Below are 72,089 nucleotides of genomic sequence, written 5' to 3'. Positions count from 1 at the left end.
ATATCTGGACATCCTATGGACGAGTCAAGGTGACACATACAATGAACCATCATACATCCACCCACTGTCAACTTAACACTCATCCACAATTCCTTAACCATACTTAACTCCAAGTAAAGATGATAGCAAGGTCACAATTCCACCTAGCATGATACAACTGTGCTGTATAAAACTGAAAATGCACTAACCCTTTCCCCAGAAAAGAGGGTGAAGTCTCTGCATGATGTTTACTCTTCTCCTTGATATCTGGTAACTTAAACACTATGATGTCCAATTAATTGTAATTAATTACTATTCAATAAATTGAATACATTTTATATTACATAATAAGAGAATATGAGCAGAAAGAAAATGAAGATATCTGCTATTTATATACACATACATATATATATACAGAAATATATGGGTCTGTATAAATAAATACACACAAATATATTCTTACCAAACTGAGGAGTAAATACTTATGGCAATTACAGTCCTCATTTCTGTAAAAAGTCATGTGGGAATAGCTGGTATTTATAATTACTTCCTCCACTACCTATTCTATAATCCCTTTTCCTATAGCAAGCACCTCAGCTGGTCAGTTTTTTTTTTTACCTGGTCATCCTTCTTTACCTTCATTCCTTAAGTGTCTGGCCAACAGAAATCCTGTTTGGATTGGTTTGTTGGCAGTTTTCCATTGACCTTAATTATAAGGAATAGCACTACTAAGAGATGCCCTAAGTAACGTGAATTTCAGATATACTTGTCCTCATTTCCATTGTGGAGAAGTAGTCCAATTTCTCCTTGGTAGTCTCATCACCTAGCAGAGTACATTGCATGATGGTTTAACGGAAGGAAGAGCATAAAGTAGCCTAATTCCAGTCTTAACTTCCTGCTCAGCAGAATCATTGTGTGCTGGTGAAAGCATTCCTTCCTTTGGCTGTAAGGCAATTAGAACAGAAGAAAAGAAAAGCATGGGTACAAGAAGTAAAAAGCATGCTAGTTTATCATTAGAGGTAATAGTGAGTGGTGCCACTTCCATTTCTACTACCTGATTTGTAGATTCATGACTTCTAGCTAGAGGAGAAACAGTACTGAATATTGGACACTGATTCAGAAAATATACAGCCTTCTGGAGAACAACGCCAAGCCCTGCTGGTCATGCCGTCTAGGTGGTGCAGTAACTGAGTTTCAAAAGATAATTCCATTGTTCTAGCAAACTACCTGTATCAGGTTGGCTGGGAAATGGTAAGAAAAGTGAATACTATTATCAAGGGGCCACACTTTATTTACAGTGAAATGAAGTGCTCGATTAGAAGCAGTGTTGGTGAATTACCATGACAGTAGATTAGGAATTCTATAAATTCACAGAGTGTTGGTAGAAGCATCGCATGCAAGACAGAAAATCTGCATCCAGAATAAGTATCTATTCTACTAAAAAAAAACACTTCCCAATCCATTATTGTAATTAGGCTAATGTAATCAACCTGCCATGAGGTAGGTGCCTGATTACCCCAATGAAGAGACTCAGTGTTAATCTATGCTGCTGGCAGACTGAGCACTCAACAATGTCCATAGCTGGGTCAGCCATGATAAATAAAATTACCTATTGTGGAGCCCACATATAACCTCCATTTGTGCCACCATAGCCCCCTTTTTCATGAGCTCATTTGGTAATTACAGAGTTGGCAGGAGAAATATGTTGACTGGTATCTATTGAATGGGTCATCCTACCCACCTGATTAAAATCTTCCATTGTAGAGCTCTCCCTTTGTTGAGCATTTATACGGAACACAAATATATTCATGTGTTTTGTTCATTTAGAGGGATCTATCCAAATACCCTTTCCACAAATTTCCTTGTCATTTTCCAGTCATAATCGTTCAATGTCCCTGACCATTCACCCAAACCATTTCTCAAAGCCCTTGCATCATTACATAGCCAAATACATGGCTAAGATTCCTAGCAGGTAAATGAACAATCAGGTAAATGCTCAAACTTCTACCCATTGAGAGGATTTTCCTTAATTACTGTCCTTCAGGGATGTCCCAGAGACTATCAGTAGTGCTACAATTGTCTACTTTCAAATGGTGTCTGTATATCCTGCAGAACTAGCAGTAAACCAGATCCAGGTCATCCCTCTGTCTACTGTGAGAACCCTCTGTAAGGCCAAAAGTATGGCTAGAATAGAGAAGCTAGCCTGTAAGGTGTGGGAAACATGGGCATTTGGACCACCTCTTCATGTAACTTACTGGGAGGCCTGGGAAGGCTACATCATGTATATACCATGTCATGTGTGGCCATGTACTCTTATATTAATGGCTTGGTGGGTCAGACAACACCCAGTTCAGGAAGGGCAGCCCTGGTCTCATGGGAATTTGGTGGCCCATGGTTAAGCGTTCAATCTCTACTAAGGCCTAGTAGCAGACCAATAGCTGTTTCTCAAATGGGGAAGAGTTGTCTGTAGTGATAGCATGGCTTAGCTCCAAACCTAAAGGCCTGTGCTGCAATTTACATATACAGATCTGCCTAAAACTCCAAAAAGCATCCTTATCTGCCACTGGAACTTCAACCACCATTGGTTTTGCTGGATCATATGACCCAAGTGGCAGAGCAGCTTGCATAGCCTCTCACACCTTTGCAAATTCTTCTTCTGTTCAGAGTCACACTTAAAAGTAACAGCTTTTTGGGGGCACCTGGGTGGCTCAGCCGGTTAAGTGTCTGACTTTGGCTCAGGTCACGATCTCACAGTTTGTGAGTTTAAGCCCTGTGTCGGGCTCTGTGCTAACCGCTAAGAGCCTAGAGCCTGCTTAAGATTCTGTGTCTTCCCCTCTCTCTGCCCCTCCCATGCTCATGCTGTCTCTGTCTCTCTCTCAATAATAAATAAAAGTTAAAAAAAAAAAACAACTAACAGCTTTTCTGGACACTTGGTAAATGGGTTGAAATAATATACCCAAATGAAGAAGACATTGCCTCCAAAATACACAGGGTCCCACTAGCTCTTGTACTTTATTTTTGGCTGCAGGAGGGAGAGATGCAACAATTTATCTTTTACCTTAGAAGATATATCTCCACATGACCCACCAATTGGACCTCTAGAAATTTCACTCAGATAAATGAGCCCTGAATTTTGTTGAATTTATTTCTGAACTCCTGGTATGCAAATGCCTACCAATAAGTCTACAGTAGTTGCTGACTTTGCTCACTAGGTCCAATCAGTATAAGAAACATGTGTGATATCTTATGGAGGGGAAAGAAGATCAAGATCCTTGAGTGAATATTTGCAAATCATACATCTGATAAGAGCTATGTATCCAGAATATACAAAGAATCTCAAAACTGAATAAGAAATATACACCTCAATTTAAAAAAAGAGAAAATACTTGGACACTTCAGTAAATGTCATATAGAGACACAAAAATACATTTAATATAATTCATCACTGGGGAAATGAAAATGATGACCATAGTGAGGTACCATGACCCACCATTGAAAATAACTAAAATCGAGACTACTCATAATGGAAAAACAGCCATGCAGACTTTTGTACTCATAGATCTGGCACAAAATAAGGTGAGAGATAAATATACAGAGTTGAAGGGGGAATTAAATTTAACTCAAGTTTGGGTTGTGTGAAGTGTAACATGCTCCTATTGCTTACCCACCCTCCTGCTGAGGCTTTTCTTTTCATCTATGTAGTTTATTTCTTCTCTTTTTTGGCTTTCACAAATTCTAAGGACAAAGGATAACTGATTAATGACTCTACCAAAATATAGACCCTTTGCTTTCCCCCTAGCTGCCAATCAAGTCCCATGTGGAGGTTAAGCATTTTTTTCTACTCTTCACACATCAAATCAAAATATTGTTATTTCTTCATTGTCATATTTTGACATGTATAATGTCAGTATTTTCTGAATGAACATTCATTTTCATTTCCCTCCTAATGCTGAAAGGCAAACATGAACATCTTATCACCTTGCTCAAAATATCTAACTAGATGTCCTTAAAAGTGAGATAAAGAACAGGGGCGCCTGGGTGGCTCAGTCGGTTAAGCGTCCGACTCTGGCTCAGGTCATGATCTCACAGTCCGTGAGTTCAAGCCCCGCGTCGGGCTCTGTGCTGACAGCTCGGAGCCTGGAGCCTGCTTCAGACTCTGTGTCTCCCTCTCTCTCTGACCCTCCCCCTATTCATGCTCTGTCTCTCTCTCTCTGTCTCAAAAATAAATAAATGTTAAAAAAAATAAAAAAAATAAAAGTGAGTTAATGAACAATTGCCTGACTAACCTCCAGACCCTGTGTGAGTCAAACCGTGCTGGCCTTTTTTGTCCCATCTGGCTCCTTCTTGTCCCATCTGGTTCCTTCCAGCTACATTTGCCACTTTTGGTTTTTTTGTTCATCCAAAGATCTAGCTCTGAGATCATCTAGACCCTCTAATGAAGGAAGACCATAAAAATGCAAATGTCCAGGTCATCAGCTTGTTAGACATGAAGACTCTCAGGCATCTTTCCTGACCTATTGAAGGAGAATCTGCAATTTAATAAAATCTCCAGGAGTTTCACAGACATTAATGTTTGAGAAACACTGATATATACCACCTCCCAATGTAGTCCTTTGTTTTGTTTTCCCTTTGTTATTCCCTTGCCCTTTGCCAAGTAGGGTTTCTCATCTGCTTACAAATTACAGTGGGAAGTTAGGTGCAGGTCTAGAATGTCAGCTGCGGTTGGCATGGGAAAGACAACTGTATTTGGGGTTGGCTCCTGAAGGGACTCCAGAACTTTGGCCTCATTAAAATCATGTATTATCAGCTAAGATCAGACGAATAAAAGTACTCAGAACATCAAAATTTATAGAAAAACTGAAGTTTCAATAATTATGTCAGAGTGTCATTAATGGTGGAAAATAGGGCCATAAACTGCAATATCTGTGATGACTTGATGTATGATGTCAAAGCGTGAATCCCCCACAGGGCAGCAGGACTTCATACTACATGTTCAAAACTACAATACCCAGAAGAACAGCTTAGTTTTGTCCTAAAGGGAATCCTTGGGTGTTATTAGGGGAATTCATGTTCTTCACTCCTTCTTCTGGCAAAAGCACATAGTCATACCATTGGTTGACTCTTGTATTTGAAACAACTTCATATAAGCTTGCTAAATGATGTCTTCAAAGTGAATCAATGTTGCTACTTATGTTTTGTCATTCCAGTGCTAGTGTATTTTTTTTCTATTTTAGAAAGCCTAACACTTTGAAGAGATTTCCTCAATTTCTTACAAGATATAGGTAAGAAATAATTTATGTCATATTCATTATTATTTGTATATAAAATTGAAATACTGTTAGATTTATAACAATTGTACATTGGGTTTATAAGAGGTCATAAAGCCAATAAGAAAGAGAAAACAAATAGTGAATAAGTTATATATTTTATGTTGGTGGTAATAATCTAGATAAGCAAAATAGCTATGTGACTGAATTGCTCCCTTTAACAACGCTTTACTACCTCTTAACACATCTATGATGACTTTGTAAGTATTGGTGAACTAAAATTTTAAACAGCTTAAAATGATTTCATAATGATTCCTACCCACATAAGCAATCTTTCTGGTTATTCTGATTTAAAACTCTATCATGTTTAACTGACTACATGTTCTGATTAAAACTTTTAGGTAAATCTTTTGCATATTATCTCTATCCTTTCTCCCACTTCTGACAAGAATTTCATTGACTATTTATATACATGTAGCAGGAAATAGGCAATAAGTGTTCCATCACTGCTCTTTAAAGCATTTATATATAGCTTAGTAAGTACCCACAGACAAACATAATTTGAGAATTTTCAATTATTTAGTATTTGGAATTGTCTGGAAGTATTTTCTGAATAAAACACATTTAACAGGTGCAATTATTGCCTTTGGTTATTTCTATCACCTGCATTCCACTCCACTCTTTGGGTCAATTTCATTCTGCTAAAAAAACTGGTAGAGAAAAGCTGCTCTCAAGTAAAACCAGCGGGATCTCTAAAGAGTCATCTCAAATCACTCTAATAACAAATCTAAAGCAACTTTTAAATATTTAAAAAAATTCACGCAGTGCTAATATATTTATGAACAGCACAAAGTGTGTGAAGTAAAATTTTAAATGAAAAATTCTGGCCCACACACATTCTACAGAAAAGTAAATTGTGGAAATTTGAACAAAAAAAGAAAGAAAAGATTCCCAATGCTGACATTACATGAAAACCAGGTTTAACATAAACATTTACCTCCAAACTTTCTCTGATATATTCTTAATCTTTCTTTGCTTGTCTTTCCCACACTTTTCCATTGTTGTGTCTGTTATTCTCAGCCAATTGCTCTTTGTGCATCTTGTGATCTCCACCCACCCAAATTTCTCCTTCTGCTTCTGCTTTTTTCTCTTCTTAATGCCTTCCTCTCTGTTTCTCTCTTCTGAACACTTTTATTAAATGATATATAGGAAACATATTTTGTATTTGTCCACCACAGCAGACAAACAATAACTGTCCTCCACATTCCTGGAGGGCTCAACTTTGTTTCCCGGTTCACTGTTGTGTAACTTGTTTCCCATTCACTTCTCATTATTCTCTGGCCTCCACTACATCACATAACAGAAATGGCTCTCACTAAAGCCACTGAAAATCTCTTAGCTTCCATGCTCCATCACATCTGTTCACTCCTTGTCCTACTAGAGCATTTATTTTAGTGACTGGTGCCATAACTTTCTTTGTCCTTCTTGAATATCTTCCATTCCTTATGTTCATGACACTCGTCTGCCCTGTTTCCCTTCTCTTCTTCATCATTCTGCTCAGTATCGTTTCCCAGTCTCTGCCCATCTTTCATTGCTGTCAGAACTATTAGCTTCAACAAGAAATGGTGTTTTTGAATGGATTTTCTCTAACATAGAAATGTGAGGGAGATTGAAGGAACCATCTTGAAAAAAATAGATAGCAAAGAAGGAAGGAAGGCAATCTGTGAACAGCCAAAATCATGTCCCAACACTGTATCCACGAGGGTTGTTGTCACACTGGCTGTATGGGAATGCCACTGTTCACACTGACAGGGTGGGTCATTGGTGTGGGTGCAGGATGCATTTGCTGGAACCTTCATATTATAGCTTGGTTGCCTTAGCAACCCAAATTCTCTTTTGTCCATGTCCCTTTTTTTTTTTTTTTTGTCCTTGTCCCTTTTAATGCCTCACTTCAAATTCCAAATCCAGTGTGGGGAAGTTAGATTTGCCACACTTGCATCAGGTGCCCTCACTCTAGTTGTTAGAGGGATAGGAAAGTCAGTTTGCAGCTCTTTTGGCTCCTAGAGTAGGTGATAGACTTTGCAGGCCACCAATATCTAGTGGGAGAAAAGAGGATCAGATTGGCTATCTGAAAATGGCATACATCTTCACTGCCACTTTAATATACTCTGTCAGTTTAGTTTCTCACCATCTCTTCACACTTGACGTTTTCTCCAAGGGATAGATCATAGATAAGTATGCCTTCAACTACCCCAAGGACTTCCAAGTCATTATTTGTAGTAGATTCATACTACAAAGAATGTATCAATGGGATGTCCACAGGTGGGCCACCGCCTCTGAGTTCTCAATCAATTTTTGATGGGAATCTACACAGTCATCAAGTGACTCCTCTATTCTTCATTGACTACCCATTCACCTTCAATGTATCAGAGAAGTACTGCATCTACATTCTGAACTCTTTTCTATCTGTCTCTTCATCTTCCCATCAATCTCAATGTCACTGCACACATGTACTAGGCATGCCACATGTATTTGAATCACTCATGGAGTAAACAGAATACAGATTATTAGCTTTAATTATTGACCCACTAAATCAATGTCTACAGTAATATCTCAGATCTATATTTTGAACAAAACATTCCTCTGACAATTCCAATGTGTAATCTGGTTTAAGAACACTAAATAGTAGTAACCTCTACTGACTAGTACTCCTGACCCCAATTACCCCACTCTGCAGTCTATTTTCTACACTACCATATATTCAATTAAAAAATAATCTTTCAGTGCCACTCCCTCCTCTTAAGTTTTAGTGTATTCTTATTCCATGATGGATAATGTTCAAGATCCTTCATATGCAATTCAATTCATTTCATTACCAAGGCTCTTCAATCTTCTTTTCCCTTCACCATACATCCACATCCCAAACATAGAATTTCCATATCATACCCATCCTATCCCATAAATTTAGGACATATTACAATTCTTTCATTTTTCAAATCTGTTTTTTGCTGCACATTTAAAAATTTGAAATAATTCCATTTATTTCCATGCCCCTGAAATAGATCCTATTTATTACCTAGGTAACACATAAAATTGAGAGGACATTCTGATGTGCATAACTGTATCTCAAATCTCCTTCCTATATTTTCACATATAAATTTTTATTGACATTTAAAAAACTTATTCCATTTCATTTCAGGCAACACCCAGTGAGGACATGGAAAAAGATAATGCAACACTACTGACAGAGTTAATTCTCACAGGACTCACATATGAACCACAGTGGCAAATCTCCCTATTCCTGGTGTTCTTGGTTATCTATCTTCTCACCATTGTGGGGAACCTTGGTCTGATTGCTCTCATATGGAATGACCCTCAGCTTCACATCCCCATGTACTTTTTCCTTGGAAGTTTGGCATTTGTGGATGCTTGGATATCATCCACAGTGACCCCCAAGATGCTGGTCAACTTTTTTGCCAAGAGCAAAATGATATCTCTTCCTGAATGCATGATACAGTTTTTTTCCTTGGCAATCAGTATAACCACGGAATGTTTTCTGCTGGCAACAATGGCTTATGATCGCTATGTGGCCATATGCAAACCATTACTTTACCCAGTGATTATGTCCAATACACTATGCATCCAGCTGTTAGTTTTGTCATTTTCAGGTGGCCTTCTTCATGCCATAATTCACAATGCTTTGTTATTCAGATTAACCTTCTGTGATTCCATCATAGTACATCACTTTTACTGTGACATTATGCCATTGTTTAAGATTTCTTGTACTGACCCTTCTATTAATTTTCTGATAGTATTTATTTTTGCTGGGTCAATACAGATGTTCACCATTCTGATAGTTCTTGTCTCCTATACACTAGTTCTCTTTTCAATCTTAAAAAAGAAGTCACTACAAGGGATAAGAAAAGCCTTCTCCACCTGTGGAGCCCATCTCTTATCTGTCTGTTTGTACTATGGCCCTCTTGTCTTAATGTATATGCGCCCTGTATCTGCACAATCAGATGGTCAAGATATGATGGACTCTCTATTTTATACTATCATAATTCCTTTCTTAAATCCAATTATCTATAGCTTGAGAAATAAGAAAGTCATAGATTCATTGAGAAAAATATTAAAGAGAAATTCTTAGGACACACATTAATATCTGTTCTCTTCTCATTAAAATGACACAAACTTATACAGATTACATATTGCTATGTGTTGATTAGTGTTTACCTTTTGCAGTTATAATTGCCCTAATGTTTAAATGACTTATGGTGAGAGTAAAAATAAATGTGTATATGTAAAACATAGAAAGAATTTTAATCAAGTGTTCATGACATAAGAATAATTGAAAAGGAAAACAAAAATTTTTACATGTTTGCATGTTTCAATGTGGCTTCATAAATGCATTAAGTGCTGCAATACGGTAACTGCTCTAAAAAGAATTTGAATATGATATATTTGACAGCCATACAGCTATGCAGCCTGAAGACTCATATCACGCTACTCCACAGTGGAGTCAGGGTTGTGTTTGAGTGAACACAGACAGAAAAGCATAATGAGTGATCAGATTTAGGTTCACTTCTGCCTTTCATCTCTCACCATTGATAATATACACAGTTCTACTTATATAAATAAGGTCCACGGAGTAAATCTACTCACTTCCATCATTTGCTATAAAATTGTTATTGTTCCTATATCCTGCTGATACTCTTACTTCTCAAACAATGCTGTTAGATTATTTTTAAGAAACAGATATCTGACTAAGTAATATCCCACTTCAATAACTTTTCATGGATTTTGCTATCTACCAGATTATTATAAATGGTACACATTTCTAGAGCTGTATAACACATATGCATAAGTCTATTCATATATGCATATGTATGAAATGAATGATATAGAAGGATATCTATATACATATCATATAGATTGTATATTTGCTCTTCAGATTATTTATTTGCTATGTGTTGATTAGTTTTAAACATTTTTTTTCAGTTATAATTGCCCTAGTGTTAATGACTTTAGGTGGGAGTACAAATAAACAATTTTTTTACAAATAAACATCTTAAATATGTATGTGTGTACACACATACATTTGTTCTGCATTTGTTCTCCCTGCATTATCTGAGGTCTATCTCTAAAAAAATCTTGATTTAACTCTGAAGTCTTGTCCTCCAAATTCTTCTAATAGATTCAGTGTTATCATCACAATGAGTTACTGAAAGCCTTCTGGACACCTTCTTAGGTACATACTTTTGTTTATACAGGTCTCTCCACAGAGGATGCTTCCCCAAGTGCACCCATCTTCACTTACAATTGAAATAGTGTCACTTCTTTAAGATCTATCTTAAATGTTACAGCTTCCTTGATGCATTTCTAGATTATCAAAAGAAGACAGGAATGTTCATTTGTTTGATGTATTACATATTTTATTTATTCTTTTAGGTCACAAATGGCCTTGTGTAATACTTGATTTTAGCTTACAAGCTCTTTTAGATTATAATTTAGAAGTCTTAGTACTTTTCCAATCGTTTGCAGTGTCAGTACAGTGGCTTACACACATGAGGTCCTATGTAAGTACTTAGGAAATATATATATACATTTGAAATGAATCTGTCAGCACAAACACTTCAAATGAAGTGAGAGTGCATCACTCATTTTCAGTCCTGTAATGAGCCCCAAGAGATTACTGGGCCTGGGGTGTCTGCTGCAGGCCAGCTCACCTTCCTGTTTCTTTCAAGACAATCACAAGTATCATACACCTAAAGTAAATTATTCTTATTCTTCTTATCATTAAGACTAGCTCCTGGGGACCAGGAGGAGCCCTTTAATTAGACGCTTGTTTAAAAATACAAAACATGTAAGCATTTGAAACAAATATTACTATGTATTTCTGGAGGTGCAGATCACAAAATTAGACCAGGTCATCTGCCCTCTTTTTGTTTCTCTGAGGGTAACTCTAAGGCCCAGGAAAGGAAGTGAATACATCAGAGTCCAGATATTGTTATTACTTTCCACTAGAGAATCCATGTTATTGCATTAATCTGTAGTTTGTTACTGTATAACATTCCCACTGCTCTGATTTTTTTCTGTAAATTATCTACACTTGTGTTCATTCACATGATGTTATGACCCAAAGACTGTATTACAATAAAAGCAATTGGTGAGTATTTCTTCTGCTATCATAAAGATTTATTTCACAAATTGGTTCTTTTTTAATGAAAAGGTTGGCATCAATCCATGAGTATATGAGTGTGGTGTATACACTGTCTGGTTCTCCTCTAGATTGGGTAGGTGTGGACAGGCTTTGGGGGGGTCTCAGAAACTCAGACTTTCTAGCAACATTCTCTTGTACATGTCTCATCTACAGATTCCGTTGATCTGATGTGTCTTTCATTAAAATGTCAACTAATTTATGCCTTTCAGAAAATGACCAAAATGTCCTGACAAAACATTTCTCCAAAGAAGACATATAGATGAAAAACAGACACATAAAAAGATGCTCAACATCACTAAACATCAGGGAAATGTAAATAAAAACCAAAATGAGATATCACCTCACACCTGTCAAAATGGTTAAAATAACAATAATAGTTAAAAAAAAACATAACAAACAGCAAGTGTTGGCAAGGATGTGAACAAAAAGGAACCCTGTGATTGTTGGTGGGATGCAAATTCTTGCCGTCGCTGTGGAAAACAGTATGGAAGTTCCTCAAATGATTAAAAACAGAAATACTCTACAATGTAGTAATTGCACTACTGGGTATTTATCCAAAGAATACAAAATGATTAATTTGAAAAGATACATGAACATCTATGTTTATTGCAGCATTATTTTACAACAGGCAAATTATGGAAGCAGTCAAGTGTGCATAGATAAATGAATGGATAAAGAAGATGTGGCTATATATATACATATATGTATATATATAATGAATATTATTCAGCCATAAAAAGAATGAAATTTTGCCATTAACAAAATATGAATGGGTCTAGAAAGTATAATGCTAAGCAAAATAAGTCAATCAGGGAAATACAAATAAATACCATATGATTTCACTCATATGTGGAATTTAAGAAACAAAGGGGAGAAAAAGAGATAAACCAAAAAACAGACTCTTACTTTAGTGAGCAAACAGAGGGTTACCAGAGGGGAGGTAGGTACGGGGATCCATGAAATAGGTGAAGAGTATTAAGAGTACACTCATCTTGATGAAGACTGAGTAATACATAGAATTGGTGAATCATTATATTGTACACCTGAGAGAATTATAACACTGTATGTTAGCTACACTGGAATTAAAATTAAAATTTAAATTTAAAAAGTCTCCTGTCCACTGATGTGTCCCTATTCTCACTTCTGTTACAAAATTTTTCATTTTTGTACATCATTTTCGTCATTTCACTGTCATGTAGGGAAAGACTTAAAACATACATCTCTGCAAATTCCACATTTTAGACAAAATGTTCTGCAAAGTTTTAAAAAGTAAACTATGAAGTTACATAGTATTATTTGTAGAATATTTAGATGTAAAGGATGAGATCACAATGCTAAGTTCATCCAGTTGTCTGGAACATGGCTAAATGTGATTATCTTTAAAATAATAATTAATATTAATAATAATAATATAAATACCCTTTACTATAAACATACTGATTTTCTTACTTTAAAATAATTCATAGTTCCTCCTTCAATGTACATGTATATATGTTTTTTCCTCATCACTTTGTAATACCTATTGAGAAGTTGCTGACATTATCCTAGACTGTATTCAAGGAATCAACACACTTAGGAGTTAGTTAAAAACAAACACCAACTCTGGGGACTAAGATAGTGGAGTAGTAGGAGAACCCTAAAATTGCCTTGACCCTCAAACACAGCTAGATAAATATCAAATCACTCTGACTACACAAGAAATTGATCTGAGAACTGACAGAACAAACTACACAACTAGAGGGAGAGAAGAGGCCATATTATCAAAGGTAGGAAGTGCAGAGACATGGGTTAGGGGAGAGACAGATCATGAGTGCTGCAGAGGAGAGGGAAGCCTGGTCATGGACAGAGGAGAGAGAGGGAGAGAGATTGAGGAGTTCACAGGGAAACACAAGGAAAATACTTCCCCAAAGCCAATGACTGGGAAAATGAGAGGAGATGATTTGCATGGGTTTTATAACCAGCAGGGCTCAAAGACTGAAGTTTTAGACGTCCTCAGTGTGGCTAGTGTGGAGCCCTGAGGGCTCCACAGCAGTCCTATGGAGAAGGTGGGCATACAGTTTCAGGGTGGGTGGTGCAATCTGAGGATCCCCTAGGATAAGCTGGGAAAGGTATTCCCCCTTGTTATAGTGCATCTGGGATAGGTGGTATTGTCTCTCCAGAGACAAAAGACCTGGCGGGGGTGCTGTTTCCCTCTCCCACCTCTCCGCACAGAGACACTTACTGAGGGTGGTTAACCTGGACACAGACTACTTGCTGTGCTTTCCCCCAAAACCTAGACTCCTGTGCTTTGGTGTGACTGCCCTCCTGGGTCAAACCTGCATCAGTCCCAGCATGGCAAGACCCTCCCCCAGAGAACCAGAGTGGGTCCACACCATGACAGGCACATAAAGTTTGGGGGTTTAATACAGTGAGCCTGCCTACGATAGAGCCCAAGGTGCACTGTGCTGCTAGGCGAGCAGAAGACCCTAACACAGTGTGAAAGCAGTGATCCGGAACACAGGAGAGGAGATTGTTTGCTCTTCTGGGAGGGCTCACTGGACAGCAGCAAGCATGAACTTCCCTCTCTGGGTACGAGGGAGTTGGCTGACACTATTTCTCTTCCCCACCCCTCAGTATAAACTAATTCAGTAAACAGCACAGTGCTAACATTGGTAGCCTAAACCACTTACACAAAGGCTCAACCCCTGTGCTCTGCCAGTATTGCTTTTCTCGGGCAAGTGTCCCTGGCACACAGAGCAGTGGTGCCCTCCCCCAGAGGACCAGCACAAATGCCCAAACACACCATGTCTACTGACCATAGAGTTCTGCAAAACTTCAGCACCAGTAGAAATAGAATCAGGTCTATTTTAAAGAGGAAACCAGAGCACACCTAGCTAAAACTCACCACACTCTGGCCAAAATCTGGACACTCCCCACTATAGGCAAGGAAAAATTCTGCATAAGAGTGACCTGAGGGAAAGAGCATCCAAAACACAGCCGCAGAATACACAAAGCATATGCCAGAAACACTATAGTATATGACTTCTTCTTCATAAAGCCATTACTCTCAGGAGCAGGAAATATATAACAGTCTTTCCTAACACACAGACAAAGACCTAGACAAAATGTCAAGATAGAATTCATCCCAAAAGAAAGAATAAGAAAAGGTCATGGCCAGGTATCTAATGGAAAAAGATATAAGTAATATGCCTGATCCAGAATTTAAAGCCACAATCATAAGGATACTAACTGTACTTGAGAAAAGCATAGAAGACAGCTGGGAGTCTCTTACCACAAAGACAGAAGAGCTAAAAACTAACCAGGCCAAAGTGAAAAATGGAATAATGAAATCTTGAAACCTACTGGAAGTTATGGTCACAGCATGGAAGAAGCAGAAGAATAAATAAGTGATATAGAAGATAAAATCATGGAAAATAATGAAACTGCACAAAAGAGGGAAAGGAAAATCCTGGATCACAAAAACAGATTTAGGGAATTCAGTAATAACATTCATATCATAGGAATCCCAGAAAAAGAGGGAAAGGGGGCAGAAGGTTTATTTGAGCTAATTATACCAAAACAACCCTAATCTGGGGGAGAAAACAGATACTCAAACCCAGGAGGACAGAGAACTCCATTCAAAATCAGCTAAAGCAGGCCAACATCAAGAAATAACAAATTTGCAAATATTAAATTTGCAAAATAAAGAGATAAAGAAAAAAATCCAAAAAGCAGCAAGACAAAAGAAGTCCCAAACTTATAAAGTAAGACAAATAAGGTTGGCAGCAGATCTCCACGGAAATTTGGCAGGCCAGAAGGGAGTGGTATAATATATTCAACATGTTGAATGGGAAAAATATGCAGCCAAGAATACTCTATCCAGCAAGGTTATCACTCAAAATAGAATGAGAGATAAAGAATTTCCCAGACAAAAACTAAAGGGTTTCATGACCACTAAACCAACCCTGCAATAAATATTAGATACTCTTTGAGTGGGACAGAAATATCAAAAGTGACAAAGACTAGAGGGGTGCCTGGGTGGCTCAGTTGGTTAAGCAGCCAACTTCAGCTCAGATCATGATCTTGCTGTCTGTGAGTTCAAGCCCTGTGTCGGGCTCTGTGCTGACAGCTCAGAGCCTGGAGTCTGCTTCCAATTCTGTGTCTCCCTCTCTCTCTGCCCCTTCCCTGCTTGCTCTCTGGATCGATCTCTCTCTCTCTCTCTCTCTCAAAAATAATAAACATTAAGAAAAAAAAATTTTTTTAAGTGACAAAGACTAGAAAAGAAATAAGAAAATCTTCCAAAACCATGACAAACAAGTAATAAAATGGCACTGAATTCATATCTATCAATAATCACTCTGAAAGTAAACAGACTAAATTCTCCAATCAAAAGACATGGAATGTAAGAATGAATAAAAAAACAAGACTTAAGTATATGCTGCCTACAAGAGACTCATTTTAGACAAAAAAAAGTGAGGGAATGGAGAAATATTTACCATACAAATACAAAAGAAAGCCAGAGTAGCATACTTTTATCAGACAAACTAGATTTTAAACCAAAAACTGTAACAAGAGATGAAGAAGGGCACTACATCATAATAAAAGGATCTATCCAACAAGAAAATCTAACAATTGTAATTATTTATGTCCCCAACTTGAGAGCACCCAAATATATAAAACAATTAATAACAAACATAAAGGAGCTCATTGATAATAATACAATAATAGTAAGGGACTTTAATACCCCCACTTATAGCAATGGACAGATCATCTAGGCACAAATTCAACAAGGAAACAATGGTTTTGAATGACACACTAGACCAGATGGACTTAACAGATATATTCAGAACATTTCATTCTAAATTTAGCAGCAGAAAACACATTCTTTTCAAATGTACATGGAACATACTCCAGAACAGATCACATACTGGGTTTTAAATCAGGCCTCAACAAGTACAAAAAAATTGAGATCCTACCATGCATCTTTTCAGACCACAAAACTATAAAACTTGAAGTCAATCAGAAGTGAAAATTTGGAAAGAACACAAATTCATGGAGGCTAAAGAACATCCCACTAAAGAGTGAATGGGTCAACAAGGAAATTAAATAATAAATTTAAAAAGTACATGGAAACAAATGAAAATGAAAAGACTATGGTCCAAAATCTTTGGGATGCAGCAAAAGTGGCCCTAAGAGGGAAGTATATAGATATAACAATACAGGTCTACCTCAAAAAGCAAGAAAATCTCAAATAAACAACCTAACTTTATACCTAACAGAGCTAGAAAAAGAACAAATGGAAGCCTAAAGTCAGCCTTCTTCCCAGAAGAAAGGAAGTAATAAAGATTAGAGCAGAAATAAATGATATAGAAACAACGAAAAACCTCAGTAGAACAGATCAATGAAACCAGGAGTCAATTCTCTGAAAGAACTAATAAAATTGATAACCTCCTAGCCAGATTTATCAAAAAGAGAAAGGACCCAAATAAGTAAAATCGCTAATGAGAGAGGGGAAATCGCAACCAATACCACAGAAATACAAACAATTATAAGAGAATATCATGAAAAATTATATGCCAACAAATTGGGAAATCTGGAAGAAATGGATAAATTCTTGGAAACATATAAGCACCAAAACTAAAACAGGAAGAAATAGAAAACTTGAACAGACCAATAATCAGCAAAGGAAGCAAATCAGTAATAAAAAATCTCCAAACAAACAAAAGTCCAGGGCCAGATAGCTTCATGGGGGCATTCTACCAAACATTTAAAGAAGAGTTAATACCTATTCTTATCAAACTATTCTAGAAAGTAGAAATGGAAGGAAAACTTCCAAACTCATTCTATGATGCCAGCATTATCCTGATTCCAAAGTGAGACAAAGACTTCACTAAAAAAGAGAATTACAGGCCAATATCCCTGATGAACATAGATGCAAAAATTCTCAGCAAAAATACTAGCAAACTGAGTCCAACAGATCATTAGAAGAATCACTCCCTACCATCAAGTGGGATTTATTCCTGGGTTAAAGGGGTGGTTCATTATCATGATCAATCAATATGATATATCACATTAATAAAAGAAAGGATAAGAATCATATGATCCTTTCAATAGCTGCAGAAAAAGCATTTGGCAAAGTACAGCATACAATCTTGATAAAAAAAAACTCAACAAAGTAACAATAGAGGGAACATACATCAACATCACAAAGTCCATAAATGAAAAACCCAAGCTAATATCATCCTTAATGGGGAAAAAACAGAGAGCTTTTCTTCTAAGGTCAGGAACACCCACTGTCACCACTGTTATTTAACATAGAAGTCCTAACCTCAGCAATCAAAAACAGAGACAAAGACAATAAGAAAACAAAAGAAAAAGAAATAAAAGGCATCTAAATCAGCAAGGAGTAAGTCAAACTTTCACTCTTTTCAGAAGACATGATCCTCTATGTAGAAAACCCAAAATATTCCACCAAAAATTGCTAGAACTGACACACAAATTCAGTAAGGTCACAGGATACAAAATCAACATACAATAATACAAGATACAAAAATACAATAATACAAGAAATCAATAATCAAGGTCACAGGATACAAAATCAACATACAGAAATCTGTTGAATTTCTATGCACCAATAATGAAGGAGCAGAAAGAGAAATCAAGGAATCAATCCCATTTACAATTGCACCAAAAACCGTAAGATACCTAGGAATAAGCCTAACTAAAGAGGTAAAAGATCTGTACTTCAGTAAACTATGGAACACTTATGAAAGAAACTGAAGAAGACACAAAGAAATGGAAAAACATTCCATCCTCCTGGATAGGAAGAACAAATATTGTTAAAATGTTTATGGCACCCAAAGTAATATACATATTTAATGCACTCCCTATCAAAATACCACTAGCATTTTTCACAGAGGTAGAACAAACAATCCTAAAATTTGTATGGAACCACAAACAACCCTGAATAGCCAAGGAAATCTTGAAAAAGAAAAGCAAAGCTGGAGACATCACAATTCCAGACTTCAAATTTAATGTCATGCTGGCTCGCCTTTGAACCATCTTTCTCAAATTAATTGTATATACAAGATAATACTCATGATGTAATATGTAAATAAACCTCTTCTTACTAGTTACCTTTTAAAACAGAGTTATTTGAGGTCCATAGCTGACAATTGAGTTATATTTCCCTCTTTCTCATATGAAGAAGTCACTAAATGTACATCTAGTGGTTCTAACAGCCATAGTTTTTCAGAGTACAGAGCCAATAAGATATATCAATCTGTAAGTGAAATATGTATATGTGAAGACATTTCTTATAAAATGTTGGCTCGTGTGAATATGAAGGCTGAGAAGTCCCATGATCTGCTATCTATAAGGTTTGAGACCCAGGAAAGATGATGCTCTAGTTCTAAAGCGTGAGAATAGAAGAGTTGATGAAAGTTATGAATTCCATCAACTGTAGTTTGCATGAAGGTTGACAACTGTATTTGAGATTGGCTCCCAAAAGGAATCCAAACTTTGGCCTCAATAAAATCATATATGGTTGATTAGCTCAGAGAAGATCACACTAATTAAAGCAGTCAGCATATCAAAATTTATAGAGCAACTGAAGTTTGCATAAACCTGTTAGAAGTGTCACCTGTGGTAGAAACCTGTGGGTTTACAAGATGCCAAAAAATCCAGGTGAGTAATAGAAAACTGCTAGTGAATAATTTATATAGTTAATTTTAATGATTATAATCTAGATAAGCAAAATAGCTGTGAGACTTAATTATTCACTTTAACAATGTTTTATTTCTCTCAACATATCTATAATAACTTATAGGTATTGGTGAACTAAAATGTTAAACAATTTAAACTGCACTTAGATATCACTTCATAACAGGGGCACCTGGATGGCTCAGCAGGTTGAGTGTCTGACTCTTGATTTTGGCTCAGGTCATGATTCCAGGGCTGTGTGATCAAGTCCCACATTGGGCTCCATGCTGAGCATGGAGCCTACTTAGGATTCTCTCGTTCTCCCCCTGCCCCTCACCTCTGCTCACGCACTCTCCCTTAAAAAAAAATCATTTCAGGGACACCTGGGTGGCTCAATCACTTAAGTGTCTGACTCTTGGTTTTGGCTCAGGTCATGATCTCACCATTCGTGTGTTTCAGCCAGACATCAGGTGCCTTACTGACCGTGCAGAGCCCACTTGAGATTCTCTCCTTCCTTCTCTGTATGTCCCTCCCTCAGTTTCTCTCTCTTACTCAAATAAATAAATAATCTTAAAAAAATAATTTAATAACAATTCCTACATAAGAAATCTTCTGGTTACTCTGATTAAAACCTCCCTTATGTTTAATTGATCACACTTTCTGATAAAACTTTTAAAGTAAGTCACTTGCATATTACCTCTATCCTTTATCCAACTTCTGACAAGAATTTCATTGACTATTTATGTAGGAGGAAATAGGCAGTAAGTGCTCCTTCATGCTCTTTCTAGTATTTATAGCTTAATAAGTACCCACACATAAACTGAATTTGAGTATCTTCAGTTCGTTAGTGATTTGGGATTGCATGGAAGAAGTTCTTTCAAATAAATGTACATTTAAAAACTGCAATTATTGGCTTTGGTTACTTACATCACTTGTATTCCACTCCACTCTGGCTCAGTTTTATTCTGCTAAATAACTGGTGGCAAAAAAAAAAATACTCTCAAGTAAAACCAGAAGGATTTCTAGAAAAAGTCAGTTCTAATCACTGTAATAACAAATGTAAAGGCACTTTTAAATATGAAAAGAACTTTCAGGCAGTGCTAGTGTATTTATGAACAGCACAAAATTTGCGAAGTAAAATTTAAAATGAAAATCTCTTGCTTACACATATTCCATAGAAAATTAAACAAGGAAATTTGAATAAAACAAGTTTCCCCAAATTGACAACTTTATTATTTTTTTAAGTTTATTTATTTATTTTGAGAGAGTGAGGTAGAGAGAGAATCTCAAGCAGGCTCTGCACTGTCAGCATACAGTCCAATGTTGGGCTTGGTCTCACGAACCATGAGATCATGACCTGAGCTGAAATCAAGAGTCAGACATTTAACGGACAGCCACGCAGGAGCCTGAAAGTTGACAACTTAAAGTAAAACAAAGGTTAACATAAATATGTATTCCCTAATTCTGAGCTTTTCCCTTTTGTTGTCCATTAACTTTCTCTGATATATTCTGAATCCTTCTTTGTCTTTCCCACACTTATTCATCAACATGTCTATTATTCTCTGTGTATTACTCTTTGTGCATCTTGTGATCTCCACCCACCCAAATTTCTCCTTCTACTGTCTTCTTCCTCTTTGTGATGACATCCTCTCTGCTTCTCTCTTCTGAACACTTTTATTAAATGATATATAGGAAACATATTTTGTATTTGTCTACCACAGCAGACATACAATAACTGTCCTCCACATTCCTGGAGGGCTCAACTTTGTTTCCCAGTTCACTGTTGTGTAACTTGTTTCCCATTCACTTCTCATTATTCTCTGGCCTCCACTACATCACATAACAGAAATGGCTCTCACTAAAGCCACTGAAAATCTCTTAGCTTCCATGCTCCATCACATCTGTTCACTCCTTGTCCTACTAGAGCATTTATTTTAGTGACTGGCACCATAACTTTCTTTGTCCTTCTTGAATATCTTCCTTTCCTTATGTTCATGACAGTCATCTGCCCTGTTTCCCTTCTCTTCTTGATCATTCTGCTCAGTATCGTTTCCCAGTCTCTGCCCATCTTTCATTGCTGTCAGTCAGAACTATTAGCTTCAGCAAGAAATGGTGTTTTTGAATGGATTTTCTCTAACATAGAAATGTGAGGGAGATTGAAGGAACCAGCTTGAAAAAAATAGATAGCAAAGAAGGAAGGAAGGCAATCTGTGAACAGCCAAAATCATGTCCCAACACTGTATCCATGAGGGTTGTTGTCACACCAGCTGTATGGGAATGCCACTGTTCACACTGACAGGGTAGGTCATTGGTGTGGGTGTAGGATGTATTTGCTGGAATCTTCATTTTATTTTTTTTTTGTTAAATTTTTTTAATGTTTATTTACTCTTGAGAGAGAGACAGAGCACGAGAGGGGGAGGGGCAGAGAGAAAGGGAGACATAGAATCTGAAGCAGGCTGCAGGCTCTGAGCTGTCAGCACAGAGGTGGACACAGGGTTCGAAGTCACGAACCACAAGATCATGACCTGGGATGAAGTCAGATACTTAACCAACTGAGCCACACAGGAACCTCTGGAACCTTCATTTTATAGCTTGGCTGCCTTAGCAACCCAAATTCTCTTTTGTCCTTGTCCCTTTTACTCCTGCACTCCAAATTCTAAACCAGTGTGCCCTAAATCAGGTGCCCTCACTCTAGTTGTTAGTGGCACAACTTTTGGCTCCTAGAGTGGGTGGTAGACTTTGCCTGTCACCAAGATTATGTGGGAGAAAAGAGGATTGGACTGGCTTCTGAAAATGGCATACATCTTCAGTGCCACTTTACCATACTTTTGTCAGTTTAGTCTCTTGCCCTTCTCTTGACACTTGGTGTATTCTCTAATGGATAGATCATACTAAGTGTGCCTCCACCTACTCCAATGATTTCCAAGTCATTATTTCCATTAAGCACTTGTAACTCATACTACAAAGTATATATCACCTAGATGTCCATAAACTGGCCACTGCCTTCTAGTTCTTAATCAGTTTTGAGGAAAATCTACCCAGTTACCCAGGTACTTCCTTATTCCTCACTGAAGACCCCTTCAGCTCCAATATATCACAGAGGTAGTAACTGCCTCTACATCCTGAATTCTTCGGCATCCATGTCTTAATCTTCTTGTTAATTTCAATGTCAATTTGCTAGTGGACTAGCCAAGTCACATGTATGTAGATCACCATGGAGCAAGTTTAAAATACAGATTATTAGCTTTAGTTCTTGACACACTAAATTAATTTCTACAGTAAAGTTTCAAACCTATATTTTACACAAAAGTTTCCCCAGACAATTCTGATGTGTACTCTGATTTGAGAACAGCTAGACAGTAGTAACTTTTTCTTGCCTGGTATTCCTGAGCCAGTTTCTCCTCCCTTCAGCCTATTTTTCATACTACCATATATTCACTTTAAAAGAGAGTCTTAGAGTGCTATTCCTTCCTCTTGTTTTCAGTGCATGTTTATCCCCTGATAAATAATATTCAAGGTCTTTCATAAGCTATTTAATTAACTTTACTAACCTGGCCCTTCAAGCTTCTTTCCCTTTCAAGACATTCAAGACACAGAATTTCTGTTTCATAATGAATCTTGTACCATAAATTTAGCACATATGTATAATGTCTTCCATTTTCCAAAATCTGTTTATTGCTGCATTTCAATATTTAAATAATTGTACTATTTTTCCTTAGCTCCAAAATAGATTCCACTAAATATGTAATAAAATTAAGAGGGGATTCTGATGTGCACAACTGTATCTCAAATCTCCTCCCTATATTTTCACATATAAATTCTTATTGACATTTAAAAAACTTATTCCATTTCATTTCAGGCAACACCCAGTGAGGATATGGGAAAGGAAAATGCAACATTGCTGACAGAGTTAATTCTCAGGACTCACATATGAACCACAGTGGCAAATCCCCCTATTCCTGGTGTTCTTGGTTATCTATCTTCTCACCATTGTGGGGAACCTTGGTCTGATTGCTCTCATATGGAATGAACCTCAGCTTCACATCCCCATGTACTTTTTCCTTGGAATTTTGGCATTTGTGGATGCTTAGATATCATCCACAGTGACCCCCAAGATGCTGGTCAACTTCTTTGCCAAGAGCAAAATGATATCTCTTTCTGAATGCAAGATACAGTTTTTTTTCCTTGGCAATCAGTATAACCACGGAATGTTTTCTGCTGGCAACAATGGCTTATGATCGCTATGTGGCCATATGCAAACCATTACTTTACCCAGTGATTATGTCCAATACACTATGCATCTGGCTGTTAGTTTTGTCATTTTCAGGTGGCCTTCTTCATGCCATAATTCATAATGCTTTGTTATTCAGATTAACCTTCTGTGATTCTATCATAGTACATCACTTTTACTGTGGCATTATACCATTGTTTAAGATTTCTTGTACTGACCCTTCTATTAATTTTCTGATGGTATTCATTTTTGCTGGGTCAATACAGATGTTCACCATTCTGACAGTTCTTGTCTCCTATACACTAGTACTGTTTACAATCTTAAAAAAGAAGTCACTACAAGGCATAAGAAAAGCGTTCTCCACCTGTGGATCCCATCTCTTATCTGTCTCTTTGTACCATGGCTCTCTTGTCTTAATGTATGTGCACCCTGTATCTGCACAATCAGATGATCAGGGTATGATGGACTCTGTATTTTATACTATCATAATTCCTTTCTTAAATCCAATTATCTATAGCTTGAGAAATAAGAAAGTCATAGATTCACTGAGAAAAATGTTAAAGAGAAATACTTAGAAGTCATAATAATATCTACTTTCCTTTCATTAAAATGACACAGAATTACAGATTAGATGTTATTAAGTGTTGATTAGCTATCAAAGTCTTTTGTAGGTATAATTGCATTAGCATTTTAATGACTAAGGTAGGCATACAATTCGCTTTCTTAAATATGTATGTCTATTATTCAAAAATAGAAAGAATTCTAACCAAGTGTTCATGTCATACTAAACTAAAGAGGAAAACAAATTATTTTACACATTTTTATATTTTCAATGTGGCTTCATAAATTCATTAAGCCCTGTAATAATTTAACACTTCTGAAAGGAATTTGAATATCATGTCTTTGACAGCCATTACAGTCATGCAGACAGAAGACTCATATCACATTTAATCCACAGTAGAGTCACAGTTGCGTATGAGTGAACAAAGCCCAAAACGTATGAGTCATCCCATTTCAGGACACCCATGCCCTTCCTCCCTCACCAGTGATTCTATACACAGTCTACTGATACCACTGAGGTTCTCACGCTAAAACTACTCATTTCTGTCATTTGCTACAGTCTTGTTTCTTTTCTCACATCCTGTTGATATTCTCTTACTTCCAAAACATTGCTGTCAGAGTATTCTTTATACGCAGAAGTCTGATTAAATAATATCCTTCTTCAATAACTTCTGATTGCCATTGCTACCAGATTATGTGTATATATGGCGAGCATGACTAGAACTTTCTATACACAGACGGACAGAGGGAAAGATAGCAGTGTAAGAGGATGCTGGGCCACCTTGTTCTGCTGATCTCTTAGATTCCACCCACGTCTGCCTAAATAACCCAGAAAACTGCCAGAAGACTAGCAGAACAGACTCTCCAGAGCCAAGCGTAGACAAGAGGCCCATGGAAGAGGGTAGGAAGAGCAGAGAGGAGGTGCACACTATACGGACTGGCAGGAGGGAACCAAGGTGGTGGAGGGGCAGCCCGCTTGGCAAGGCAGAGCCCCCAAGTCTGGCTTGCAAAAGCAGAGGGGCCGGACTGTGTGAGTTCTGACAGCCAGCAGGACTTAATATCTGGAATATTAAAAGTCAACAGCTCTGCTCTCAGAGAGAGGGGAGAGTGAGAGGACACCGTGAGGGAGAGTTGCTGAGCCCCAGAAGACAGAGCTCAGCTCAGCAGGGAAACAAAGGCCCTGGAAAGTACTATTCTCCCACAGCCGAAATTCTAAAGGGAACCAGTTCTCCATCACCAAACTTGCTTGCACCACAAAAAGGCCCAGTGTTGTGTTTCTGTGGATCCATCCCTCTGATGGGCCTGCCTCCCTCCTGGTGCTGCAGGACCCCTCTCCCAGGGGACCACCAACTGCAAAATGAGCTAAGCCTGCCCCTCCTGCCCCTGTGCAACTTGTGGATCCACCCCGGCTAATACACCCTTGGCAAGAGCCCATCGAAGCAGCACCACAAGCCTGGCAGTGTGCAAGTAGCCCAGAGAGGGGCCACCCCACTCCAGAGTGAGTACTGACCCTGGAAGAGGGGAAGATAAGGTACACACCAGTCTGACTGTGGCCCCAGCAGTGGGCTGGGGACAGACATTGGGTCTGAGTGCAGCCCCACCCACCAACACAAGTTACTCTGGACAGCACAGGGGAAGTGCCCTGCAGTTTGGAGCCACTGAAGGGACTACCCAAAATGACGAAATGGAAGAACTCTCCTCAAAAAAAACTCTAGGAAGTAGCAACAGCTAACGAATTGATCAAAAACGATTTAAGCAATATAACAGAACAAGAATTTAGAATGATAGTCATAAAATTAATGGCTGGGCTTGAAAAAAGCATAGAGGACAGCAGAGAATCTATTGCTACAGAGATCAAGAGACTAAGAAATAGTCATAAGGAGCTAAAAATGCTATAAATGAGGTGCAAAATAAAATGGAGGTGGCCATAGCACAGATTGAAGAGGCAGAAGAGAGAAGAGGTGAAGTAGAAGATAAAGTTATGGAAAAAGAGGAAGCTGAAAAAAGAGAGATAAAAAAATCCAGGGGTATGAGGGGAGAATTAGAGAACTAAGTGATGCAATCAAACAGAACAATATCCATATCATAGGAATTCCAGAAGAGGAAGAGAGAGAGAAAGTGGCTGAAGGTGTCCTTGAACAAATCATAGCTGAGAACTTCCCTGATCTGGGGAAGGAAAAAGGCATTGAAATCCAAGAGGCACAGAGAACTCCCTTCAGACATAACTTGAATCGATCTTCTGCATGACATATCATAGTGAAATGAGCAAAATACAAGGATAAAGAGAAAATTCTGAAAGCAGCTAGGGATAAACAGGCTCTAACTTACAAAGGGAGACCCATAAGACCAATGGCAGACCTATCTACTGAAACTTGGCAGGCCAGAAAGGAATGGCAGGAAATCTTCAATGTGATGAACAGAAAAAAAATATGCAGCGAAGAATCCTTTATCCAGAAAGTCTGTTATTCAGAACAGGAGAGATAAAGGTTTTCCCAAACAAACAAAAACTGAAGGAATTCATCACCACTAAACCAGCCCTACAAGAGAGCCTAAGGGGGATCCTGTGAGTGAAATGTTGCAAGGACCACAGTCTCAGAAACATCACTACAAGCATGAAACCTACAGACATCACAATGAATCTCAACTCATATCTTTCAATAATAACACTGAATGCAAATAGACTAAATGCTCCATCCAGAAGACATAGGGTATCAGAATGGACAAAAACACAAGACCCATCTATTTGCTGTCTATAAGGGACTCATTTTAGACCTGAGGACACGTTCAGATTGAAAGTCAGGGGATGGAGAACTATCTATCATGCTACTGGAAGTCAAAAGAAAGTTGGAGTAGCCATACTTATATCAGACAAACTAGACTTTATATCAAAGGCTGTAACAAGAGATGAGGATGGGCATTATATAATAATTACAGGGTCAATCCATCAGGAAGAGCTAACAATTATAAATGTCTATGCACTGAATACGGAAGCTCCCAAATACATAAAGCAATTAATCACAAACATAAGCAACCTTATTGAGAAGAATGTGGTCATTGCAGGGGACTTTAATACTCCACTTACAGAAATGCACAGATCATCTAGACACATTATCAATAAAGAAACAAGGGCCCTGAATGATACATTGGATCAGATGGACTTGACAGATATATTTAGAACTCCACATCCCAAAGCCACAGAATATACTTTTTTCTCGAGTGCACATGGAACATTCTCCAAGATAGATCACATACTGGGTCACAAAACAGCCCTTCATAAGTATACAAGAATTGAGATCATACCATGCATACTTTCAGACCACATTGCTAGGAAACTTGAAATCAACCACAGAGAAAAGTCTGGAAAACCTCCAAAAGCATGGAGGTTAAAGAACACCCTACTAAAGAATGAATGGGTCAACCAGGCAATTAGAGAAGAAATTAAAAAATATATGGAAACAAATGAAAATGAAAATACAATCCAAATGCTTTGGGATGCAGTGAAGGCAGTCCTGAGAGGAAAATTCATTGCAATCCAGACCTATCTCAAGAAACAAGAAAGATCCCAAATACAAAATCTAATAGCACACCTAAAGGAACTAGAAGCAGAACAGCAAAGACACCCCAAACCCAGCAGAAGAAGAGAAATAATAAATATCAGAGCAGAAATAAACAATATAGAATCTAAAAAAAAAAAAAAAACTGTAGAGCAGATCAATGAAACCAAGAGTTGGTTTTTTGAAAAAATAAACAAAATTGATTAACCTCTAGCCATGCTTCTCAAAAAGAAAAGGGAGATGACCCAAATAGATAAAATCATGAGTGAAAATGAAATTATTAAAACCAATCCCTCAGACATACAAACAATTATCAGGAAATACTATAAAAAATTATTGCCAACAAATTGGACAACCTGGAAGAAATGGACAAATTCCTAAGCACCCACACACTTCCAAAACTGAAACAGAAAGAAATAGAAAACTTGAACAGACCCATAACCAGTGAAGAAATTGAATCAGTTATCAAAAATCTCCTAACAAATAAGAGTCCAGGACCAGATGGCTTCCCTGGGGAATTCTACCAGACATTTACAGCAGAGATAATACCTAGCCTTCTCAAGCTGTTCCAAAAAAAATAGAAAGGGAAGGAAAACTTCCAGACTCATTCTATGAAGCCAGTATTACTTTGATTCCTAAACCAGACAGAGACCCAGCAAAAAAAAAAAAAGAGAGAGAGAGAGAGAGAGAGAGAGAACTACAGGCCAATATCCACCATAATCCAGTGGGATTCATTCCTGGGATGCAGGGTTGGTTCTACATTCACAAATCAATGTGATACATCACATTAATAAAATAAAACAAAAGAACCATATGATCCTGTCAATCAATGAAGAAAAAGCATTTGACAAAATTCAACATCCTTCCTTAATAAAAACCCTCAAGGAAGTCGCGATAGAAGGAACATACTTAAACATCATAAAAGCCATTTATGAAAAGCCCACAGCTAATATCATCCTCAATGGGGAAAAACTGAGAGCTTTCCCCCTGAGATCAGGAACATGACAGGGGTGTCCACTCTCACTGCTGTTGTTTAACATAGTGTTGGAAGTTCTAGCATTAGCAATCAGACAACAAAAGGAAATCAAAGGCATCAAAATTGGCAAAGATGAAGTTAAGCTTTCACTTTTTACAGATGACATGATATTATACATGGAAAACCTGACAGACCCCACCAAAGAGTCTAGAACTGATACATGAATTCTACTAGAATTCTACTAGAACTGATACATGAATTCAGCAAAGTCGTGGGATACAAAATCAATGTACAGAAATCAGTTGCATTCTTGTACACTAATAGTGAAGCAACAAAAAGACAAGAAACTGATCACATTCACAATTGCACCAAGAAGCATAAAATACCTAGGAATAAATCTAATCAAAGATGTACAAGATCTGTATGCTGAAAACTATAGAAAGCTTATGAAGGAAACTGAAGAAGATATAAAGAAATGGAAAAACATTCCATGCTCATTGATTGGAAGAATAAATATTGTTAAAATGTTAATACTACCCAAAGCTATCTACACATTCAATGCAATTCCAATCAAAATTGCACCAGCATTCTTCTTGAAGCTAGAATAAGCAATCCTAAAATTTGTATGGAACCACAAAAGATCTCTAATAGCCAAAGTAATATTGAAGAAGAAGACCAAAGTGGGAGGCATCATAATCCCAGACTTTAGCCTCTACTACAAAGCTGTAATCAGTAAGACAGCATGGTATTGCCACAAAACAGATGCATAGACCAATGGAATAGAATTGAGACTCCAGAACTGGACCCACAAAACTATGACTAACTAATCTTTGACAAAGCAGGAAAGAGTATCCAATGGAAAAAAGACAGTCTCTTTAACAAATGGTGCTGGGAGAACTGGACAGAAACATGCAGAAGAATGAAACTAGACCACTTTCTCACACCATTCACAAAAATAAACTCAAAATGGATAAAGGACCTGAATGTGAGACAGGAAACCATCAAAACCCTAGAGGAGAAAGCAGGAAAAAACCTCTCTGACCTCAGCCGCAGCAATTTCTTACTTGACACATCTCCAAAGGCAAGGGAATTAAAAGCAAAGATTAACTATTGGGACCTCATGAAGATAAAAAGCTTCTGCACTGCAAAGGATACAATCAACAAAACAGGCAACCCATGGAATGGGAAAAGATATTTGCAAATGACATATCGGACAAAGGGCTAGTATTCAAAATCTATAAAGAATTCACCAAACCCCACACCCAAAAAACAAATAATCCAGCGAAGAAATGGACAGAAAACATTAATAGACACTTCTCTAAAGAAGACATCCAGATGGCCAAAAGGCACATGAAAATATGCTCAATGTCACTCCTCATCAGGGAAATACAAATCAAAACCACACTCAGATACTACCTCATGCCAGTCAGAGTAGCTAAAATGAACAAATCAGGAGACTATAGATGCTGGAGAGGATGTGGAGAAACAGGAACCCTCTTGCACTGTTGGTGGGAATGCAAACTGGTGCAGCCACTCTGGAAAACAGTGTGGAGGTTCCTCAAAAAATTAAAAATAGACCTATCCTATGACCCAGCAATAGAACTGCTAGGAATTTACCCAAGGGATACAGGAATGCTGATGCATAAGGGCACTTTTACCCCCATGTTTACAGCAGCACTTTCAACAACAGCCAAATTATGGAAAGAGCCTGAATGTCCATCAACTGATGAATGAATAAAGAAATTGTGGTTTATATACACAATGGAATACTACGTGGCAATGAGAAAGAATGAAATACAGCCTTTTGTAGTAACGTGGATGGAACTGGAGAGTGTTATGCTAAGTGAAATAAGTCATACAGAGAAAGACAGATACTGTATATTTTCACTCTTATGTGGATCCTGAGAAACTTAACAGAAGACCATGGGGGAGGGGAAGGGAAAAAAAACAAGGTTAGAGAGGGAGGGAGCCAAAAGATAAGAGACTCTTAAAAACTGAGAACAAACTGAGGGTTGATGGGGGGTGGGAGGGAGGGGAGGGTGGGTGATGGGTATTGAGGAGGGCACCTGTTGGCATAAGCATTGGGTGTTGTATGGAAACCAATTTGAAAATAAATTTCATATTAAAAAATAAATAAACATTAAATAAATAAATACACAATATGAATTTCAAAATAAGCGAACTCTCTATACACATATCCATGTTTATTTCTTCTTATATGTATATATTACATGATATGTAAACACATGTAAATCTATTTATCTTTATTGTTCAGATTACATATTTGCTATGTGTTGATCAGCATTCAACAATTTTAGCAGTTATATATGACCTAACATTAATGACCTCAGGTGGGAATAAAAATAAACATCTTAAATGTGTGTGTATGTGTATGTGTGTGTATGTGTGTGTGTGTGTATATATCCCTGCAGTATCTCACCATGGCATATTTAAGGTCCATCCCAAGAAAATCTTGATTTATCTCTGCATTCTCTTCCTCCACAATTCTAATAGACTCAGTGTTATCACCAAAATGAGTTACTGAAAGCCTGTGAACACCTTCTCAGGTACACGGTTTTGTTCATATGGTCTCTCCACAAAGAATGCTTCCCCAAGTGCACCCATCTTCATTACAATTGAAATGGTGCCCTTTCTTCAAAGATTTTTATGATGCATTTCCTAATTACCTCGAAAAGGGTAGAAATGCTCACTCATTTGAAACACTGTATTTTATTTATTTTGGGGGTCACAAATGGCCTTTATTAGTACTTATTTTGACCCATAAATTTTTTTAGATCATAATTCAATAGTCCTAGTACTCTTCCAATCTTTTGCAGTGTTAGCACAGTGGCTTACCCACATGAGGTCCTAAATAAGTACTTAGGAAATATATATACATTTGAATAGAATCTGTCAGCACAAACACTTCAAATGAAGTGAGAGTGCATCACTCATTTTCAATCCTGTAATGAGCCCCAAGAGATTGCTGGGTCTGGGGTGTCTGCTGCAGGCCAGCTCACCTTCCTGTTTCTTTCAAGACAATCACAAGTATCATACACCTAAAGCAAATTATTCTTATATGGCACAATACCAGAAAAAAGCCCTTTAATTAGATGTTTGTTTAAAGATACAAAACACATAAGTATTTAAAACAAATATTACTATGTATTTCTGGAGGTGCAGGTCACAAGATTAGACCAAGTCATCCGTCCTCTATTTTCCCCCCTTAGGGATACCCTCAAGGGCCAGGAAAGGGACTGAATACATTAGAGTCTAGACACTTACTGATTTTCTCTGAAAATCCATGTTATCTTATGCTATTGCATAGGTCTGTAGTATGTTAATTTTTTTTTTACTTTTTATTTAAATTTTAGTTAACACAGAGTGCAATATTGGTTTCAGGAGTAGAATTCAGTGATTCATCACTTACATGCAACACCCACCGCTCATCACAAAAAGTGTCCTCTTTAATACTCATCACCCATCTAGCCCATTCACCCCCCACCATCCTCCATAAACCCTCAGTTTGTTCTCTATCATTAAGTCTCTTGTTTGTTTACCTCTCTTCTCTTTTACACCCTTTCCATATGTTCATCTGTTTTGTTCATTAAAATCCACATATGAGTGAAGTCATATGGTATTTGTCTTTCTGTCATTGGCTTACTTCCTTTAGCATAATACATTCTAGCTCATACACATCATTGCAAATGGCAAGATTTCATTCTACTTGATGGCCAAGTAATATTCCATTGTGTGTGTAAGTGTGTGTGTATGTGTGTGTGTGTGCATGTGTGTAGATATATATATGTGTGTATATATATGTGTATACACACATATATATACACACATATATATATCTACACACACGCATATATATATATGTATGTATATATATATATATATATATACACACATATATATATACACATATATATATCTACACACACGCACACACACACACATATATATATATATATATATATATATATATATATACACATACATATATATACTTCTTTATCCATTCATCAGTTAATGGACATTTGGACTCTCCATAGTTTGGTTATTGTTGATAATGCTGCACATCATGGTGCATGTGCATGTCACAAGATTAGACCAAGTCATCCGTCCTCTATTTTCCCCCCTTAGGGATACCCTCAAGGGCCCTTTTGAACCTGTATTTTTGTATCCTTTGGGTAAATACCTACTAGTACAATTCCTGAGTCATCGGATACTTCTATTTTTAACTTTTTGAGGAGTCTCCATACTGTTCTCCAGACTGGCTACACCACTTTGCATTCCCATCAACATTGCAAGAGAGTCCCCCTTTCTCTGCATCCTCACCAACACCTGTTGTTTTTTGCATTGTTAATTTTAACCATTCTGACAGATGTGAGATGGTATCTCATTATGGTTTTGGTTTGTATTTCCCTAATGATAAGTGATGTTCAGGATCTTTTCATGTGTCTCTTACCCATCTGGATGTCTTCAGGGAAAAAATGACTATTCATGTCTTCCATCCATTTTTTTAATTTGGTCATTTGTTTTTGGGGTGTTGAGTTTGATAAGTTCTTTACAGATTTTGGATACTAACCCTTTATCAGATAAGTTATTTGGAAATATCTTTTCCCATTCCATACCCTGTCTTTTAGTTTTGTTAATTGTTTCTTTTGCTCTGCTAAAGGTTTTTATCTTAGTCCCAATAGTTCATTTATGCTTTTGTTTCCCTTGCCTTCAGCAACGAGTCTAGTAAGTTGCTATAGACAAAGTCAAAGGGGTTGCTGCCTATGTCCTCCTCTAGGATTTGGTGGTTTCCTGTTTCACAGTTAGGTCTTTCTTCCATTTGGAATTTATTTTTGTGTATGGTGTAAGAAAATGGTCCAGTTTCATACTTCTGCATGTTGCTGTCCAGTTTTCCCAACAGCATTTGTTTAAGAGACTGTCTTTTGTCCATTGGCTATTCTTTCCTGTTTTGTCAAAGATTAGTTCACTATATAGTAGTGGGTCCATTTCTAGGTTTTGTTTTCTGTTCCATTGATCTATCTGTTTCTGTGTCAGTGCCATATTGTCATGATGGCGATAGCTTTGTAATATAGCTTGAAATCTGGAATCATGATGCCTCCAATTCTGTTGTTCTTTTTCAGAATTGCTTTGGCTATGTGGGGTCTTTTGTGGTTTCATACAAATTTTTGGATTGTTTTTTCTAGTTCTGTGAAAAATGCTGGTGGTATTTTGATAAGGAATGCATTACATGTGTAGATGCTTTGGATAGTATAGACATATTAACAATATTTGTTCTTCCAATCCATGAGTATGGAATGTTTTTCGACTTCTTTGTGTCCTCTTCAATTCCTTTCATAAGTTTTCTATAGTTTTCAGAGTATATATCTTTTATCGCTTTAGTTTTATTCCTAGGGGTTTTACTATTTTTGGTACAATCGCCAAATGGGACTGATTCTTTGATTCTTTTTCTGCCGCTTCATTACTGGTGTATAGAAATACAACAGATTTCTGCATGTTTATTTTACATTCTGTGACTTTGATGAATTCATGTAATAGTTCTAGAAATTGTTTGGTGGAGTCTTCTGGATTTTTTACATAGAATATCATGTCATTTGCAAACAGTGAAAGTCTGAATTCTTCCTTGCTGATTTGGATGTTTTTTCTTTCTTTTTGTTCTCTGATAGCTGAGGCTAGGACTTCTAATACTATGTTAAATAGTAATGGTGAGAGTGGACATCCTTGCCTTTTTCCTGACCGTAATGGGAAAGGCTCTCAGTTCTTCCCCATTGAGGATATTAGCTGTGGATCTTTCTTAAATGACCTTTGCGATGCTGAGGTATGTTCCCTCTAAACCTACTTTGTTGAGGGCTTTTATTAAGGATTGATGCTGTATTTTGCCAAATACTTTTTCAGCATCTATTGAGAGAATCGTCCGCTGCTCCTTCCACCCTGACTCCCTTATGACACCGGTGTTCCTGGCTCCAGCATCTCTCCCTCCCTCCCTCCATCTCTCTCTCCCCCCATCCAGACCTTCACCCAGATCTGGTCCCTCCCATCTCGCCAGGGTACAGGGAAGGAGAGATAGTTGACTTGGGTGATCAGAACACCCACAGTGCTTCTTCCTTTGGCTGCAGTAAGGTTGTTTTTCAGATCCTTTTATTTCGTCCTCTAATTTGTGAACTCACCAGGTAAACAGCTCATGGTGAAACGTGATGTTCTAGTCGATGGCTGTTTGGCCCAGGTGTTGTATCACTGGATCAGGCTCATTAAATCAGTTTTTTTGCCTCCACTCTACAAAGTCAGGCTAAGCCAGTTCATCACCTCCAACAGCCAGCTTTGGTCCTTCCCCGAATGGGTGGTATAGATTGCTCACCTGATGTTGCATGGAAGAAGCCGAACACACAGGATTATCTGCCAAGTGATTCCACATGGGACATAGAGTCCCAAAGCAGGCAAAATGAACCTATGATGCCAGAAATCAGGAAAGGGTTTTTCCTCTTTATTAATAAAGAATTAATAAATTCTTTTATTAACAAATCACATAAAACAATTTCTGAAACACCTGGTTTGTTTCTCTCTCTCCTGCTCTGGAAGTGGGTTTCCCAGGGCCAGCCCCAGGGAGAGAGTGTCCTGGCCCTAATATGCTGTCCTCCTATGAGCACCCTCCACTTTCCAGTCTTCATGCCTTCGCTTGTGTCGTGTTCTCCATTTTCTCATGTGAACAAAGGAATTCTATCTTCCTGTTGATTTTTGTATCCTAAAAGTCTTTAATTCAGACACAAAGCACGGGCCAGAGTACGGGGCGCAAAGACTGTCATGCACGTGCACTTCGTGCAGGGCACGGCGAGAAATCTGCAGAGACATCATAATTAAATTGCTCAAATCCACTGAAAAAGATTAAGTCTCCAAAGCAGCCAGAGGAAAAAGACATGGTCCATACCCTCGTCTGCTGTCTCAGCTTCAATCTCCTCTCAGCAGAATCCGTTCTCCATCTGGGAAACCTCGCACGGGTCCCGGAATTGTCCGAGGACCGAGCTGCGGCGTGATACCCCAACAATATTTACTTCACTGTACCAGTCAGGGTCCCAGCAGGAGACAGAAATGACACACAGTATCTGAACAGAAAGAATTAACACTTGCCACACATTATCTCATTTTATTGTCTTCCCCACAGCCCTGTGAGGAAGGAGTTATTTCCCATTTCACAAGGCTCCGAGCACCTAGGGATAACATGTGAGGAAAGCCTGCCCCAGAGCAAAGCCAACAGAAAGAAAAGCAGTGTTAAGATGAAGAGAAAGCCCTTGAATTCCTTGTCTGGCTGACATGCCAGGTTGGTTCCTTTAATCTTTCTGAGAAATTATTGTTTCCACACGATACAAACTACACCAGATCAATGAAAAACTGGGGAAGACTTTCTCTATCTTTAGAGTTTTTGGAGCCTCCTTCTCTCATGAGATCAGAGATTGTAACCTCTAAGACTTTCTCTCAGAGCTGAAAGTGTACATGCCCCACTCTTCTAGGAACCTCAAAGAAGAGCAATCAATCATCCCTCTTGTGTCCTTGGTTTTCATCAGAACCCTGTGTTCACTCTGCCTGTGTCTGAGCTTTTTTTCTCATGCACTTGACTGAGCTTCAAAACTCCAAATTTAAGGGACTCCGGAAGTGCAGACCTGTGCTATTCCTCTTGAGTAGAGTCTCACCACACTTTTACCATTTCCCAGCCTGTGCAAAGTAATTGGTCACACAGCCCCACAGCAGTTGGAAGTTTACAGTGCAACAGAGAAGAATGCCAGCACCCCAGCTTGCTTCCTCAGTAGGAGTCCCTGCTCCTATGCCTGGGAACAGTGTAGCATGTTGGCGCCATCCATTCTTCTTGTGACCCAGGGGATCCTCAGACCATGCTGTCAGTCCTGGAACTCCACCCTACTTTGCCACCTAAGCATGTTTAAGCCAGGCACATCCCCCTTCTAAAAATTCAGATTTTGTACTCTGCTGTTTATACTACTTTGCAGTAGCCCTCAATAAGCAGCCTCCCTCCCTGCAGCTGTATCCATAGTCCTATCTCCCTCAAGTCAACTCTCTGAACTTCCAAAAGTGGTCACTTTTCTAATTCTAGACTTACAATTTTTGTTCTCTCAGATCTACAATTGATTTCTTGGGTGTTCAGAATGATTTGATACCTATCTAACTGTGTTCAAGGGAGGAGACAAGCTTAGGATCCACCTTATCCTCTGTCAAATAACTCCTCTGTAGTTTGTTATTTTTTGCTGCTTTATAATATTCTCATCATTCTGATATTTCTATAAATTATGTAAGTTTTTGCTTACTCATACAATGTTACAATTCAAAGACTGGTATACTGGTAATATCAACAACTGGTGTGTGTTTCTTCCGTAATCATAAGGATTTGTTTCCATTCCGGAGCTTTTCTTTGAATGAAAAGGTTGGCATCAATCCGTGAGTATATGAGTGTGGAATATACACTGTCTGGCCCTACTTTAGGTTGGGTATGTGCAGACAAGCTTTGGGGGTCTCAGAAACAGACTTCCTGTGCAGCCTTCTCTTATACATGTTTCATCTACACAGACCCCTGCTCTGATGTGTCTTTCATTAAACTTCCAACTACTTTATCCCCTCCAGAAATTCCCTAAAATCTCCTGTTCCCATTCTGAAACCATTATGTGTTCCCATTCTCATTTCTGTTACACACTTTTTTTATTTTTGTACATCGTTTTTCTCATTTCGGTGTCATGTTGGGAAAGACCTAAAATATACATCTCTGCAAAGCTCACATTTTAGACCAGATGTTCTGCAAAGTTTTAAAAAGTAAACTATGAAGTTACATTATGTATTATTTAATGAATATTTATAGGTAAAAGATGATAGCACAATATTAAGTTCATCCAGTTGTCTGGACCACTCCTGAATATGGATTAAACTACACTTCGAAAATAATAATAATAAAAAAATAATAATAATAATATAATAATATAATGATTAATATAATATAATATAATATAATATGATATAATAATATAAATACCCTTTATTAGGAACATATTAATTTTCTTACTTAGAGATTTAAAGAATTCATAGATTCTCACTCTTCTATGTGTTTATAAATTTTTTCTCATCATTTTATAATACCTAGCTAATAAAGTCACTGACAATATTATCCTAGACTGTGCTCAAAGAGTCAATGTTTACTTAGGTAAAAACAAACACCAATCAAATCTAGAACAGTATTTCTCAATCTGAGTTGTGGACTAGTTAGGGTAGAATCTTGGTAAGAAATATATTATGTATGTGTGAACAACGCTCTAGTCTAGACTTTCTTTTTATTGTTTCTCTGTCAAAATAGTGTTTGCAGTCTTTAGTGGCTTCAGAATAAGTTGAGGGCTTATGGGAACAAAGTTTGATGGGTTCCATTAATAGAGTTTCTTCTTCAGGAAGTTTATGCTGTTGAGTTGGGACCACACTAGATAAGCATTCTTTCAAATAATTAAGTGAAGTAAATTTTTAAAAATAAAGATGTTGGAGCTGGAAAATAGAGACACATCCTCTGTTCCTTACTTAAACGGCACTTTGCAAACATGTACAGATTTCCATTCTCAGTTTTGTACCTTCCTCCCATATTTAGGCAGCTGGATACAGGTTTCAGTGGGACATTTGTTCCAAAGGATGAAGTATTGTGGATAACTTTATAACTTTTTCTTGAAAACATAATTGACAGTGATGACAGGCAATTAAAAGCCCATTGCCTCATGTTAATGAGGTTAATTCCAGGGATACCGGTTTAATAGAGAATGTAATTGTCAAGCTGGTTAAGTTTTGAACCATCCTTCTCAATGACATTTTATATACAAAATAATAGTCATTATATAGTAATGCAATATCTCTTCTGAGAAGGTACCTTCTAAGTCAGACTTATTTGAGGACAACGGTTAACGGTTGCATCATATTTACCTCTATTTTGCAAAATAAAGAAAAAAGTTCATGAAATGTATAGTTATTATTGGTATTACTCAGGGTTGTCCAGAGTACAGAACCAATAAGGTACGTATATCTTATCTATATCTGAAGACTTTATTATAAGATAGTGGATCACATGAATATGAAACCTGAGAAGTCCCATGATTTTCTGTCTGCAAGGCTGAGAGCCAGGAAAGACAATGCTCTAGTTCTAAAATGTGAGAATAGGAGAACCTATGGATAATATAGATTCCATCAAGTCTGAAGTACTGAGAACGGAGGTAAATATCACAGATCAACCAGTTGGGCAGAGTGAATTCAACTTTCCTCTGCCTTTTTGTTCCATTCAGCCCCACGATGGATTACATGATGCCCACCAGCATCAGGGAGTGCCATCAACCTTACTCAGTCCACTGATGTGATACCAATCTCTTCTGGACACACCCTCATGCATACAACTAGAAATAATATTTAATCAGTTATCTAGACATCCTGTGGACTGGTCATATTGGCACATACAACAAACTGTGTCACAAGTCCACCCACTATCAACCTGGCACCCACACACAATTTCTTAAACCATACTTAAACTCCAAGTAAGGACAATAGCAAAGTCATAATTCCACCTAACATAATGTAACTATGCTGTGTAAAACTGAAAATGCACTAACCCCTTCTCCAGAAAATGAGTTAAAATCCTTGAGTGAGGCTTACTCTTTTCTTTGATATCTGGTAACTCAAACACTATGATGTCAAATTAACAATAATTAATTACCATGATATAAATTCAAAACATTTTATTTTACAGGATAAGAGAATATGAGTGAAAAGAAAGCAAAAATGTTTGTTATATATACATGTACACAGATATAAATAGACAAAGATGTTGGTATGTAAACATGCACAGACACACATACACAAATATATTCTGAGAAGTAAATATTTACGGCAATTACACTTCTCATTTCTGTAACTAGTCATGTAGTCATAGCTGGTGTTCACAATTATCTCTTCCACTATCCATTCCACAATCCCTTATTCTATAGCAAACAACTCATTGATTCAACTTCTTCATCTTTACTCCTTAAGTGTCTGGCTATTAGAAATGCCACCTGGATTGGTTTGTTGGAGTTTTCCATTGGCCTTAACTACAGGGAATGGCACTACTAAAGAACAACCTCCTTGTCCTCATCTTCACTGTGGAAAAGTAGTCCAATTTCTCAGTGGTCTCACCAGCCAGCAGAGTAACTCCCTTCTTTACATGATTCAGAAGAAGGGGGAACACAAAGTGGCCCAGTGCCAGTCTTAACTTCTTGCTGAACAGAATCATTGTTGTCTGTGTTAGTGGAAGCATTCCTTCCTCTGGCTCTAAGACCTTTATGTTAGCAGAGCATAAAGGCATAAGAAGACTTGCAAAAATTATGCTAGTGTGTTGTTAGTGGTAATAGCGAGTGGTACCATTCCAATTTTCACTATGTGATTCCTGGACTCATGAATTTTAGCTATGGGACTGTACTATGTATTTGACATTGATTCAGAAAATATACAGGCTTCTGGAGAGTCTTGCCGAACTATGCATGTAATGCCTCCTAGGTGGTGCAGTAACTGACTTTCAAAAGATGATTCCATCATTCTAGCAAGCTACCTGTATCAGGATGGTGAGGAAAATAGTAAAATGAGGTAATTTATTATCAGGGGGACATTGCCACACTGCATTTGCTATGAAGTCAGTTGCTTAATTAGAAGCAATGGGCGTGGAATATCACGACAGTCGATAAGGAATTCTGTAAGTCCACAGATAAGGCTTTGATAGAACCATTTTACTCAGCACTGCAAACCTATTTTTTTTTCTTCAATTTTCTACCTCTGAGATCATCTAGACCCTCCAATGATGGAAAGCCATGTCCAGAGGCATCACATTTTCAGACATGAAGACTCTTGGCCTCACTTCTGACCTATTGAGGCAAAATCTGCATTTTCAGAACACACACACACACACACACACACACACACACACGATTCAACTGTATTACAGTCTGAAAAGTACTGATATATGCCACATCCCACTGTGGTCCTTTGTTTCATTCTCCTTTTGCTCTTTGACCTTTCCCTAGTAAAATTTCTCATGTATTTTCACATTAAAGTGGGAAATTATATGTAGGTCTGGAATCTCAGCTGTATTTTACATGAGGACAATTTTGTTTGGAGTTAGCTCTTGAAGGGAATCCAGAACTTTAGCCTTATTAAAATCATGTATGAAGACTATACTAATCAAAGCACTCTTAACATCCAAATTTATAGAGAAATTGAAGTTTGCATAAACCTGTCATAAGTGTCATCTGTGGTAGAAAACAGTAGCATAAAGTGTAATTTCAACTGTTAAAATTAGAACTGTATACAATGACTTGATATTTATGATTTCGGAGTCTGTAATGCCCTATGGGACACCTGGACTTCTCATCCAAATTCAAATCTACAATGCCCCCAGAAGAATAGTTTAACTTCGTCCTAAAGGGAATCCTTGGTTGCTATTAAGGGAATTTTAGTTCTTCACTCCTTTCTCTTCTGGCAAAAGCACACAGCCCTACAATTGGTTGACTCTTGTACTCAAGGCAAATTAATATAAACAACATTTTCCTGAACTTGGTAATTGAAGTCTCTTAAATGAATCAGTGTTCCTACCTCTGTTTTGTCATTCCAGTGCTACCATATTTTTTTCTACTTTACAAAGCATCTGCCATTTCTTAAAGGATGTGGGTAAGAGAGAAATGAATTCTATAACATTCATTATTCTTTATATAAAAATTCAAAATACTGAATAATTTTAAAAAAAATTTTACATTTATTTATTTTTGAGAGACAGAGAGAGACAGAGCACAAGTGGGGGAGGGGCAGAGAGAGAGGGATACACAGATTCCGAAGCAGGCTCCAGGTTCTGAGCTGTCAGCACAGAGCCCCATACGGGGCTCAAACCCATAGACTGTGAGATCATGACCTGAGCTGAAGTTGGACGCCCAACTGACCGAGCCACCCAGGCACCCCAATATATAATAATTTTACATTAATTTACCAGATGCCAAAATGGCAGACAAAAAAATGTAAAACTCTTAACTATCTGTATATTTATTTTTGTGACTAAATCTGGATAAGCAAAATACTTGTAAAACTGGAATTTTTATCTTAACATAATTTATTGACTTTCTAATATAAATATAATGACTTTAAAAATTTTGGTGAACTAGAATGTTAAATAATTTCAACTGAATTTCAATATCAGGTCATGTTTACTACATAAGAAAATGTTTCTGTTTATCCTGATTAAATGATCTATTCTTTGGATCACATTCTGTGATTTAAGTTTTAAGGTAAGTCATATACATATTAACTCCTCTAAACCTTCTCCCACTCCTGACAATTTCATTGAGTATTTAAAATATATATATATATATATATATATATATATATATATATATATATAGCAGGAGATTTATAGAAAATGCTCCTCCACTGCTCTTCCTACTTTATGCTTAAAAGGTACACAACACAAATTAAATTTGAGAATGTTCACTTATCTAATGATTTTAGATTTCACTTAAGGGAATCCATTCTATATAAAAATATACTTAACAACTGGAATTTTGGCATTGGTTATTGGTTATTTATGTCGTCTATACTAGGTTCCAGAGTTTGGCTCAATTTTATTCTGCTGAAAAAACTTATAGAAAAAAGTACTCCAAGTAAAACCAGCAGAATTTCTAGAGAAAGTCAGTGGATGAGTCTAACTATTCACACTTAGATCAAGAACTAGGCTAGGTATTATGAGGATGGGAAACTAAGTTTCTGGCTCTTTTGACTTCTATAGTGGTAGTGTTTGACTGATACCAAGACTCATGTGGTAAAGAGCCTTAGTTTTTAGCTATCCGAAAGTGATGTGTATCTACTTTATAACCTCTTTAATATATTTCTCAAGTTTCTTTCCATGTCCTTCTTCTTTTTACCTTATCCACTCTTCAGTGGATAGGTCATCTGTAAGTATGCCTTCAGCTACCCAAATGACACCCAAACAATTGTTTCTATTAAGCTTTAGTAGACTCATACTACTAAGTATGGATATTCAGAGGGCTCTTTCTCCACAAATAGGCCAACTGAATTGTTCAAACTCAAGGTTAATGACCATCTACCTGGTCATCACGTGTCTACTCTCTCCTTCACATCTAGTATGTCACTGAGTCCTAGGGACTACATTCTAATTTATTTTTATCTCTTTGTCCTCCTCATCATTGCCAGTATTACATTACACATAAACTAAGAACTTTACATACACTTGAATCAACTAGAAGGGATTTTTTTACATGCAGATTATCAGACTTCATTCTTTACCCACCAAGTCAATACAATGAGTAATACCTCACAATCTGTATTTTGTACAAGAAGTTCCTCAGAAAATTCTGATGTGTGATCTGGTTTGAGAGTCACTGAATAACAACAGTAAGAGCTTCCTAATTAGTATTCCTGACTCTAGTTTCCCCTCCCTGCAGCATATTTTTTACATTACAGAATATTTAATTTAAAAATTAAAAATATCCCTATTGTCTGAGGAATAAAGTTTGACAAGGACTTCCACATGGAATTTAATTAATTTCATCATAATTCAAACTTCTTTTCCCTACACCCTCAACCATGTTTCAGACACAGAAACTCAGGTATCCCCATGAATTTAGTAATCATGTTTAGAATGTTTTTCCTTGGGGTCCCTGGTTGGCTCAGTCAATTGAGTATCCGACTTCAGCTCAGGTCATGATCTTATGGTTCGTGGGTTCAAGCCCCATGTCGGGCTCTGTGCCTACAGCTCCCGTTTCTAAATCTGTTAGTTCCTGTACATTTTTTTGAACTGAAATAATTTCATTTTCCATTACCTCAATTCCCCAAATTACTTTTCATATATTATAGTAATAGTAGTAAATAAAATTAAATGCGTTCTTGTTAGTGTATGGCTTTATTTCAACTACTTTCTTCCAGTTTTCTTTTAATACAATCTTAGTGAATGTTCTTTTTACATTTATGGCATTTCATTTCAGGGGTCATCCAGTAACAATATGGATACTAAGAATGCAACAATGTTGACAAAATTTGTTCTCACAGGAATCACGTATCAACCAGAGTGGCAAATCCCTCTGTTTCTGATGTTCTTGGTGATATACATAATCACTATTGTGGGAAACCTTGGACTAACTGCTCTCATCTACAATGACCCCCACCTTCACATTCCCATGTACTTTCTCCTTGGGAGTTTAGCCTTTGTGGATGCTTGGATATCATCTACAGTGACCCCAAAGATGCTGGTCAACTTCCTAGCCAAGAGTAAGATGATAACTCTCTCTGAATGTGTGACACAATTGTTTTCCTTTGCATTTGGTGCCACCACAGAATGTTTTCTCTTGGCAACAATGGCATATGATCGCTATGTAGCCATATGCAAACCATTACTTTATCCGGTAATTATGACCTATAGACTTTGCATCTGGCTGTTAGTTTCATCATTTGTAAGTGGATTTATTCATTCTATAGTTCATATAGGTTTTTTATTTAGATTAACCTTTTGTAATTCTAACATAATATATCATTTTTACTGTGACATCATGCCATTGTTTAAGATTTCCTGTACTGATCCTTCAATTAATATTCTGATGATTTTTATTTTCTCTGGGTCAATACAGGTATTTACCATTCTGATTGTTCTGGTTTCTTATACACTTATTCTTTTTATGATCTTAAAAAAGAAGTCTCTGCAAGGCATAAAAAAAGCCTTCTCCACCTGTGGAGCCCATCTCTTATCTGTTTCTTTATACTATGGGCCTCTTCTATTCATGTATGTGCATCCAGGATCCGCACAATCACATGATCAGGATATGATGGACTCTCTATTTTACACTGTCATAATTCCTTTGTTAAATCCAATTATCTATAGTCTAAGAAATAAAAAAGTCATAGATTCACTAAGAAAAATGTTAAACAGAAATGTTTAGATCTCATACTATTATCTATTTTTTATTAAAACCATCACAAAATTATGCAGATTGGATGTGGCTCTGTATGGGTTAGTATGCAAAGACTTTGCAATTGTAATTGCCTAGTGTTTAATGGTTTATTAAACGTGTTCATTTCATGCTAGAATAACTGAAACATAGACAAAAATATTTTATTCTGTATTGTATACTATACTCTTTATTATAGTTTCATAAAATCATTAAGTACTATAATCATATAGTTTTTCTGAACAGGTCTTCATTATGATGATTTGATACTAATACAGCCATATAGCCTGGAGGCTCATCTAAATTTAACTCTAGAGTGGAGGCATGTTTGTGTTTGAACAGAGACAAATCCCAGAAATTCTGCTAGCCATCAAAAGATCTTTCATTCCACTTTATTTGGGGCATGATGAATTTCACTTCATGTGGGGATTCAACTCTCATATCACTGAGGGATCAAAAGAAACAGGGGAGCAATGAGGAAAATATGAGAAGGGAGTTAAAACAGGGAAGGTCGAGCCAAGTTGTAAGAGATGCTCTTAGCCTAGGTTGCACCTATGAGAAACTGGATGGGGGAATTTGCCTCTCACTGTCTAGGATGCTTTCTATAGGCCCTTTCTAGCTGTGTTTGTATGTTGCAGAGTAATCTCAAAAGTTTCACTAATTCATAAAGCTAAGAGAGGAGACTGTAGAATTTAAGTGGGATGGTCATGGAGAAGAAAAGGAAATGGTCAATCTTCCTAGAATTTTTTTTTAAAGAATGAAGGTATAAGATAAATAAATCAGTAACATGTATTTTTTTTAATGCATTGTTGACACGTGGGCTTCAAATGCATGTTTCCAAAATTCAGATAACGTTAAGATAATATGATGTCAGAGCACCAACTTGGTGGCTGGGAAAGACAAGAAAATGAACTAGATTTTGGATGTTTTCTGTCTTAAGAGTTTTTAAATATTAGGTTCCTTCTACTCCATACTGAAAGTGTAATAAGTGTCCTATCTTCAAGTCCACTCCTGCTCTTCCTTTCTCAACACTGAAGTTCCATAAACATTCTTACTGATACCACTAATGCCCTGACCCTGCTTCTGTGTTTTGCAATACTCTGCTTATCTTTTACATCCCATTGATACTATTACTTCTAGAACATAGCCACCAGGTTATTCTTCATAAAAAACTCTGATTAAATCATATCCCTTTTCAATAACTTTTAATGGGTTGTCATTATTACCAGATTATATGTAAATACAGTATATATGTAGATCTGTATATATACACATGTGTAAGTTTATCTGTTCATGTGTATGTCTAGATTATATATATATTTTTCCCATATATTTACATCCATTTACTCCTTCTCTCTCTCTCTCTCTCTCTCTCTCTCTCTCTCTCTCTGTCTCTCTAGGTTCCTCACCCTGGTTTACTCACCATGGCATTATTTGAGGTCCTTACAAATAAAACCTTAGTTAACTCTGAAGTCTCTCCCTCTACAATTCTCCCTATTCTCCTGTGTTATACCCAAAAAATGAGTTGCAGAAAGCTTTCTAACGACTCTTTACTCTTTCAAGTACATGCTTTTGCTAATACAGGTCTCTCAACAGAGAAAGGACACAGAGAAATGGTACCTTTTCTTCAAGATCTATGGCAAATGTTACAGCTTTTATGATGCATTTCCAGATTATCTTGAAGAGACTAGTAATACTTGAAACATTTAGTTTACACATTTGAATCATTTAGCAGTGTATTCTTCTTAGGTCATACTTGGCCTTGTATGATATTTATTTGGGGGCTACAAGCTTTTTTAAATTATTATTATAAATTAGATGTCCTAGTCTCTTTATCTTACACACAAGGTCCTAAATAAGTATTTGTAGACTATATGTAAAAGTGAATTAAATTTGAGAGCACAAACACAAAGAATGCAGTAAGAGAGCATCACTCATTTTCAGTCTTGCAATGAGTCCTGACTTATCACTGGCTGATTACCAGGCCTGGGGCAGCTTCTGCAGCCAGCTCACCTTCCTGTTTCTTTAATGACGATCTCAAATATGACACACCTAAAGTGAATTATTCTTGTTCTTGTTGCTAGGTAGGATTGGCTCCTGGGATAGACTTTGACAAAATATCAGGGAGAAGCTATTTAATTTGATGTTCGGTTTGAACATTTGTTTAGCTTAAAAGATATTTTAAAATACAGAAGCATTCAAAAAATATAATTATTCTATAATCTGGGGGTCTGTATCATAAGATTAGACCAGGTCATCCACTCCTGAGGGATAACCCCAAGCCTTAGGAAGGAGAGTAGTGGATAACAGTCAAGCTGTTTTTATGCTTTTCCCTGAGAAAAATCCATGTTATTGCATATTTCTGTAGTTGTAAAATTTTTTTGTTGTTGTATAATTGTCTCAGTGTACTGATAGCTTCCTTTAATTGTCATGAGCTTTACTTGTTCATTCACTATCACGACCCAATGACTAGCCTGATAATATAATAATTAGCATCTACTGCCATCATAACAGTCCAGTTCCCTAAGTATTTTCCTTGAGTGAGAAGGTTCACATCAAGCTGAGTATATAAGTGCAGGATGCTTTCAAGTCTTGCTTTAGGTTTTATGAGTATGGGACAAAAAGTTGGGGGCTTCTCAAAGCTCAAACTTTCTCTGCAGCCTCCTCTTGTGCATGTCTGGCCTATGGATTCTTCTGTTCTAGTCTGACCTTTGGTGCAATATGAATTACTCTATGCCTTCCAGAAATTCACCAAAATACCTAGACCATTGACGTGACCCCATTCTCTGTTACAGATATTTCTGTTTTCCTACTTAATTTTTGTCATTTCAGTGCCATGTTGGGAAAGAGGTAAAATATACACCTGTGCAAAAAAAACAAAAACAAAACCAAAAAAACAACCCACAGTTTGAACAAGATATGCTGCTGATTTATTTTAAAGAAACTATAGGAGGAGGAGTTAAGATGGTGGAATATAAGAGGGACCCCAGGCTTGTCTCACTCCTCCAGCATAAGTAGATCACCATCAAATCACTTTTTAAAATTTATTTATTTTGAGCGAGAGAGAGCACATGTGAGCAGGGGAGGGGCAGAGAGAAAGGGGGAGAGAGAATCCCAAGCAGGCTCTATGCTGTCAGGCAGAGCCCAATGCAGGGCTCAATCCCTTGAATCTGTGAGACCATGACCTGAGCCAAAATCAAGTGTCCAACACTCAGCTGAATGAGCCACCCAGACACCCCAACATTAAATCATTTTGTAAGATTTTTTTTTTATTTGAGAGAGAAAGAGAGAGAGCAGGGGAGAGGGGCACAGGGAGAGAGAGAGAGAGAATCTTCATCAGGCTCCCAATGTAGGGCTCGATCCCATGACCATGCAACTGTGACCTGAGCCAAAATCCAAAGTCAGACACTCAACTGACTGAGTCACCCAGGAGCCCCAACATCAAATCATTGAACACCTAGGGAATCAATGTGAGGGTTAAGAGAACAATCTGTATAATCTGAGGGAGAGAACATGGTAGGTATGCGGTGTGGAGAGGGGAAATAGGGGAAAGAAAAGCTTTGGTGCTGCAGAGGGATGGGAGCCCTTTTCACAGAGAGGAGAGAGAGAGGGGAGAGAGAGCTGTGTGTTGAGTTAGTGCAAGAAAAGCACTCCCCCTGAAAGTAGCTAGAGAGAAAGAAATTTACCATACACTCCAAGCTGCAGCTGCTCTGCAGATGTATGACTGTTTTCTGGGACAAACTGGCACGGGCCACGGTGCAGCGAGACCCTCCCCCAGAGGATCAGCATGGGCCCAAGCAGTGGGGGATCTCTGAGGGTAGAGGTTTTGAAATACAGCTGTGAGTGAAATAAAACACAGGAGGGTGGTGCTACCTTGCAGGTGCACAGCTCAGGCACAGACCAGGGTAAAGGCAGAGATTTAACAGAAGCCAGGAAAATAAGAGGGGTGCCTGCACTCTATGAGGGTGCAAACATTCCACTCCAGAGACCAGAGAGTGGGGTGAAGACATTTTCACCACTAGCCCAACAGTACTGATCTACCTCAGTGAGCTAAACAGCGCCACCTTTACACCAAACCCCTGTCCCCCTGCACCCTCCAAGCCATTCTCCACTAGAGCAAGTCGGCATGAGAATCAAATCTGCAGGTTCCTCCAGAAGAAGACCCCACAAACCCCTTCCATGTGCTACCATCTACTGATCATAGATTGCTGCAAAGTTTCAGCTCTAGGGGAAACTGGATCAAGCTTCCTTTGGATTTTTGTTTGTTTGTTTACTTTTGTTTTTTTTTTTGCTTCTGTTTTTGTTTTTGTTTTTTGTGGATACAGAAAGAGTAAATTTTTTTCTTTTATCTTATTTTTTTTAATTTTTTCTCTTTTTTTTCTTTTCTTTTTTTTTTTTCTATTTTCCTATGAAGCTTCTCTTAAAAGCAGACCAAAACACATCTAGGACTTAGCTTCCTTCACTTACTTTTTGTTTAAATTTCTGTTTTATTATTTTTTCTGCAAAATAGCAAGACAGAGAAATTCATGACAAAAGAATGAACAGGAAGAAATGAAAGCCAGGGATTTAATCAATACAGATATAAGAAAGATGTCAGACTAAAATTTAAAACAATTGTAATGATTCTAGCTGGGCTTGAAAAAAGCATAGAAGACACTAGAGAATCTTTTACTGCAGGGATAAAAGAGCTAAAATCTAGTCAAGCCAAAACTAAAAATGTTATAACCGATATGCAAACCCAAATGAATGCCATGACAGTGAGAATGCCATGACTGATAGGAATGAGTCAGTGATATAGAAGACACAATTATGGAAAATAATGCAGCTGAAAAGAAGAAGGAAACAAGATAATGGATCATGAAGGTAGACTTAGGGAACTCAGCAACTTTTAAAACGGAATAACATTTGCATAATAGGAGTACTGAATGAAGTGAGAAACAATGGGGTAGAAGGTTTATGTGAGCAAATTAGAGCTTAAAACTTCCCTAATCTGGAGAAGGACACAGACATAAATCCAAGAAGCACAGAGAACTCCCACTAAATTCAACAAAAGCTGATCATTGCCAAGGCATATCATAGTCAAATTTACAAAATAGACATGGAAAGAATCCTGAAAGTAGCAAGGGAAAAAAATCCTTAACCAACAAGGGAAGATAGATCAGATTAACAGATCTTTTCATAGAAACTTGGTAGGCCAAGAAAAGAGGTAGGATATATTAAATGTGTTCAATGGGGGAAATATGCAGCCAAGAATACTCTATCCAGCAAAGCTGCCATTCAAAATAAAAAGAAAGATAAAGAGTTTCCCAAACAAAAACTAAAGGAGTTCGCGACCACTAACCCAGCCCAGCAAGAAATACTAAAGGGGACTCTTTGAGTGGGGGAAAAAAAGACCAAAAGCGACAAAGACTAGAAAGGAACAGAGAACATCATCAGAAACACAAAGTTTACAGGTAACACATGGCATAAAACTCCTATCTTTCAATGATCACCCTGAATGTAAGTGGACTAAATGCTCCCATCAAACAACATAGGGTATAAGAATTATTAAAAAACAAAACAAAAAACAAAAAAACCCCAAGACCCATCTATATGCTACCTACAGGAAACTCATTTTAGACCTTAAGATATTGGCAGATTGAAAGTGAGAGGATGGAGAAAAATCTATCATGCTAATGGAGGCCAATAAACCCAGAGTGCTTACACTTATATCAGACAAACTAGATTTTATCCAAAGACTATAACAGAAAATGAAGAAGGGCATTATGTCATAATTAAGGAGTCTACATATATATTAAGAAGATCTAATAATCGAAAATACGCCCCCAACTTTAGAGCACCCAAATATAGAAATCAATTAATAACAAACATAAACTCATTGACAATAATACAATAACAGTAGGAGACTTTAATACCCCACTTACAACAATGGACAGATCATCTAAGCAAAAAATCAACAAGGAAACAATGGCTTGGAATGACACACTGGACAGATGAACTTCACGGATATATTCAGAACATTCCATACTAAAGCAGCAGAATACAGATTCTTTTTGAGTGCACACAGAACATTCTCCAGAATAGATCACATACTGGGGCCACAAATGAGACCTCAAGAGTACAAAAAGATTGAGATGATACCATGCATATTTTCAGACCAGAATGCTATGAAACTTGAAGTCAACCACAAAAAAAAAAAAAAAAAAAAAAAAAAAATTCCAAAAGACCACAAATATGTGGAGGTCAAAAACATCCTACTAAAGAATGAAAGGGTTAACCAGGAAATTAAAAAGTACATAGAAGCAAATGAAACTGAAAGCACGATAGTCCAAAATATTTGGGATGCAGCAAAGACAGTCCTAAGAGGGAAGTATATTGTACTGCAGGCCTATCTCAAGAAGCAAGAAGGTCTCCAATACACAACCTAATCTGCCACCTAAAGGAGCTGGAAAAGGAAAGCAAATAAAGCCTAATGCCAGCAGAAGAAGGGAAATAATAAATATTAGAGAAGAAACAAATGAAATAGAAACAAAAAAAAAAACAATAGAACAGATCAACAAAACTAAGAGCTGATTCTTTGAAAGAATTAATAAAATTGATAAACCCCTAGCCAGATGTATCAAAAAGAAAGGAAAAAGGACCAGAATAAATAAAACCACAAATTAAAGAGGAGAGAGCACAACGAACACCACAGAAATACAAATAATTTTAAGAGAATACCATGAAAACTTACATGTGAACAAACTGGGCAATAAGGAAGAAATGGATAAATTCCTAGAACATACAAACTACCAAAGCTGAAACAGGAAGAAATAGAAAATTTGGAACAGACCCATAACCAGCAAAGAAATTGAAACAGTAATCAAAAATATCCCAACAAACAAAAGAGTCCAAGGCCAGATGGCCCACCAGGGGAATCCAACCAGACCTTTAAAGAAGAGTTAATACCTATTTTCTCAAACTGGTCCAAAACATAGAACTAGAAGGAAAATTCCCAAACTCATTCTAAGAGGCCAGCGTTACCTTGATTCCAAAACCACACAAAGACCTCGATGAAAAGGAAAATAACAGGCCAATATCCCTGATGAACATGGATGCAAAAATTCTCAAGAAGATACTAGCAAACTGAATATAATAGCACATTAAAAAATTATTTATTACAATCAAGTGGGATTTATTCCTGGAGTGCAGGGGTGTTTCAGAATTCACAAATCAATCAATGTGATACACCACATTAACAAAAGAAAAGATAAGAACCATATGATCCAGAAAAAGCATAGATGCAGAAAAAGCATCTGACAAAGTACAGCATCCATTCTTGATACAACCCTCAACAAAGTAGGTTTAGAGGAAACACACCTCAACATCATAAAGGCCATTAAAGGAAAACCCACAGCCAGTATCATCCTCAATGGGGAAAAACTGAGACCTTTTCCCCTAAGGTCAGGAATATGAAGGGATGTCCACTCTTACCACTGTTGTTCAACATAGTGTCGAGAGTCCTAGCCTCAGCAATCAGACAACAAAAAGAAAGAAAAGGCAATTTGGATACTTGTCAAGGAAGAATTCAAACCTTCACTATTTTCAGACAACATGATACTCTACGTAGAAAACCCAAAAGACTCCACCAAAAAATTGCCAGAACCAATACATGAATTCAGCAAAGTTGCAGGATATAAAATCAATGCAGGAATCTATTGCATTCCTGTACGCCAATAATTAAACAGTTAAAAAAAATAAAGGAATTGACTCCATTTGGAATTGCACCATGAACAACTAGATACCTAGGAATAAACCTACGAAAGAGGTAAAAGATCAAGAACACTTATGAAAAAAATTGAAGAGGACGTAAAGAAATGGAAAAGCAGTCCATGCTCATGGACTGGAAGAACAAACATTGTCAAAATGTCCATACTACCCAAAGCATCTACACATCTAATGAAATCCCCATCTAAATACCATCAGCATTTTTCACAGAGCTAGAACAAACAATCCTAATATTTGTATAAAACCACAAAAGACCCCAAATAGCCAAAGCAACTCTGAAAAAGAGAAACAAAGCTGGAGGCATCTGTATTCTGGACTTCAAGCTGTATTACAAACCTTTAGTCATCAAGACAGTATGGTACTGGCATGACAACAGACACATAGATCAATGGAACAGAACTGAAAACCCAGAAATGAATCCACAACTATATTTTCAACTAATTTTTGACAAAGTAGGAAAGAATATCGAATGGAAAAAGAGTCTCTTCAACAGACGGTGTTGGGAAAACTGGACAGTGACATGCAGAACAATGAAAGTAGAACACTTTCATAATGAATTTAAAAAAATTAAATGTGGCATAGGAAACCATCAAATTCCTAGAGGAGAACACAGGCAGCAACCTTTTTGACATCGGCTGGAGCAACTTCTTACTAGACGTGTCTCTGGAAGCAAGGGAAACAAAAGCAAAAATAAACTGTTGGGACTTCATCAAAATAAAAAGCTTCTGCACGGTGAAAGAAACTATGGATAAAACTAAAAGCGAGCCTACAGAAGGGGAGAGGATATTTGCAAATGACATATCTGATGAAGGGTTAGTATCCAAAAATCTATAAATAACTTATCAAACTCAATACCCAAAATACAAATAATCCAGTTAAGAAATGGGCAGAAGTCATGAATAGACACTTTTCCAAAGAAGATATCATGATGGCTGAGACACATGAAAAGATGTTCAATATCACTCATCATCAGGGAAATACAAATCAAAACTAGAGTGAGATACCACCTCACACCTGTCAGAATGGCTAAAATTAACAACACAAGAAACAACAGGTGTTGGCAAGGATATAGAGAAAGGGGAACCTTCTTGTACTGATGGTGGAAATGTAAACTGGTGCAGCCACTCAGGAGAAAGGTTTGAAGTTCCTCAGAAAATTAAAATAGAAGTAGCCTATGATTCAGCAATTGCGCTACTGGGTATTTACTCAAAGGATAAAAAAAATACAGAATCAAATGGGGACAAGCACCCTGATGTTTATAGCAGCATTATCAATAATAACCAAACTATGGAGAGAGCCTCTAATGTCCACCAATTGATGAATGGAAAAAGAAGAATGGTATGTGTATGTGTATACATATGTGTGTATGTGTGTGTGTGTTTATATATGTAGAGGTAATTAAATTATGTCATCATAAGGGTGGGACCTTCATGATGTGATTAGTGTCCTTATAAAAAGAGAAAGAAAGAAGAGAGGTCTATCTCTACATGAGTACTCACCCAGGAAATGACATGTAAGCATACTGAGAAGGCAACTGTATAAGCCAAGAAGCAGGATCTCATCATGTACCATATTGCTTGCACCTTAATCTTGAATTTCCCATCCTCTAGAACTGTAAGAAATGTCTGTTGTTTAAGTTACCCAGTGTTCGATATTTTTATAGCAGTCAAACAAACTAAAACAACTGCTGTTTTAACATAATCAAAGAAACAAAATTGTTATATCAAGATATTTAGAGACCAATCAAAATGGAGCTTTCCACATACCTTCTATTTCCTATTTAAATAGCCCTATGTAAATATTTTACAAGTTTCCACTCTCTGTATTCTACTTTCTTTGTTTTGGACAGGCAGTTATAGATTTCAATAGAACATCTATTGTCAAGGTGAAGAACTGGGAATATATGTTTTTAAGTTTATTTATTTTGAGAGAGAGAGAGAGAGAGAGAACAAGTGGAGGAGGGGCAGAGAGAGAGAGAATCCCAAGCAGGCTCCATGCTGTCAGTGTGGAACCTGATGTGGGGCTCAAACCCACGAACCACCAAAGATCACGACCTGAGCTGAAGCTAAGAGTTGGATGCTTAACTGACTGAGCTGCCCAGGTGTTCTGAACTGTGGATATTTTTATAACTTTTTCTTGGGAACCATGATGGACAGTGATGGTAGCCAATTAAAACCCCACTGCTTCATTTCAATAAGGTTAATAGGAGGGGGGCCTGGGTGGCTCAGTCGGTTAAGCGGCCGACTTCGGCTCAGGTCAGGATCTCGCGGTCCATGGGTTCGAGCCCCGCGTCGGGCTCTGTGCTGACAGCTCAGAGCCTGGAGCCTATTTCAGATTCTGTGTCTCCCTCTCTCTGACCCTCCCCCATTCATGCTCTGTCTCTCTCTGTCTCAAAAATAAATAAACGTTAAAAAAAAATTAAAAAAAAAAGGTTAATAGGAGGGAAATCTGTCCATTAGAAAAATTTGTCAAGTTGAAACGACTTTTGTACAATCATTCTCAAATAATTTCATCTTTAAGATATTCTATTTACTGTAATAATGTGATGTTTATCTCTTCTGAGGAGATACCCTTTAAGTCAGACTTATTTGACAGAAATAATTAATGATCTTATATTTCCTGTATTTTGAAATAGGAAGGAATTTACTAAAGGTACAATGAGTGTTAAAAGAGATTTCAAGATGTCTGAGGTTGTAAATTGAAACAAAAACCAAAACCCAAAACAAACAAAAAAACTGATACCCAACTATACAATTTTTACCTACCTACTTGAAATGTAAATACCCAAATAAGTTATAAAAAGATGGGAAGAAAACATATCATGCAAATATTAGAAAAAAATATCAGTATCAACCAACTTGATATTATTGACGTTATTGAACACTTCACCAAACAGCAGCAGAATGCATAACATTTTAAAAAGTACACAATTAATATCTATCAAGACATAATAAATTACTGAATTGGATATGTTACTTATGTGTACTTTTTTTTTGCTTGAAATATTCCATTGCATTCCACTCTCCCTTGAAATAAATTATATTGGAGAGATATTTTAAAGCATGGAAGGACATTTTTAACTTGTTACACCAATTTTTTCTTAAGAAAGAATCTCAAACTCACTATCCTCACTGGAAAAAAAATTACTGACTAAAGCCAGACAATTTATGCCTCCCCAAAGAATTTACTTTTACCAGACAACAATGCCCTAAAACAAAGGAGTAAAGTTCTAACATCTACTTATTTTTGAGAGACAGAGAGAGAGAGAGAGAGCATGAGGAGGGGAGGGGCAGAAAGAGAGAGGGAGACACAGAATCCGAAGCAGGTTCCAGGCTCCGAGCTGTCAGCACAGAGCCTGATGAGGGGCTCAAAACCACAAACCGTGAGATCATGAGCAGAGCCAAAGTTGGACGTTTAACTGACTGAGTCACCCAGGCGCCCCAAGAGTAAAGTTCTTATACTCTTTTTTTTGGTTTCTTTCTTTCTTTTCTTATCCTTTTCTTCCCTTTCTTTCCTTTTCTTTATTTTCTCCCTTCCCTTCTTCTTTGCTTTCTTCTTGTTTCCTCCCTATAGTGAGCTATTAAAAAACTGACAAATTTTTTAAAAATTGAAGTCTTTTGAAGCATAACTAAAATACAAAACCTATTGGTTTCCAACAATTTTCTTTATGTAGATTTACTGATAACTAGCATTTTATATATGGATTAGATCTTCCAATTTGACAAACTCATGTAACATTTAAAAAAATTTCTTTAACATTTACTCATTTTTGAGAGACAGGGACAGAGCATGAGCAGGGGAGGGGCAGAGAGCGAGGGAGACCCAGAATCCAAAGCAGGCTCCAGGCTCTGAGCTGTCAGCACAGAGCCCTACATGGAGCTAGAACTCATGAACTGTGAGATCATGACCTGAGCTGAAGTCAGACACTTAATAGACTGAGCCACTCAGGTGCCCCAACTCATGTAACATTTGTAAAGCAAAATAGGGCAGATGCCCCCTTTGTCTCACAGCGCAAGTGAATAAGCAGGCTCAGTATGACACGAGTGGGGCAGCAGATACCCTCCATGTTCCACTGTCTAGTAATCAGCTTTGTGGGAGTGGGAGGGTGCAGTTGCAGTCACTGTGGAAGTGGTGCTAGTAGCAGTTTCCTGACCTGTAGATGCAGCAGTAGAGCTGTGACCTTGCAAATAAAGCCCAATGGTCAAATCCTGGCTTCTGTTCCTCTAGTCTTGCCAGTGTTGTTCTTAAGGCACCTAATTCCCTACATTTCTTTTTGACATTTAAATAGTGGTTTCCGTTTCCTGCATCAAAATGTTACAGAGTCTCTTAGAACTCCTTTCTATAACTTTCTAATACTAGAAGACTTTACAAGAGTCTTCTATTATTGAAACTATTTTAATATGTAATGAGTTTTTGTTAGAATACATATAAATATACAGATATACATGTATTTGTACATATATATAATTGGTAAAAATCATATATATAAATATATAAAATTACAAATTTAGTTATCTAAGTGACTATCCTGATTCAACAAAATAGACAGATATCTGAAAAATACAGAGCACCTTGTAGTAAAGAAAACTTACTGTAGAAAATCAAGTTTCTACAAGCACAAATTAGAGCACAAATGGATTTTAAGATACCGCACTGGATTAGTCTATAATTAATACTATTGGAAAAGTGTCGTCTTCAGGAACCCCCAGTGAACTGCAACTAACACCATCATGTAAGTACCACAGGCTCTGGAAAGCAGACAGCTGATCAACAAATTACAGCTGCTTAAAATCAATTTTTATCTTAGAAATTTCTTAAAAGTTTGTGAAGTGATAGAAAGATAACTACATTTAGAGTCTGAATACCTAGAGATAATTAGTTGTATGATTTGGGGAAAGTCTAAACAATTTACCCCATCTGCTAAATGGGGAAAATAACTATATCCTTGAAGAACTACTGTGCAGTTAAAGGAGGTAATATACGAGAAAATGTTTTATAAACAAAAATACTCCACACTTTACATTTTATCTCTAGTCATTCTTCAACAAAACATTTTAAACCCACAAATTTCACAATTCCCATGTAGTGATCTGTTTTAGTCTCTTGAGTCCATGGCTCTTCTCCCTTAATTGATTCTGAGTTTGGCATAGCCAATCAGTGGAAGAGGAAACTTGTTTTATATAAGCACAATCATTCTTATGAGGTACTAAACTTGGATAAATTCTTCCCTCTTATGTTTTGCATCAAAGAATATTGTATAATAATATATACCAAAATAAGGGGAAAAACCACTCTGTATGTTTAATTATACCCAACTAAATTTCATAATAGTAAAGACACGTTTTTTAATGTTTATTTTTGAGACAGAGAGAGACACAGACACAGACAAAGTGTGAGTGGGGTAGGGGCAGAGAGGGAGACATAGAATCCGAAGCAAGTCCAAGTTCTGAGCTGTCAACACAGAGCCCTACGCAGGGCTCAAACTCACGAACTCCAAGATTATGACCTGAGCCCAATTCCGATGCTTAACCAACTGAGCTATTAAGGTGCCCCAATAAAGACACATTTAACAGAAACTTCTTTTATTTTAATTATACACATAAAGAATTTGTATAAACAAATGTTTCTTCACCTTGAAGACATTGATGACTTACATTATTTCTTCTGAGGTATTTACATTTAGGTAAGTTTTATAATATTAGACATCTTAATGAAAAGTTAAGAAAATTTACACATGAAATATATAATTAAAATATTTAGGGACACCTGGGTGGTCAGTTGGTTAGGCATCAGCTCTTGGTTTTGGCTCAGGTCATGGTTCATGGGATCAAGCCCCACATCAGGCTCCACACTGACAGCATGGAGCTTGCTTGGGATTCTCTCTCCCTCTCTTTCTGTCTCTCCCCTGCTTGCATGCAAGTTCTCTCTCTCAAAACAAATAAATAAACTTAAGAAAATTTAAGTATGTTGATTGTGGAAGATGCAGTCAACTTTGAATTGTATTCTATGACAGTGGCACCTATGAGGGAACCAAGACAGAAAGTATCACTAACAACAACAACAACAACAACAACAGATCACTGACTTCTCATCAGAAATAGAGCCCCAAAGACAGTAGGAACAACAGCTTTAAAGCGATGAAGGAAAATAATATATGTCAACTAAGAATTCTATATCTGGTGAAAATATATTTCAAGAATAAAAGCAGAGTACCGGTATTTTTAGACAATAAAAACTAAGGAAATCTATCTTAGTTTCACTGTGATAAAGGAATTTCTTAAGAATGAGAGGAAATGTGCCTGTATGGAAACTCAGGTCTTTAGGAAGAAATGAACTGTGAAGATAATAACTTGTAGATAAATAGAAATGAGTATTTTTTCTATTAATTTCTTTAAATTATATATGAATATTGGGGTGCCTGGGTGGCTCGGTCGGTTAAGTGTCCGACTTTGGCTCAGGTCATGATCTCATGGTCCGTGGGTTCGAGCCCCGCGTCGGGCTCTGTGCTGACAGCTCAGAGCCTGGAGCCTGTTTCAGATTCTGTGTCTCCCTCTCTCTGTGACCCTCCCCCATTCATGCTCTGTCTCTCTCTATCTCAAAAATAAATAAACGTTAAAAAAAATTTTTAAAAATTAATTAAAAAAAATTATATATGAATATTAAAAGCAAAAATTATGATTTATTTTGGCGCCATATATATGTAGATATAATACATATGACAATTATGCTGTAAAGGAGAGGAGCTATACAAATAGATTTATATAAATTGTACATTGTTCAGTTTTATGTGAAATGGTAAATTATTAACTTTAAGCAAATTTTGAAAAAAGCTAAGAATATATATTATAATCCTGAAAGCAACCATACATGCATAAATACAAAGCAGAGAGGTATAAAACAAATGTTAGCAACATAAAACAAATAGTAAAATGTTTGACCTAAGTCCCACTTTATCAATACATATACAATATTACTCAGCCATAAAAAAAGAATGAAAACTTTCCATTTGCAACAACATGTATGGAGCTAGAAAGTATTATGCTAAGCAAAATTAAGTCATAAAAAAGACAAATACCATATGATTTTACTCATATATAGAAATTTCAGAAACAAATCAAGCAAAGAAAAAATAGAGGAATGGAAACAAAGAAACTGACTCATAATTATAGGGAACAAACTTATGGTTACCAGAGGGAAGAGGTGGGAAGATGGGTAAAATAGGTGATTGGGATTAAGGAGTGCATTTGCTGTGATGAGCACTGGGTGTTGTATGGAAATGTTGAATCACTAAATTATATACCTGAAACAAATATTACACTATATGTTCATGAACTGGAATTTAAATACAAATTAAAAAATATGTTACATTAAAGAAAAATGGGAACTAAGCACACCCATTAAATTATAGATTCTTTGAACAGATTTTTAAAAAGCAAGAGAGATTTCTGGGAAAACAAGAGTAGAGAGCACTGAAAATCTTTGTCTCTACCAAAAAAAAAAAAAAAAAAAAACTTCACTGGTAGAATCTAATAGAACAGTTTGGAACTCTAGAGTCTATGAAGATTTGCAACTCCCAGGGAAGGCTTGGACAGTAAAATATGGTTAATTACAGTCAATTTCAGCTCTTAGCACTGTGGTAGTTACTTATCACCCAATCCATGACCCCAAGGCAGGAAGCTCACATGTTCCTGGAGCTGCTTGCACACATGCCACAGAAGCCAGAGTAGGCAAAATGGATCCAGTCATCCAAATATTAGGAATTTGTGCACTGATTCCTGATTTTGTTCACAGAGATGCAGACAAAGCAGAGGTGGCCAGTGTTGCAACTCCTATCATTGTTGCAAGTTCCTCTTCCTCCAGTTGAGGACCTCCAGTAATTTAAAAGGGTGGTACCCTTTATTCTCTCTTCATTTTTCTCTTTCCCCCCTTTTTTGAGCCAACCTACTAAAGACTGGCATATCCCAAAGCAACCACATAAATGGGAAAAATTAGAAAGTCACCATGTGTGCCACCAAAAATGTGCAGGCTCAGAAGGAAAAACCTGAAAACACAGAAAAAATACCTGAAAATTCACACCTAGGTTGATCCTCAGCACAGACACAGCCTACAGCAATTTAAAGAAAAACAAACACTCAAACCCAAAAGGGAATTTCGCTTCCAGAGTTACTATGTTATTAGATTCAAATGTCCAGTTTTCAACAACAACAAAAAACTTAAGGCATACAAATAAACAGGAAACTATGACCTATTGAAAGAAAAAAGAAATCAACAGAAAGTGTCCCTAGGGCTGGGGGTGGGGGGGAGGGGAGGCCTGGCGGAAAGACATGATGGTAGATTTACTAGACAAAGACAACAGCCTTAACGAGCCCCAAAGAACTAAAGAATGATGTGGAGAAAGTCAAGAAAATAATTTATGAGCAATATGGAAATATTACTAAAAATACAGATAGCTAAAAAAAAATGAAAAAGAAGCTCTAGAGGGGTGCCTTGGTGGCTCAGTTGGTTGAGTGTCCAACTTCTGATTTTAGCTCAGGTCATGATCCCAGGGTCATGGGATAAGTTCTGTGTCAGGCTCTGTGTAGAGTGTGGAGCCTGCTTAAGATTCTCTCTCTCTCTTTCTCTCTCTCTCTCTCTCTCTCTCTCTCTCTCTCTCTCTCTCTCTCCTTCCCTCCCTCCCTCCTTCCTTCCCTCCGCTTCTGTCTCTCTCTCTCTCTCTCTCTCCATCTCGCTCTTAAAAAATTTAAAAAAAAAAGGAATTCTGGAGATGAAAAGAACAAAAATTGAAATAAAAAATTCACTAGAGGGATTCAAAGGCAGATTTGAATAGCCAGAAGAATCAGTGCACTTGAAAATAAGACAATGGAAATGAACTAAGTCTGAAGAAGAGAAAGAAAAAAGATTTTAAAAATGTGATTACAGCTTTAGAGATCTGTGGAACACCATCAAACAGACCAACATACACATGTGAGAATTCCAGAAGAACAGAGACAGAAAGGGGCACAGAGAATATGTGAAGAAAAAAATGGCTTAAAACTTCTGATAATTGACAAAAGACATGAATATAAACATCCAAGACTCACAGAACTCCTAGTAAAATGAGGTTAAAGAGTTCACTTTGAGATACATAATTAAACTGTCAAAAGAAAAAGAAAAGACCTGAAATCATTGTTGCAACATATGCTAACTTGGATGTAAATTTAAAAAATTAATTAATTAGAATTAAAAAAAAGAAAGCAAAATTTTTTTTAAAAATTTTAAAAAAGAAGAAGAAAAGAGAATTTTGAAAGTGGCAAGAGAGTACTGACTCATCACACTGAAGGGATTTTCTCTCAGATAATCAGTAGATATCTCATCAGAAACTGTGGAGAACAGAACACAATGGGCCAATATATTCCAAGTATGACAACAACATTAAAATAAAAAAAACAAACAAAACAAAACAATCTTGTCAACCAAAAACGCTATATCTGGCAAAACTGTCTTTTAAAAGTGAGGGAGAAATTAAGACATTCTTAGATAAACCAAAATTGAGGGAGTTCATTAACACTAGATCTGCAGTACCAAAAATGTTAGAGGGAGTCCTGCAGTTTGAAGTAAAAGAACAATTGACAATAACTTGAAGCCATATGAAAAAATAAAGATTTCAGTAAAGGTAAATACATGAACAATTATGAAGGTTATTATTATTGTAACAATCACGTGTAACCTACTTTTTTTTTTCTACATGATTTAAGATACTACCACATTTAAAAAAATTGTTTGTCTAAAAACAAGTATTGTTTTCAGTAACTTGTTTGTAACTCCACATTTTGTTCTCTACATAACTGAAGGGACTAATGCATTAAAAAAAGTTGTTTTTGGACACAATGTGTAAAAATTAATTTTGTGATATAACCAACTGAAAAGGGTAGGGATGGAGCTGTTAAAGAAGTAGTTTTGTGTTATTAAAGTTAAACTTGTATAAATTAAAATCAGAGAGCTATAACTTTAGGATATTAAACGTAGTCTCCATGGAAAACACAAAGAAAATAGCTAAAGAATATACAAAGAAGGAAATTACTAAGAAACAAGTATTTCACTACAAAAAAAAAATCAACAAACTACAAAACAAAACAGTAATGCAGGAAATGAGAGACAAAAAAAAGCTATAAGGCATATATAAATCAAGTGGAAAAGAATAGAAGTAAGTCTTTCCCTATATAATTATTTTAAATGTAAATGAATTAATTTCTCTAATCACAAGGTCAGCTTGATGGAATGTATATAAACACAGGGTCTAATTATATGCTGTCTGCAAGAAACGCACTTTAGATCCAAAGACACACATCAGTGGAAAGTGAAAGGATTATATCTTAATCAGCTTGGGGCACTATAGTGAAATGCCATAAACTGGGTGGTTTCTCTACAACGGAAGTTTATTTCTTATAGTTCTTGAGGTTAAAAGTCAGAGATCATAGTGTCAGCATGATAGGGCTCTGGTGAGTTTCTGCTTCCTGGTTTACAGGTGGCTGCTCGTATCCTTGATTCCATTGTATCCTTCCTCATAGAGAGCAGAGACAGGTAGAAGTCTCTCTCCTGTATCTTCTTATAAAAGCATTAACACCATTTATGAAAACACCACTCTCATGACCTAATTACCTCCCAGAGGCCCTACCTCCTAATACACACTAGAAGTTATGAATTCAATACATGAGTTGGAGAGGAGACCACAAACACTGAGTTCATAACATTGGGGAACATGTGTACAATTATTATTGAACACCAGTTCATAACAAGGGGAGTCCCTGGCCCCCCAAATTCATGTTCTTCTTACATACAAAATACATTCATTAAATCACAACAACCCCCCAAAGTCTTAACTCATTCCAGCATAATTTCTAAAATGTAAAGTCCAAAATCTCAAAGAAATATCATCTAAATCAGATATGGGTGACTTAAAGTATGATTCAAAATACGATTCATACTCAGGTACATATACGGACTCAAGGTATGAGTCATCCTGAGTCAAAACTCCTTTCCAGTTGGGATCCTATAAAACAAAATAAGTTATGTTTTTCCAAAACACAATGATGGGATGGGTGTAGGATAGACATTCCTGTTCAGAATGGGAGAAATAAGAAAGAAATAAGAGGTGACATGTTTCAAATAAGGCCTAAACCTAGCAAGGCAACATTCATGAGTTATTAAAGCTTAAGAATAATCCTCTTTGGCTCTATGTTCTTCCTTCATATAAGAACAATGAACCTCAACTCTTATTTTACACCACACATAAAAATTAACTAAAATGTATCATAGACCAAAACATAAAAGCTGAGCTGTAAAAATCCTAATATAAAATAAAATATTATGACTTTGGGGGTAGTCACTACTTTTTGTTAAGAGGACACAAAACATAATAACCATAAAAGAAAATTTGATAAATGAACCTCATCAAAATATAAAACACCTGCTCCTAAAAAGCATATGTTAGAAATCAAAAAGCCAAGCCACAGAGTTGGAGAAAATAATCAATATATGTGTCTAAGGACTTATATCCAGAATATATAAATGACTTCTTTTGTTTGTTTTCCTCTGCCATCAGAATTTCATTAAAATTTTTTTTTATTGAAGTATAGTTAACACAGAATGCAACAACAGTTTCAGGTGCACAAAAAAGTGATTTGACAAGTCTATATGTTATTATATTAAGGACTTTTCAACTCAGTAATAAGAATTCAAATAATCCAATTTTTTTAACGAGGAAAAGATTTGAACAGATATTTCACAAAAGAAGATATATGAGTGGCCAATAAAACATGAAAAGAATCTCAATATCATGAATCATCAGAGAAATGCAAACTACATGCACACCTGTCATAATGGCTAAATGTGAAAAGACTGACAACCCCAATTGTTTCCAGAATGTGAAGCAACTGAAATTCTCATATATTGCTGGTGGGAATGTAAAATGGTACAACTATTCAAAAAGCTTGGTATTTTCTTAATAAGTTAAACATATGCTTACCATTATGACCCAACAATTTTAGATATTTACCCCAAAAAATGACAACATATGTCCTTCTAAAGATTTGTACACTATTGTTCATGGTAGCTTTATTATGAGTAACCTTAAACTGGAGACAATGTAAATACCCATCAACAAGTATATAGGCCAACAAATTGTGGCAAAGACATACAATGGAATACTACTCAGTAATAAAAAGAAATGAATTATGATACATACAAAACCATGAATGATTCTCCAAACAGTTATGGTGAGTGAAGAAGCCAGACAAAAAAAATTATGTACTGTATCATTTTATTTATGTGAAATCCTAGAAAAGACAAATCTACATATAGTGGTAGGAAAGCCAGAATGACTGGGAAGGGGTAAGAGGAAATTTCAAGGTGATACAAATTTTCTGTATCTTGATTTTGCTGACAGTTACAAGGGTCAAAATTTGTCAAAATTAGTTGAACTGTATGTATACTTAAAATGGGTGCATTTTGTTGTATATAAATTATATTTCAATAAAAGTGATTTTTAAAAGGAAAAAAAAAGAAGATCCAACCATGTTTTCTACAAGAAATGTACTATAAATATACAGATAGATATAGGTTAAATGTAAAAAAGGGGGAAAAAAACATACCATATACTAAATAACCACAAGAAAACTGGAGTGACTACATTACTATCAGTAGAATAGATGATAAGACAAAAAATATTACCAGAAACAAAAAAGGACATTTCATAGTAATATAGGGGTCAATTGTCAAAAAGACATAATAGTCGTTAGTGTGTTTGACCTTAATAATAGAGATTCAGAATAATGGAGTAAAACTGACATAATGAAAGAGAAATAAATAAACCAATCCTTTTTGTTGAAGATTTTAGCACCCTTCTTTCAACAAGTGATAGAACGGCTAGATAAAACTTTAGTTGAGATAAAATCTGAAAAACATTATCAACATTTCTGATGTTGCTGATACTCAGAGAACAATACAACCAATATCTACAGAAAATATATTCAAGTGTATGTATCCTGTATCACTGGGATAATCATATGCTGGACCATTATAATGTCTTCTTAAGCTCAAGAGAAGTAAAATTATACAGGATATTTTCCTTAACCACAGTGAAATTAAATTAGAAATTAATAATAAGAGTAGCACCTCGATGGCTCAGTCAGTCATGCATCTGACTTCGGCTCAGGTCATGGTCTCGCAGCCCCTGCATGGGGCTCTGTGCTGACAACTCAGAGCCTGGAGCCTGCTTCAGATTCTGTGTCTTCCTCTCTCACTGGCCCTGCCCCTCTCACACTGTTTCTCTCTCTCTCTCAAAAATAAATAAATATTTTTTAAAAAGAAATCAATAAGATATGTAGACATATTGTGAATACTTGTAAATCAAAAAAGGCACTTCTAAATAATCCATCAATGTGAGGAGGAAAATGTATAGCTTTAAATGCTTATATCAGGAAAGAAGATAGGTCTAACATCAAGTATCTTAACTTTCACCTTAAAAACTTAAAGAGAGATAAAATAAACCCAAAGTAAATGGAAGGAAAAAATAATAAAGAGAGGAATTTTTTTAAAAAACATATAATAGTCATACAATAGAGAAAATTGACAGAACTAAAAATTAGATCATTGAAAATACCAATAATATTGATACAGCTTTTCCTGGATACAGCTCTAGTGAGAATTAAATAGATGTGGTGAGTAAACACAAATCATCAACATAAGAAATGGAAGGGACTATTACTATAGGTTTTATAGTATTAAAATACAGTAGAACTTTGGTTTGCAAGTGTAATTCATTCCAGAAACATGCTTATAATCCAAAGGACTTGTATATGAAAGCAAATTTCCCCATAAGAGATAATGGAAACTCACATGATTCATTTCACAACCCAAAAATATTCATACAAAAATGTCTACAATACTGTAATTTATGGGGCACCTGGGTGGATCAGTTGGTTAAGCATACAACTTCGGCTCAGGTCATGATCGCGCAGTTCGGGAGTTTGAGCCCCATGTCAGGCTCTGTGCTGACAGATCAGAGCCTGGAGCCTGCTTCAGATTCTGTGTCTCCCACTCTCTATTCCCTTCCCCCATTCACGCTCTGTCTCTCTGTGTCTCAAAAATAAACGTTAAAAAAAATAAAATAAATAAAAATAATAAAATACTATAATACAAAATATTAAAGAAAATACAAAATAGAAAGAAAAATAAACAGGGGCGCCTGGATGGCTCAGTTGGTTAAGCATCCGACTTCAGCACTGGTCATAATCTCATGGATTGTGGGTTCAAGCCCTGCGTCGGGCTCTGTGCTGACAGCTCAGAGCCTAGAGCCTGCTTCGAAATCTGTGTGTCCCTCTCTTTCTCTGCCCTCCCCCACTCGTGTTCTGTCTGTCTCTCAAAAATAAACTTCAAAAAAAAAGAAAGAGAAATAAACAAATTAACCTGTACTTATCTTGGAAAATCTTTGTAGCTGGTGTGAGAGAGACAAGGGAGAGGAGAGTTATTGTATAGAATGACTTTCACTGTCACTAATGGAATCACTATCTACTGGCTCAATGGAATCTTTTTCTTTTCATGCAACTTTAATAAGGAACCTATCCAATGACACTTGGTTTTGCCTCCTTTTGAGGATTTCATGGAAATGTGACATGCATTGTTGGAAACATTCATTGCTCACACTGCTACAGCCTTATTTTGGTGGTGCTTTTCTACAAAATTTTGAGCTTCCCACATTTTTCCCATATCTCCCTAATTTCATTTGAAGTTAGGGATTCTTCCACCTTTTTCTCCTCCTCTGCATATGAGATGCAGACATAGACTTCTCATAAAATCTTGCAATTTCAGGCACTCATGTATCTCATTCATACTTCTCAATGATTGCCTTCTTGACTTCGACTGCAATCATCTCCATTTTACCACCTTCCTTTTCAACCTTTTTCTACATAGGGGCCACTGTATATCTCACATGGATGTTGACTACAGTACAGTACTAATAAACTATTGTCATATACTGTATTTAATGTAACTGACAATAAGGCAGCAGAGGAAATAGTCTCTATCTGCAGGCAGTCTGACCTAGAATGAAGCAAAGCATTCCTAAGCTTACTCTTGTATAGAAAGCAAATATCCACAGGGGCTTTGAAGTGACAAAAAAAAACCCAAAAAACACTAGTGGCAGGTGTGGGCACCTTCCAACATTCTGAAAAATCACTGATTTCTGCCAAACACTGCAGCCTGAGACTGAGCAATCAAGCATGGAAGATGATCACCCACAATCCCACAGTGAGTGTGAGAGAGAGAGAGAGAGAGAGAGAGAGAGAGAGAAAGAAGAACCATTGGCTCAATTGTGATCATGTGATGTTTGCCATCACATACTACGCATATTATAAGATATTACTCATTTATCAGTTAAAATTTATTAGAAATCTTTGCTTGTCTTGTGGAATACTCACAGAACAAGTTATCCGCAATCCAAGATTTTACTGTAATAGGAAAAATATAAACAATTTTATGTCAAAATATTAGAATACTTAAATGGATAAACTCTTTGAAAAACACAACTTCTTCAAACTGTCACAAGATAAAAAAACTAAAGCTCAAAAGTTGAAAATAAAACTACCTTACAATCCATCAGTTGCACTTCTAGGTATTTACCCAAAGAATGAAAAAATACTAATTCAGAGGGATACATGCACCCTGGTGTTTATAGCAGAATTATCTACAATAGCCAAATTATGGAAACAGCCCGTGTCCATCGATTGATGAATGGATAAAGAAAGTGTAATACACACACACACACACACACACACACACACACACAATGAATTATTATTCAGCCACTAAAAAAATGAACTCTTGCCATTTGCAATGACATGCTTGGAGTCTCAGAATATTAGAAGAATGTTTACTCTACCACTCCTATTCAATATTTTATGGGAGGTCCTAGTCATCATAATAATGGAGATAAAGAAATAAAGGCATAAAGGGAAAAAAAAGGAGCAAAATTCTCTCTATTTAAAGAGGCCATGATTGGTATTTGGAAGATGGTGGGGTAGGAGGACCTTGGGCTCACAGCATGTCCTGCTGATCACTTAGATTCCACCTACACCTGCCTAAATAACCCAGAAAACCACGAAAAGACTAGCAGAACGGAGTCTCCAGAGCCAAGCGCAGATGAGAGGCCCACGAAAGAGGGTAGGAAGGGCAGCGAGGCAGTGCGGGCTCCACAGACTGGCAGGAGGGAGCCAGGGCGTAGGGGCGGCCCGCCGGCCAAGCAGAGCCCCCAAGTCTGGCTGGCAAAAGTGGAGGGGCCGGATGGAATGTGTTCCGACAGCAAGTGGGACTTGACATCTAGAAGGTTATAAGCTAATAGCTCTGCTCTGAGAGCAGGAGGGCTGAAGGACAACAGGAGGGAGAGTTGTTGAGCCCCGGGACGACAGAGCTCAGCTTGGCGGGGAACAAAGACGCTCGCCAGCACCATCTCCCTCGCCCATCCCCCAGCCAAAATCCCAAACGGAACCAGTTCCTGCCAGGGAACTTGCTTGCTCTGCGCAAACACCCAACTCTGTGCTTCTGCGGAGCCACCCCTCTGGCAGCGGGTCTGACTCCCTCATGCTGCCACAGGGCCCCTCCGGAAGTGGATCACCTAAGGAGAAGCAAGCTAAGCCTGCCCCTCCTTCCCCCCTGCACCTTGCCTACCCACCCCAGTTAATATGCCAGATCTCCAGCACCACAAGCTTGGCAATGTGCAAGTAGCCCAGACAGGCCACACCACCCCACAGTGAATCCAGCCCCTAGGAGAAGGGAAGAGAAGGCACACACCAGTCTGACTGTGGCCCCAGCGGTGGGCTGGGGGCAGACATCAGGTCTGACTGCGGCCCCGCCCACCAACGCAAGTTATTCAAGACAGCACAGGGGAAGTACCCCGCAGTCCCACACTACTCCAGGGACTATCCAAAATGACGAAATGGAAGAATTCCCCTCAGAAAAACATCCAGGAAATAACAACAGCTAACGAACTGATCAAAAATGATTTAAACAATGTAACAGAAAGTGAATTTAGAATAATACTCATAAAATTAATCACTGGGCTTGAAAACAGTATAAAGGATAGCAGAGAATCTCTTGCTAGAGAGATCAAGGGACTAAGGAACAGCCAGGAAGAGCTAAAAAATGCTATCAATGAGCTGCAAAATAAAATGGACACAACCACGACTCAGATTGAAGAGGCAGAGGAGAGAACAGGTGAACTAGAAGATAAAATTATGGAAAAAGAAGAAGCTGAGAAAAAGAGAGATAAAAAAAATCCAGGAGTATGAGGGGAAAATTAGAGAACTAAGTGATTCACTAAAGAGAAATAATATACGCATAATTGGTATTCCAGAGGAGAAAGAGAGAGGGAAGGGTGCTGAAGGTGTACTTGAAGAAATAATAGCTGAGAACTTCCCGGATCTGGGGAAGGAAAAAGGCATTGAAATCCAAGAGGCACAGAGAACTCCCTTCAGATGTAACTTGATTCGATCTTCTGCACGACATATCATAGTGAAATTGGCAAAAAAAAAAAAAAAGGATAAAGAGAAAATTCTGAAAGCAGCTAGAGATAAACGTGCTCTAACATATACAGGGAGACCTATAAGACTCGTGACCGATCTCTCTACTGAAACTTGGCAGGCCAGAAAGGATTGGCAGGAGATCTTCAATGTGATGAACAGAAAAAAATATGCAGCCGAGAATCCTTTATCCAGTAAGTCTGTCATTTAGAATAGGAGAGATAAAGGTCTTCTCAAACAAACAAAAACTGAAGGAATTCGTCACCACTAAACCAGCCCTACAAGAGATCCTACGGGGGATCCTGTGAGACAAAGTACCAGAGACATCGCTACAAGCATGTAACATACGGATATCACAATGAATCTAAACCCATATCTTTTTATAACACTGAATGTAATGGACTAAATGCGCCAACCAAAAGACATAGGGTATCAGAATGGATAAAAAAAAAAACAAGACCCATCTATTTGCTGTCTACAAGAGACTCATTTTAGACCTGAGGACACCTTCAGTTTGAGAGTGAGGGGATGGGAACTATTTATCATGCCACTGGAAGTCAAAAGAAAGCTGGAGTAGCCATACTTATATCAGACAAACTAGACTTTAAATTAAAGGCTGTAACAAGAGATGAAGAAGGGCATTATATAATAATCACAGGGTCTATCCATCAGGAAGAGCTAACAATTATAAATGTCTATGCACCGAATACAGGATTCCCCAAATATATAAAACAATTACTCACAAACATAAGGAACCTTATTGATAAGAATGTGGTAATTGCAGGGGACTTTAACACTCCACTTACAGAAATGGATAGATCATCTAGACACACGATCATAAAGAAACAAGGGCCCTGAATGATACATTGGATCAGATGGACTTGACAGATATATTGAGAACTCTGCATCCCAAAGCAACAGAATATACTTTCTTCTCCAGTGCACATGGAACATTCTCCAAGATAGATCACCTACTGGGTCACAAAACAGCCCTTCATAAGTATACAAGAATTGAAATCATACCATGCATATTTTTGGACCACAATGCTATGAATCTTGAAATCAACCACAGGAAAAAGTCTGGAAAACCTCCAAAAGCATGGAGGTTAAAGAACACCCTACTAAAGAATGAATGGGTCAATGAGGCATATAGAGAAGAAATTAAAAAAAATATATGGAAACAAATGAAAATGAAAATACAACAATCCAAACACTTTGGGACACAGCGAAGGCAGTCCCGAGAGGAAAATACATTGCAATCCAGGCCTATCTCAAGAAACAAGAAAAATCCCAAATACAAAATCTAACAGCACACCTAAAGGAAATAGAAGCAGAGAAGCAAAGACAGCCTAAATCCAGCAGAAGAAGAGAAATAATAAAGAGCAGAGCAGAAATAAACAATATAGAATCTAAAAAAACTGTAGAGCAGATCAACGAAACCAAGAGTTGGTTTTTTGAAAAAATTAACAAAATTGATAAACCTCTAGCCATGCTTCTCAAAAAGAAAAGGGAGATGACCCAAATAGATGAAATCATGAATGAAAATGGAAATATTACAACCAATCCCTCAGAGATACAAGCAATTATCAGGGAATACTATGAAAAATTATATGCCAACAAATTGGACAACCTGGAATAATGGACAAATTCCTAAACACCCACACGCTTCCAAAACTCAATCAGGAGGAAATAGAAAGCTTGAACAGAACCATAACCAGCGAAGAAATTGATTCAGTCATCAAAAATCTCCCAACCAATAAGAGTCCAGGACCAGATGGCTTCCCAGGGGAGTTCTACCAGACATTTAAAGCAGAGATAATACCTATCCTTCTTAAGCTATTCCAAAAAATAGAAAGGGAAGGAAAACTTCCAGACTCATTCTATGAAGCCAGTATTACTTTGATTCCTAAACCAGACAGAGACCCAGTAAAAAAAGGGAACTACAGGCCAATATCCCTGATGAATATGGATGCAAAAATTCTCAATAAGATACTAGCAAATCGAATTCAACAGCATATAAAAAGAATTATTCACTATGATCAAGTGGGATTCATTCCTGGGATGCAGGGTTGGTTCAACATTCGAAATCAATCAACGTGATATATCACATTAATAAAAGAAAAGATAAGAACCATATGATCCTGTCAATCAATGCAGAAAGGCCTTTGACAAAATTCAGCAAACTTTATTAATAAAACCGCTCGAGAAAGTCGGGATAGAAGGAACATACTTAAAGATGATAAAAGCCATTTATGAAAAGCCCACAGCTAACATCATCCTCAATGGGGAAAA

At 37.1% G+C, this 72,089-nt stretch overlaps 2 protein-coding genes, 1 non-coding gene and 1 pseudogene across 3 annotated transcripts; 3 read left to right on the top strand and 1 right to left on the bottom strand.

Annotated features, from left to right (window-relative positions):
* The first annotated feature begins 8,460 nt into the window (after positions 1 to 8,460).
* Positions 8,461 to 9,393, top strand: LOC131511422 (olfactory receptor 5H2-like). The gene has a single exon (XM_058729100.1). The coding sequence runs from the start codon at positions 8,464 to 8,466 to the stop codon at positions 9,391 to 9,393; it is 930 nt and encodes a 309-aa protein (XP_058585083.1). The 5' UTR covers positions 8,461 to 8,463.
* Positions 9,394 to 23,005: 13,612 nt separating this feature from the next.
* LOC131511421 (olfactory receptor 5H2-like) lies at positions 23,006 to 23,952 on the top strand (annotated as a pseudogene).
* A 10,773-nt stretch (positions 23,953 to 34,725) lies between these two features.
* LOC131513313 (small nucleolar RNA SNORD57) lies at positions 34,726 to 34,797 on the bottom strand. The gene has a single exon (XR_009262530.1). It is a non-coding gene; the product is annotated as a small nucleolar RNA SNORD57 (small nucleolar RNA).
* An 8,742-nt stretch (positions 34,798 to 43,539) lies between these two features.
* Positions 43,540 to 44,469, top strand: LOC131511420 (olfactory receptor 5H2-like). Its single transcript, XM_058729099.1, has one exon. The coding sequence runs from the start codon at positions 43,540 to 43,542 to the stop codon at positions 44,467 to 44,469; it is 930 nt and encodes a 309-aa protein (XP_058585082.1).
* The last annotated feature ends 27,620 nt before the right edge of the window (positions 44,470 to 72,089 follow it).

This window comes from Neofelis nebulosa, chromosome 5 (genome assembly GCF_028018385.1).
Source record: "Neofelis nebulosa isolate mNeoNeb1 chromosome 5, mNeoNeb1.pri, whole genome shotgun sequence".
In the NCBI taxonomy this organism is placed as follows: Eukaryota; Metazoa; Chordata; class Mammalia; order Carnivora; family Felidae; genus Neofelis; species Neofelis nebulosa.
The sequence above is the reverse complement of the archived record's forward strand: the minus strand, read 5'-3'. Positions and strand labels throughout refer to the sequence as shown.

What these genes read in the sequence shown, in the direction of transcription:
- LOC131511420 (XM_058729099.1), top strand. Translation starts at nt 43,540, where the DNA reads ATGGATACTAAGAATGCAACAATGTTGACAAAATTTGTTCTCACAGGA.
- LOC131511422 (XM_058729100.1), top strand. Translation starts at nt 8,464, where the DNA reads ATGGAAAAAGATAATGCAACACTACTGACAGAGTTAATTCTCACAGGA.